The 65,962-nt window shown below is 38.9% G+C and overlaps 2 protein-coding genes across 2 annotated transcripts; both read left to right on the top strand.

The window, feature by feature from the left end:
* Positions 1-26,180: 26,180 nt before the first annotated feature.
* On the top strand, positions 26,181-49,017 carry LOC104533911 (plasminogen-like). The gene is made up of 19 exons (XM_010179104.1): positions 26,181-26,229; positions 28,745-28,880; positions 29,510-29,616; positions 32,102-32,216; positions 33,315-33,478; positions 34,056-34,185; positions 34,309-34,427; positions 35,812-35,974; positions 36,870-37,000; positions 37,848-38,007; positions 39,443-39,633; positions 40,619-40,767; positions 41,487-41,580; positions 43,385-43,502; positions 44,540-44,614; positions 45,149-45,289; positions 46,013-46,119; positions 47,676-47,821; positions 48,859-49,017. The coding sequence occupies exons 1-19, from the start codon at positions 26,181-26,183 to the stop codon at positions 49,015-49,017; spliced, it is 2,454 nt and encodes an 817-aa protein (XP_010177406.1).
* Positions 49,018-56,601: 7,584 nt separating this feature from the next.
* On the top strand, positions 56,602-62,725 carry LOC104536486 (plasminogen-like protein B; the record flags this gene model as incomplete). The annotated part of the gene is made up of 3 exons (XM_010179105.1): positions 56,602-56,710; positions 60,133-60,268; positions 62,619-62,725. Coding segments are annotated over exons 1-3 (352 nt in total), but the record flags the coding sequence as incomplete, so codon positions are not given.
* Positions 62,726-65,962: the final 3,237 nt, after the last annotated feature.

Here is a 65,962-nt window from a genome sequence, read left to right as displayed (position 1 = left end):
GCGGGTCACCTTGTCATAGAAGATCAGGTTGCAGCAACTGAAGTGAGACCGTGACTCATAGCGGCAAATAAAGAGCAGTGTGTGCATTTTCTGTGTGACTGTGTATGTCAGTACATGGTCACCAGTGAATATCAAGCCTGACTAGCCAGTAAGTAGGGTAAGAAGCTTGGGAGGTAGTTCTCAAAGCAGCTATAAACCTACCCAGTTATGAGAGGAATCGTAGAGGCTGAGAGCTGGTCACTGGGAGGACAAGCAGGTCCCATGGTAATATGACCGTGTGTGCATGTGTAAATGGGAATGTGGTTCTGTGCATGCTGGAAATATGTACTCAGCCTCACTATGGGCTGGATATGCAGCATCTCTGTCAGGCTAATGGATTTGGCAACCCCTAACAAAAAGCATACATATAAGTTTTCAAAGTGAGTAAAACAAAGCTGAATAATATCTCTTATTGATATGTTGTTCTGAATCTTCATCTGTCCCTATTATATCCCTTATCATATGCTTCACATTTTTCATTTGCTGCGGTTATTTTTATATTTATCAAGTCAGATTTTTGCAAGCAAGTTTTAAGAATTCATAAAATTGGTCTGAGACCCTGAAATACATGTCCTTTCATTACCCTCACAATTTTTCCCTAAAATATGCTTGTGCATTAAATAAAATGCTAATGCACCCTTTCTAATTCATGAGTGCTGAGGTCTTCCAGTTCAAATTGGTATGAAAGCTTATTTTTGGCCTGCTTTTTTCACACATTTCATAGCATTTTCATAGCTTTATCTCTCATTGCCCTTTTGTTGCCAATGTCTATCATTACTTAGTCTTCTTTCACTTTTTATTTCATGTCTGCTCCTCTTTTCTTACTTGGGTTTAATGAAGCAGGAATCTAGCAATACACAGTAAGGTCAAACTTTTGCACCCTCAAGAGTAGGATAATTTCAAGGCAAAGCTATTCTGAGCATTTCTCATTTCAATAATCATTTACTTTCCTAGTAAGAAAAACAAATGTTTCTTCCCAGGGAGAAAAAGAATGTACCAGTGATTTAGTTACCTGGCTCCCAAGCTGCAAAATATGAGTAAGACCTTGAATTTTCTTACCTTTACTCAGACTTTCCCTGTTATTGTTACTCAGTTTATTGTTGCAGGCTGGTTGAAATTAGCATGACACCACCACTGTTACAGGAGCAATCCAGCTCTGGAAATAATGGCTACAATTCTCCCCAATGTTTCTGACACTTTGCAAGTGAAAACAGGTGAAAGCCTGTCTCTGGGTATCATGTTTAAATTCTCCATTGCACAGCTCTCATCTTTTTCCATCAGCACTGACATTTCAATCTTGAATCACTACTCCTTTTCCTTTCTGGTCCTTTTAATCATTTCAATAAGGGAGAAAGAAGCAGAGGGAAAAGAGACGAGACTGGAATCAAGTTTCCATGTAAAATTTAGCTCAGTGGAATGGGCAAAGAAATAGCAAAAGGAGTTGTGAATTAGCTCCGTTAATGACCAAATACTGTCTGCCTACATGTGATAGTATGGTTACTAGGATCTTTATAATTTTGGATCTTGTGCTGTTATACCATTTTTTTCAAATGAAATGTCATAAACAGCACTCTTCCAGATATCCACAGAAGAGGATTTTTTAAAAGAAAGCTTCTACAGCTATGTAGTAAGATCAAAGGATGTATCAGATCAGCAAAAATTCAGTTTCAATGCTTTTAAAACCAGAAGGCTACTTTAACTTCCATCCTTCTGGCTGGTCTGGAGACCAAGGCAGATTCAGTGGCAAAAAACTACTTCAGTACTATCTTCTGCCCAAATTGAAGTGTGACTTCAGATCACATGTCTATAATTACACTATATGACTTTTTGCTGCCTAAGGACAAAAAACTGGCTCTCACATTTCTTATATAATGCTCAATTAATTGCAACCACAGTATAATATTTTTTAAATTGGAGACAGAGCAATTAGAAGGTAGATGGAAGGTACATGCATTTCATTCCTATTTTTGCTTATTCCCTCAGGAAATGAAAACTATTTGTGGAGAAGGAAGAGATTTTCATTGATGTTATATGTTCTTGAGCTCTGATTCTCAGTCCTCATTGTCTTCAGTGATAAACAACAAATGCAGTGAACATGACAAAGTGATATAGGAGGAGAAAAGGGCATAACTGTTATAAGAAAGAGTATGAGTGAAAGTTAGCCATGTCAGTGTTCATGCTATGCATGTGCAGCATTAAACTGAGAGCTGTCCTACTTCCTTGAAAGAAGATCTTCTTCCTTATGGACTTCACATGCTGCCTGCTACAGAAAAGACCTGAACATGTGTGTGTGCTTCCAGTGGAACAAAAAATGTACTTTGAGTTTTTCCTTTTTGTCCTCAGACTTGATTACTGGAAGAGATATTGAGATGATTTCAGAGAGATGTGTGTCATTTCTCAGTACCCTATACTGAGAAGTGGAAGTGAATTCCACTGAAGCAGTGGAAGAATAGATAAAAGAGGCAATTGAGGTTTTTTTCTTATTTGTGAAGTCTGACTCAAGACATCTTGAAACACAAATAAACTGAATTTCTCCACAAAAAGGAATATTAATAATACACTAGCTGTTTTAATATGATGTTATATATTCTCAACAGCAACAGTGTGTACCATTATTCTAAGGAAACAAATGGTGGATGAAAATGTCCAAGAGATCTTGGTGGACTAACTTGAGCTTTACAGGTGTGCATGAGTTTAGGCTTGGATGCCATACCTTAAGTAGCAGATATTTTCTTGAGAAAGTAGCTTTTTTGTTAACAGACACATAATAATGCTTTAGTAGAAGTGTAAAAAAAGTTAAATTACTGTGAACTGAGAATACTGATACAGCATTGCAAATAGTTGAGATATTATTCAGAATCACAGAATCACAGAATCGCTCGGTTGGAAAAGACCTCTGAGATCATCATGTCCAACTGTTCCTGTCTACCCCCTAAACCATATCCTTAAGTACCTCATCTACCTGCTTTTTAAATACATCCAGGGATGGTGACTCCACCACCTCCCTGGGTAGCCTGTTCCAGCTTCTGACAACCCTCTCAGTAAAGAACGTCCTCCTTATCTCTAACCTGAACCTCCCTTGGCACAGCTTGGTGCCGTTTCCCCTTGTTCTATCCTCCATCACCTGGGAGAAGAGACCAGCACCCACCTCTCTACAACCTCCCTTTAGGTAGTTGTAGGTGGTGATGAGGTCTCCCCTCAGCCTTCTCTTCTCCAGGCTAAACAACCCCAGTTCCCTCAGCCGCTCCTCATAAGGCTTGTTCTCCAGACCCCTCACCATCCTTGTGGCTCTTCTCTGAACACGCTCCAGAATCTCAACATCCTTCTTATAGTGAGGGGCCCAGAACTGAACACAGTACTCAAGGTGCGGCCTCACCAGTGCCAAGTACAGGGGGATAATCACCTCCTTGGACCTGCTGGTCACACTGTTTTTAATACAGGCCAAGATGCCATTGGCTTTTCTGGCCATGTGGGCACAGTGCTGGCTCATGTTAAGAGAGCCAGTTTCATTTCTTAACCCATGTACATTTTAAAGTCTGCTAAGCTGTCTGTACCATATTAGCAAGGTTGATATTTTGACTCCATTGATGTCTGCAACAACTCCCCTTGATTACAGAGGCACTTTGATGATCTTGTTTTCAAGTATACACTGAATGAAATACAGTAGTCATTCATTTATTTGCCTGTTTAGCTTTATTATTTTGGTTTGTGCAGAGGAAAGAAATACGTATCAGTTTTATGTCACAATAAAAACTAAATAATAAAAAGAATAAAGTGATGAATGATAAGCCTAACATCTGGAAAGATCAAAAAGCCTGTTTTGATGGTATGGATGTATCTGTAACATGGAAAATGAGAAAACATAGCCAAAGCATGTATGACTGCGACTAGCATGGGAAATTGCATAAATTAAGCTGTATTTATTGGACAACCTGACTAAAGACTTTGAGTGGCAAAGCTCCACAGATATTTTAATCATCATAAGTAATTGTCTGCATCACAATACCTCAAAGGTCAACAAAAAAACCATCACAGGCAAGCACTGTCCTGTTTCAAGAAAATGTCAAAATGCTGCCACTTTAGCAGTGTCTGAGGCTCTTCATAGCCACCTGGGTGACTCCTGCCTAGAATGTAAAATCTCTCTACACTTCTGTAAAATTCTCTTCCTCAGAGTCTCCTCCTTTTCCAGGCAACGGAAAGTGTTTCACTTTTTTGTTATCTCAGCTAAATTCAGCCACCTGGTTGTCAGTATTTGTCCCCTCGTAACTTAATGAAATGGCTGAAGCATTAGGCTACCTAGGTATAAGAAAGAAGAAACGTCAATAAAAATAGAAAGGTAGCACACAAGAAGAGTCTGAGGTCATATATAAAAGCTTGCCTTATGGCAGAAGAGAATGCTTGACTACCTTGTGCAAAGAAAGAACGTGTGCTCACAGCCCCCTGACCACAAGGATCTTGACGACAAATCAGTTATCTCCTGTAGCCTCTCAATAGCAAGAAAAAAAAATAGAGTAAATAAGAAGTCCCAAAGATTCTGGTTTTCCTATCCCATTAATGACAAGCATGTTGAAGTGGAAGGAGAACGTGCTCAGCATATTCTTGAGAACAGATGGAAGTGAAGCAAGCTTTCTTTCAATGGGACTATGTACACTGTAGGTGGATTTATCTGATCAAATGCAGAGATCTACAGTGCAGATGTCTCCTGCCAAGTTCATCACACTAAATTCCTTTTGTAGTCAATGAGAGACATAAGAATTCCCAGAATGTGCCTCATCCCAAAGCAGACGTATACATTTAGTCAGACAAACTGTTTCCAAATTCGTATCCCTCAATTGATTGGAAAAGGAATCTGAAGGGTGGCTAATCAGTCACAGACTAATTAGAAGTCAGTATTTACCTAATTTCTTAACTTTATCTTAAGTTAGGTAAGTTGAATTCCACTCTGCATTTCTCTTCTAGTAGGAGCAAGACACCAAAAGTTTTTCCTGTATATTTCCCAAGAATGATGCTGCCATTTCACAGCTTCAAACCACAATGATGCATATTGCTTATGTTTTGAAATTGTTTTTTAAATTTTTACTTTGAGTCCTTATCAGACAGTTTAAGTCACATTTTCCTTTTCTTGGAGCTGCTTAGAGATTCAGTTAAGTCTCACTCCTACCTGAGTATGCATCTCACCCAAATTCTCTTCTGTTCAGCTTGAACCATCTAGAAGGCACATTTCTTTATGAGCAAAAAAGAATGAGTAGCTGAACTGCAGCCGTTTTGAAGAACATAAGAAATCTGAGATTAGAGATTAAGAGAGTCACAGACGGCTTTATAATTCTGTAACGGGGTGGTGTCTGTCTCACTAAGTAATTCCAAGGTCCTCCTTGCTATCACATTTGATTAATTTGTAACTTTGCATATATTTATCCTCATTACTTCTCTGTAACCAAGGCATTTAAAAGATAAGGAGCTAACGTGCAAGAAAAAGACAAGTGAGACCTAAAATGGATTAGTTTCTAGTCCCGGGGCATCAATTGGGAAAACCCTTCTGCCATGCACTAAGGTAATACTCTGTACTGCTGAAGACAGTGTAAATCTACTACTACAGGTAGTTTCACCCACACTGTCTTTGCCCTGCCTCCTCCTGTGTTCCTCACTAGCTATTCCAGCAGCACTACCTTGTAACATTGCCAGAGAATGAGCTTTATTCAGTTTGCCACCATTAATACAAACGAAGTGACATTTTAATGCAAATGTTACATGGGAAGCTGGATATAAAATCAGACACTGTCAGAAACTGTAGCAGGAGAACAGCATGAACAAAATGACCCCTCAGTTTCAACAGGGCCTTCGTGTTGAGATCAGGACACCTTCAATGAGGTTCCTTGTATAACTATTCTGTTAATGTCTCTAATTTTCTTTTACTGATGATAATATAATAACGTGCACATTTGTATAGGAGTGCAGTTTGAAATTTGCTAAATATGTTGTAACAACTGCAGGACGTCAGTCAGGGAAGACATATGAAAAGTGGTATTGATTCATCAGCAGTGTATTTTGTTTCAGTTTACCTTTCAGAGTGCAAGAAAAGAAAGGAGGAGGATTACAGAGGAATAAATGATAGAACTCAGAAGGGGGTGCTATGCCAGAAGTGGGTGGGTAGCACACTCCACACATCAAAGTTTGGTCTTCTCATATTTGTCTAAATATTATCAATGATTCTTTCTGAACTATCCATTAATAGTATGCTTTAAGCAATTTTCTACCACAGATTATCAAAACCAGTTACTTATTGCTGAGGTTAATTTATAATGAATAGTTTCCTCCCATATGTCTCACTCTGACTTTTATCTCTTACCACCAAAATAAGCAAGACAGATGTGCTTTTAAGACACAGTGTAACATGTCCCATTGTGATTAAAATGGCATCATACATGCCTAGTTTTTGTGGTCCTTCTTCAAACAAAATACTCACTAGGGAAAAATAACACTTTCTTGGAAAAAAATAACACAATGAAAATTTAATCCTTAGCTTAAATGGGGCCAGGATTTTGTTGTTTAGGTAAGAGATAGTAGGTGAAAAATGAAAGAGAAATAGTTTCATTATATTGATGAGTCTTTTTGCTGCTAATATATTATTGTTGCTATATGAGAAGTGTACAAGAAGATCTGTCTGCTTTTTAGCTACATTCACGCAGGAATGGCATTTGTATTACTGGAAATCCTCCATTGTTTAGTCAGTGTCCTCTCTCTGTATCTTCCAAAGAAAATGTAATGGTTGTAACCTTGTAGGTTAGAAACAAGAGATATGACAAGAAAAGTCAAATAGATCAGCTGCATGAAAATATAGAGGAGTAATGATGCCCTTTGAGACTGTTGTCTTTCCTGTAAACTGTGTACGTGAGGCTGTTGGTTCTTCAGTGTATTCCAGTGGCAATGGAGAGGCTTTTTATGACATTTTATCTTATGGAAAAATGTTCAGGCAAAGACATCAGATCCATAAGAGGAGTATCTATTTTTGTGACTTTCAGGTTTCATGAACTGAGCCACAAAAAAATTGAAAAAAAAAAAAGAAAATTCATTTCTTCTGTAAAGGTATTTTTCATTCTATTACTGCTTTACACCTGAAAATTTATCTCATGTGGGGACTGTAAAAAACTATGCAAGTTTCTTCATTCCATTATCCCTGCTATGTTATCTATTGTGAATTTTATTTCCTTTTGTAAGATATATTAAAGTATGAAAGAATATTCAGCATCTCTTGCATTTTGTTTTCAATCAGGTATTTGCCTTACATGTGAATGTGGAGCATTTTTATTGATAAGGCTGAAGATTTTCATATAGACACGTGGCATAATACTGCCACTAAAATGTAGTTTGATAAAGTCCAGTTACTGTGCATAGAAGAACGGACTTTGGCTTGGCTACTCCTTAAGGTAAAGTCCTTCTACTTCTCCATACCCTGCAGTACTCCTCATACCTTACTCTTGTCTCTTACCTTCACTTTTTCCTGCTCTCTCCAGCTTTGCTCTTCAGCTGAATTTTCACATTTTTCTTTCCAGTACTGCTACTCATTAACCTACCAATGTTACACTCCTGAGCCTGGTGGAGTGGAGTCATATTCAGCTTGGTCATGATTCTGCCTGATTGCTGTTAAAAGGAAGTACAGAGCACACTTCAGAAGTCTAGTTATGTTTGAAAATATATTATGAAGGTAAAATCCTCCTTGCAAAAGTCAGAGTATGTCTCTCCAGAGCTGACTCAGTGCAAAAGCCACATGACACTGGACAGCATTTTGAATATGAGCCAGTTTTAGTGGTCTAATCAGCTGCCGCTACACATACCTTACAGTAGGCATATTTTACTACAAGCATAAAGAATACAGCTTGAAGCATAAAAAACTAATAACAGCCAGCAAAAGAATGTTTACTGCAGGGTTTGCTGATCACTTCCAAAACAGTAGTTTATTGAAATAATGTGTATATAGGATAAATGAACAGCAAGATGGGAAGATGCTTTATCTGTGATTATGACACTCCAGTAAATAAAATTAATATTAAACATTTCAGGAAAACATTTTATACCTTCATACAGCAGGTGGTTTCAGATTTCCAGAATGCTGTTATTTTCACTCTGTGTTTCTGTTTCAGGAGTTAAGATATAAATTATCATAGGAAACTAAATGGTAAGAAGAGGCTCTGGTGCTATACTACCACCAACATGATGTGATGGCGGTATTATGGCATTTCTCAGGGACTGGAGACAGCACCAAAAACCCGCAGGAAGATGGAAGGAGAGTGGGGATATAGCTGTGCTACAGAAGCACAAAATATAGTGGAAAGTGATAATTTGTGTTGTAAAAATCTCTACTAAAATTCTGCTCAGTACCACCGGTTGTTTACTGATCTAGTGTGCATGCTGCAAAACACTCTCAGTAATGGGTAGGAAGTCAGTCCTTTTGGTCACAAAGGAACTGACATTGAAGGTTTTAAGGCTGCTGATTGAGAAGTTAGTGAGTTCTAGTTTTCCTTTTATATATATCTAAGAACATATCAGAAATTAACACAACTAAAGATATATGGTAAAAAATCAAAATACTGAGCACCACATCTCTTCTTGCTTGTATTGTCAGGGTAAAGGGAAAGTGAAATTGCAGATGAAAGAAAAAAAAAATAAAAGGATAACAGTTATTTTTTCAAAATCCTGAACATTAATCTCCTAAATCTAACTCATGCAAAAATACATTTGAAGAAATTTTAGAGCTGTATATGAAGCTTTTGCTCCCCTAATACAAACAAATGCGGCATGCAGAAGTGAAATTGAAATGCAAGTGCTCCTATTAAGTGCCATCTGTTGCATGAAGTCATTCCAGACACCCTTACAAATGCCTTCTGACCTTTATTCTCAAACATTCCTGTGACTGCTTGCTAATCTGTCTGATTTTTCTAACTCAGTTTTATCTATTTCCTGAAGGCTATGGAGGTTTTTATTTTTTTTTTTAATTTAAACATGTAAGTGAAATTAAGGGACTGATTTCTGCTGTTCATTAAAGATGCTGATACGTCAATTTAGTCTTCAAGTTCAGAGGATTGCTCTCAAGACAGAGTCTTGTATTACTATGGAATAGTTTCTTTTACTGTCATGGGAAAGAAATGCCAAGCCTGGAGCTTGGCAATGCCACATCATCACAACAGAACAGCAAGGGATTTCCCAAATGTGTATGTTTGTTTTGCTCTTTCTTTTCAGTTGCCTTTTAGTACTTAAAAGTAGAAGGGAATGTGCTTGATAAAAAAAAATAAATATATCATTTCCACACATTAAAAATGACGCTTTAGTTATTTTTTCACAAAACGTGAATGTAACTCAATCGTAAATCAAGAGAGTCTCTTTAAATTGCCTTTTAAAAAAGTCAAGATTTATCATTACTCTTCAAGACCATATTGAAGAACAGCAATTCAGGCATATGGCAAAGTACCTGACCGCTTTCCAAAACTGTCTCTTTATAAATATTTGAGAGAGCTTCAATAGCCTTTAAAGTGCTTTAGAGAGTAATAGATGGAAGAATTGAACAGCTTTACATTTATCAGTGGTCTGAACTGTGTTTTATATGGCAAAGCAATCACAGTGGCTAGCAAGCCTACTCTTAGTTGTAAACGGGAATGGAAACAATAAGGCTAATATAATTAATTTAACTGACTTTTGTTCTTCTCAGCTTTCTCATCTGCCATTTTTCTCCAAATCCTCCCAGTATATCAATCTTCTTCCCACAGAAGTCTCTGTTCAAACCTGCTAACAGCTCATCTCTTATTTTCTGTTTCATCCTAAATCACACTTTTTTGATCAACATTTTTTTTATGTATGAAAGATTTATGTTTGCGAAACTGTTGGAGATCTTTGTGACTGTTCTGATTCAAGATGGAGAAATTAATCAAGCTCTAAAACTCTTAAGGAGAGGAAGACCATTCCCTTCTTTGTCCCATCCAGCCTTAACTGTGCAAACACTTGTGCAGGGAAATGCTCACTGAATTCAGTAGAACTATGCTAGATAGGACTCTCTACTCAAATCCACATGCATATGTGTTCGTGGGTCCGTGGACCTAAAAATTATAAAGGACTCATCTGTTGTTTTTTCAATGTCTGACAATGAAAAAAATCTTTTAAATTTTATGGTAAATTCTAATTTATGAAAGATATGGTTCAGTACAAATGTGAATTAAAACAAATTGGATATTTTCTACATTTGCATGTAGGTTCTCATGAATGTCAGTAAAGAGGAATACTATGTCATCAGATATTACTCAGTCAGCACATTTGTATACCCTGCAGTTAAGACTCTACAAACATTGTTAGGTTTTATTAAGAATGAAATGGACAGCTACACCACTTGCTGGGAAAGTCCTCAGCCTGTCAGCCCCCGGACTATGCCTTGGCACTGTGTGAGACCATGCTAGCAGCATGGGCCAGAGCCATGCTGGGCAGTGTGCTAACAGCCTGCACCACTATGGGACAGTGTGCAAGCTGAGGCTCTGGCCATATTTAGTTAACTGGCATAGACATAGTCTTTATCCTTACTTCAACAGACAAAATGATACTGAAATCATTACCAGTCAATCTGGAATGACAGGGATTACTGACAGAACATTTCATCATTAGGATGAGTGGGGGACAAGTGAAAAGGCTATATGTATTTATCCAAGGGGTTAGTAATACATCCAGCTCTGAGCATGGACTCTGAGATGAGTTATAGATGTAGTTGCTGAGGTGAAGATAGTCTTCTGTGTGTACTTCTGAGTCAGCAAGAAAAAGTATGATCCTGGCACTGTGGCAGGTTGCACTGAAGTGCACTAAAGAGTGGCAGATGATTAGGACTGGGGAGTGCATCAGGGCAAGGAAGATGTCACAAGGCACAAACCATGGATTAATAAATTAGAAGCAAATTCAGAGACAAACAGAAACCCTGTCCCTTCATCAGGTTCACAGGAGCAAAACTCTCAATGAATGGAACGGGGAAGGGGAAGGTAAAATTCTCTGAAAAAGGACAATATGACTAGCAAAACATTCCCTTTGACTACTGCGGTAGAAAAAAGTTCTCAAACTTAGTCTTTGTAATTATGTATTTATGTGCATAATTATTTATGATTGTCCACCTGGACAATACATTGCACCACTGAAAAGTAGAGGGGAACACAGACTGTGCTATGGTCATTGTTGCCCTTTGGAGGATGCATCCCCTGCCTATCAAACACACTCAACTTAGGCACTTGTCTTGTACTCTGAAGGAACTTGTAAAAAGTAGATTTTACTGTACTACAGGTAGATAGCAAGATAGAAAATGCACTAAAAATAATTTAGGAAAGATCTAGGTCCAATTTCCAGCTAATATAGTGAACTGGGATTAAATTCAAAGTTTCATACATATTCTGAACCTAATACTGCCTTCCCACTATAAACAGCTAGTACGCTTCCCTCTCAATGAACTCCACTGTCTGTCAGCTCTGTAGTATAAAGTTCTTCATCCTAACCCACTGACTGTGCTTAACTTTATCCTTATTGCAAGCCTGTAGAAAGTACTTTGTTCTTAGAAGTTTATTCTTCTAGGCCTTTGTTCCTGTCAATATATTAAATTATTTCCTGTATTATTGTTTAAAACTATTTTGAGTTTCTGCTTGATGCTTTAAGCAAATCAGAATTATCTGTTAGTCTTTGTAGTTCAGTTCTTAGTTTATTACTTAGGTGATGTATGCTCTGTTCTCCATTGAAAATGTCAGAGCTGAAAGGTACACACCATGCCTTGTCCTTTCTTCTCTAGCACACGAAATATGTGACTGCACACCATGTTATGCCATTCTTTTTTTCTGTTAACTGCTCAGGAAGACAGGATGTAGAAAAGTGCTACTCCATTACAGCTCTGGACTCCTAAATTATGTAAAAGATCTGCCAAAAAAATGATTAGACATTCCTAATCAAAAATAACCCCAGAGACATGATGATGATGTAGAAGACAGCATTCCTTGTGCTCCATCAGTGATCCTGGGCAGACCACTTGGATGCATAGAGGTCTAGTACCAAGAGGTGCTTGTTGTGCATGTGGAGTGTAAGCAAGTAACATTTATAACAGAATGAGTTTGAATGGGTATAATCAACTCCTTTAGACATTTTGTAACAGAAATCATCTTCTTCTTCATCAATCTCCTTCAGTGTAGATTACAATGTGGTGCGACAAAAGCGCAGATAAGCTTGTGTCAGCACCTGAGCTGCTGCTGCTGCTGCTGCTGCAGAGAACTCACTGACTCCTGCTGAGCAGCACGCTACTGCTGCTACACCAACTCAGGGAAGAAGCCTGTATCTTCTCTGGGTTTCAGTAACCATGATACATACTGTACATGAACATACTGTTTCAGAGAAGCTCAAGAGTGCCTGTGCCAAATGCTGTTAAGGCTAATTACTGTAGCTGCTATATCTTGTTGATGTGGCTACCCTGCTTTTTAGTCCAGAGCAGAGTTCAAAGCTCTCTTGAGTGAATCACATACCTGGCAAAGACAGGTAGAGAGAGGACAGGGAGATCTGTAGATGAAGAAAAGCAGTCTGACTCATTACATATCATTTGCAGAAATAACTCCTCACATTGTTCTGTAAGAATATGAAATAAAAATATGAAAAGTTATGAAATGAAATGAAGACTGAAATGACATGAAATAAAAAGCCAGTCTTAGCTCCTGGCTGCTTCTAGAGCTTTTATGTCTTTATAGCATATAGATTTATGATATTGATGTAGTAGATAGGGAGAAGACTTCCCTAGGCAAAGTTCAGGTTATGCTATTTATTTGCCCTTGTGCAGCTGTAGTGATATATTCACTCCACTTCTGTGCCTCCTTTTTGCACATTGCTGATTACTGATGTACTGTTATTAGCATATTTATATTCTTTCTTCTTCAGGGAGACAGTGTAAAACCTTTAGTTTGTCTTCTCCAAGACAGTTTTGTCCAATATGCACTCACCTCTTGGGGTCTTGGTTGTGCCCTGCCCAAGAAACTTTGTCAGAATTTCTAGTTACACTTCTTGGATTAAAAGCACAATGGAATACCACTGATCCTGGGAACTGACTGCCCTCTCCTGGAAAGCAGTATGCATATTCAGAATGTGACATTCTTAGTGCTATATTAAAATTATATTGAATTTTAAGAATGAAAATTAAATATAATCCATTATAAATAACTGTAAACTAACACTCTGATAAGTAGCCAAACTGATTGCTTCTTCCCCTCATTCAGTATGCTCTGTATTTCAGTGCAGTCTACAATAAAAACAATTGAAGTATCCGTTCAAAATATCCCCTCTTCTGTGTAGCTGAACCTCACATCTATTTCTGCCTCTCATAGTGGTTGTATTGTTCTATGTCTTTTGTGCTCTCAGCATTTTCACTGACCTCCTACATTCTTCCAGTTTTCTCTCAGGGCCTCCCATAGGTCATGAAGACATCAAGCTGAATTGTGGGAGGCAGAGATTCTCTATAGGCACGCTTTGGGCTGTGAATGCCTTTCAGACAGCAGGATGTGGCTCTTGTAGTTTCCATGCTCTAGAGCTTACTTAACAGCCATCACAGTGGTTGCCAAGAATGACAATTGTTTTCTTCTCCAGATGCTATGCTGGCAGGGGAAAAAAGTCAGCAAACTTTTTAGTTTTAGAGGTTTCTCATACTTGACAATTGGCATTAGGCAAGATTTTCACAGGGTCTGGTTTGGTGGAAATGGAAGAGACTTCTTCATTTTTGTGTATGGTAAATTCAGAACTGCTACTGAATCTCAGCACTGGAGTACACATGGTGCAATAACATATGAAATGGGTAGCTCAAAAACTTCTCTGTTGGACAAGTTGATACAAGCCTTCAGAGTTCTTCAGCACTGTTGGTAACAGCTGATTACAATAGAAAGTAAAAATGACATCACATCCTTAGTACCCTTACCTTAGTATGTAGAAATTAACTGCTGAAAAATAGACATCTAGGATCATTTAGAAATCTTAAGGTTTTTGAGACGTGTGGATGAGGCAGGCAGAAATATTACAGAATATGAAGGAGATCAGGCCTTTCTGAAGTTGCAGCTGTAGTGCCCAGGGAAGTTCCTAGGGAGTCTAAAATAGTGTTAGATGCTTTGCTTAAACAAGTGCCAGCCTAGCTGTAATTATTATGCCCTATTTGGAAAGAATTTATATCACAGTGGGGCTAATGATGGTTTTTCCCATTAGCTGTTAAGATACATAAATACATTTTACTCCTCCATGATAATTTAAGACATTCAACAGAGGAAAAGAAAGCAAAGAAGCTGTAATACATTTGAGTCTTTGCCATGCCTTATAATACCAAACTAAAGAACCATCAGATCTCAGTATAGCTATTTTAATGTGTTGCTTTTGACTGGCACATTCATTCTTCAGTTGGCCATTCCATCATGGTCATTCCTGCATCTGAATAATAGAGTTTTCCCCAGAATATGTCATAAATAGCATTGCTTTTCTTTCTGACAATATAATGAAGTACTATCTTTAAGAAAAAGACTGACAAGCTCTCTAGAAATGTCAATACACTCAAAAAATCATCTGCTTTCATAGCCCCAGGAATAATTTTCACCCTGTGTTTAAATAACAAGCACCCTGGACTAGATTCAAATATCAATTGCACAAGACTTACATCATCCAGCTCCTCTCCTTGGAGAACAGAGGATAGACGGAAATAATTTTCAAAGACCTTAAATGGTTTGAGCTATGAATTTTGCTGCCTGTAGTTTGGTCACATTAATTTACTTTTTTAAAAAATGCATGCTTTGTTCATTTCCCTGCAGAGTCAACACAGATGTCAAAGGCCAGCTTGGCTCTTATTTTTCCTCTTCAACATCTGATTTGTAAATTCCGGTGACATAGTCTTTACTGCAGTGTTTCATCTCAGTCCTAAAGCCAGTTTGGCTATAAAATATTATCAGTTAAAATGTTGTTGTCTTTTACCCATCTCCTTACTTGCTACTTTTGCTGGTTCAGTAGAGCTGAGAAAGCTTTTGAGCAATATTCCAGTTATTTCCCACATTGAATATTAAGTACAGACGAAGAAGAGCAATTGAGTAGCTGTTCCCTAAAATGTGTATAAATTATTAGATTTATTATAATAAAGGCAGACTTGTACAGCAGAAAGAGAATAGTGGCATAGGACAATTATCAATATCAAGTAAGTTTTCTTAAAAAAAAAAGACCTCACAGTTGTTACCATGCCCATTATTTTGGCAAGAGCTAAGCAAATTATATATATTAGAGAGAACATTCCTGCAATCGTTCACTTTCTAACTGAACAACCAATCTTGCAGTTTTTATCATTAAAGTATCTACTTTATACATGTATTTATATGCAGTATGCATTAGTAGATATACCCAGTAGACTTTGGTTATCTTATTTGTTTGCATAATGCTGTACTTTCATCACTCATATTATTAGAAGAATAATAGCAGTCCAACATGAATTTTGCAAGAGTCTTGGCTTCATTGTCACATAAAGACACAAGGCTAAAACGTCTTTATTACTTGCCTTACAAAGCTTTTAAACACAATGCATTAAGGCATAACAAAATTAATTGTCCATATCGCTCCCTTAAAAATATCATCCTTCTTTCATCTTAATCACTATGTATATATTGTCCATTATTTCACCTGTGCTGTGCTTAATAATCTTACATCTATACAACAGAAACTTATAAAACTTATAACTAGGTCTTTCAAAGGCCTAAGTTGTTTCTGTGTTGATTCCATGTGCTGTTTTTGCTAGAACATTTAAACTGCATAACAAAGACTAGCAGTCTGTAGATGTGCCTTTTTTCTTCTCACGTGAAAGTCCTATAAAATGGAGAGAAAGAGAGAAAGAGAGAGACAAAAAGAACCCAACTGAAATAAAAAAAAAATACTTCTTATAGAATTTGACAAAAAATGAATTGCTTACGCAGGCAGTTTTTAGCATCAGTTTACAAAATTCAGTGGAGAACTAGACTGATTTAATATTACTAATCAGATTTGGTTTTATGTAATTTTTTTCATTCTATTTTGCCTTTAGGGTCAGTGAGCTATATTATAATAGCCTACACATTTACCTGTTATATACTGGTTTAGAAGGCATAGGCTGCATTACTCCATAGGTTTTCATCTTCTATAGTGGGCAGAAATATTTGACAGGTCAGGTGTTATCTTAGGGATTTCATGCCTGCCTCATACCCCCTTTCTGCATGGTAGGGGTAAGGATACTATAGCATCAGTAACTAGTTTTATTGATTTTTTTTATTGAGTTGCTGCATTGTCAGTCTCACCCTTGCCTCTGAACTAAGTTTTCTGGTTTATCATGGTTCTAAATGTGAAATATGAAAATATTTTTATAAAGATTTTCAGAAGTTGCTAGTGGCTTTTAATATAGTTAAACTTTAAAAAACTGTTTTGTTCTTAGAGAGAAATTTTCTAGTATTATTCTTTTTCAGCCAGATGTTCTTGTTTGGAAAAGTTTTGATTAAATTCAGTCAGCAGTTTTATGTTCTGTGTGTGAGATCACTTCCATCAGGGAGAAAGTACACATTCTGTTTTAATTAGGAAAGTAATGAAAAAAAAAATATACCAACATTGAAATACTTCTAGATGATGCATAATACCAGGATCATATCAACAGTGTTGGTCTCTGTATGGCTGTTATAAAATGGAATTGGTTAGATAGATCTGATTTTAGTATTCTGAGTAAGCCTATGCAAAAAGACTTGCTTCAAAGTAAATAATATGGTCTTATAGTGTCCCCAGCCTAAACTGCACTTCTATGTACATTTTTTACTCCTATGTATCTTTATGAGGGTTTTTACCGATGTGGCTTTACTAGCTAAGCTTTCTAAAGGAGATCTAGCCTTAGCTTACCTGTAACTTTTTGCTTAAGATGCACATGGGTCAATCACTATTCTGACTGCTAAAAGTGAGTCCCCTAAAAGTGGATCAAAAAACCCAATATTTGCTCAGTGGGAGGAATAATTTGTTCAACAAGCCACACAGCTGAGTTGTTGAATTTTAATTAGTTTTCCAATCCAGCTGCATGCTCTATTTGCCAAGCATATTATCATAGGAATACCAAATATCCTCAAGTGTGAACAAAAGCCTGGATGCTGATTTAGTAGTAGTTCTCTTTCTTCCCTTCTTTTTAGCAGTAGGTGAGCTCGTTAAAAGACTTTTTCAAACAAAATAATGGGTTATCTCCCTGCGTAAAGGGTGATTAAAGCTAATATACTTTCTGGAAGGATTCCCAAGATGGACAGCTAAATCCATTTCTAGCTCACTCGATCAAGTGGGTTTGTTTTGCTTGTTAATGTGAAGTTCAAATGCAGAATAGGAATTGGATTTGTACAATGACTCTAAACATCAAGGCCTCTTTCCCAGGATACCTAAGCATGCATTTAATTTTCAAAGGTAGAACTAAACTTTAAAAAGGCATTTGCAAGCCCCCAAATCTGCAAGTTTTGCAGATGATGAAGAGGCCACACTGTAGAGCTCCTGCAATCTTTGTTGTTACTTGAGTGCTCTGTCTCTGGGTTTATTCCAGCACATGGAGGCATGATTGCAGAGATAGATGAAAGGGACATTTTCTGTAACTGTCCAAAGGGACAATTTCTGCAACTATCTTACTTTAGGTAGACAAGTCTCTCCTCCCTCTTCACCCCAGGCAGCCAATTTAGATCCCTTTTTACACAAATACCTCCTCTTAGTGTCTCTAGCCAAGGAGCAGTAGATATAAAGATTGTGTAGTTTTAGTCTCCTCCCATAAAAAAGCATAATGTCTTAAGAAGGAAATCTGCATGACCTGAGAGTTTGAAACTCCAGAGGCAGGGCAGAGGCCAGAGGAGAACCTAAGCAACAGCTGCACAGAGGACAGATGATCATGGAGCTGAGAAGCTGTTTGCTAAGTCACCAGGCAAGAACGTGGTGTGACCTCACACCAGAAAAGGGAGGAGAATAAAAATAGTTCATTACAGCATGGGTTGGCCTGCATGTCCTAATATGAAGTAGCTTCTGCTTCAAGTTGTGTCCAAGGAAAATTAAACTCTTATTAAAAGGGACCATATCCAAAAGCATGCATTCTATAGTGGGTTTAGAGAACAGTTTCAGCTCTTGTGATTTCCTAAAAACATGTACTTTAAAGAGAGTAACAAGCTTTTTTTTTTTTTCTAGAAAGCCTATTTGCCAGCAACACAAACTAAGTTTCAGATTTGCTGGAGAGCAGGAGCTGAGGATGTCTGAGATCATTTTAGGCGGAACGTTACAACTGGACAAACGATATATTATTTTCATTTTACTGGATAATGTTAGCTCCTACCTGTGCTCTGAGCTGACTACTGAGATTTCATTTAAATTACATGTATGTAGTTTGGCATTTATTTTATGCTAGTGAATTTCAGTCACCACCAAGTGACCTGTGACAGGATATGCAGCTGATCTCTGCCACACTTATTAGGAGGGAGGTTTGAGTGGGAAATGTTCCCCTCAAAGGTAGGACCAATTTAGGACATAAAAATAAATTTCAACATAATACCTGAGGAATATGGAGGAAACAAGGCAAATGTAGGGCTAAATAGGCCATATGTTCTGTATGTAAAATACTGTCCAGGATTATAGTTTGCTGTGTTCTTATGTACAGTTTTGACATTTAATTTAAACCAAATAAAACATGTACTAATAGATGTCATAACATCTGCTCAGTGAAATGCCTCCATGTTATGAGTAAGTTCTTCCCGAGGGCTGTAAAAGGCGATTGTGCCAGTGCTCCCTGTGCCAGTCCAGCTCCCAGCCCTGCATCATGCAAGAAAAGTCACAGAGGACGTAAGCATAGGAAAAAAACAAAACAAAACAGGAAAAAAGGTCCTCATTGGTGCTCCACTTGCACATCTGTGGACACAAAAATAAAAGGCATTCAAATGTCCTGAACTTTCAATTTCTTGATTGAAAGAAACTGCTTTTGCAGGTATTTCTCTACAGTAATGCCTCTAACCTTGGACTTTTCCCCACGGTGCTGGATGCCAGCTTGGTCTGGGAAGAGCAGAACGGAATTTAAGACATGAAACTAAACTGACTACTCCTGGACAGATGGCATTTATAACAAAAGAAACTGTGTGTGCAGAGGAGAGGGACTTCTTAGTTATGGCATGGGTGCAAGACAGGGAAATAAGCTCCTGTTACCACAGTTCCCTGGTCTGTAGCTGTCAGGGCCCTGATGACATCATGAGCCCCGAATGTCCCTGTTTGGCTCCGCAAGGTTTCCCCCATGACCCAGGAACCCACATCAGCCCCTGAGGCCATTAGCACCTGCCCCAGCATCACAGCAGGGCTGGTCTCCAGCTTCCCATAGCCCTGCCCACCCATGGGCCCCATAGAGCCAGGCACATCCACAGGCCCATGTCCTGGTCCAGCCTTGGCCCCTCTCCATCCCCAGGGAGGTGCCTGATGCCTGAGGCTGGGGCTGCCGGCAATAACCCGTGGCTGCCTGCTTCTGGCTGGGGGTGGGGGTTGGGCCCTGGCTTCCAGACCCTGACCTGATAGACCCATGGGGAGTTCCTTAGGGAGACAAATTATTTTCTCCATGGTCCTTGCCATCAGGACCACTTGTAGGGGAAGGATAAACATGGACAATGTGGGAAACAGCAGGGATGTAGCCTTTCTTGTGTTGCCTGTGTACAAGCTTTGCTGGGATAAGGAGCAGCCTGGTTGGCATAACTGGAGCACAACTGGAGTAGTAGAGTCTGGGACCACATGGCACAGGGGTGGCCAGTAAGACTGTGGCTCAGTAGAGGGCTGTGAGGCACAGCAGCCATCTCAATAATGTCAGCTCAGATATTTGTTCTCAAACAGCTTTTTGAGCCACTACTGTCATACACATACTTGCTTTAGCAATACTGAAATTTCTCATAATACATAATGAATATGTATAAGTTATATGAATATGAATTAATATGTATTACTTCAATGTGTTTTACTTGGTGTTCTGCATGTAGTTCAAACTCAATATTGCATACAGTTGTCTGAATGCATTTTAAAAAAGCCTGCCATTATATTTGTCATATGAACATAATACATCATGCAGAGGAACTACTATGAACAATTAGGCTTGTACTATCCTGAGTTATTTTTTACAACTCTGCTATTCTACTTGATGGCTTGCTCATTTCTCACATACTGTAAGATGTGAAGCAAAAAGCTTTAGGCTAGGCATCAGAAAAGCCTTATATGTAAGGATAATTGTTAGCTGCTTTCCTGAGAAGGGTGTGAAGTTGCCATCCTGGGTGGTTTTTAAACTGTGGTTGTTCGAGCAGCAGTCAGGAAGGATGTGGTAGAACTGATTCTGTTTGAGGGAAGGGTGATGGCTTCTGGGAAGTAATTTCCAGCTCTTCAATTGCTATAGTAAAAGGCACAAATTCATACTTTGGGTGCATACAGTAGCTTTCAAATAAAACCGTTGTTTTCAACGGTTTCAAATAATTCTGTTGTTTGTATTCACATGCAGGAGAAGAAAGTATGGACCAAAAAATTGCAAAAGGAAATGAGCTCTAGGTCTGTGCCTCAAACCTTCCTCACGACAGCAAGCTATAGAGACCTTCGATTTTGGAAGGACTTAGGCCTAGACAACCAGCTCTTTCTGACTATTAATAAGGACATCATTCCTCTGAATATGCTCCATCAGGGTTTTCTGTCCTTTAGGTGGGTCTCAATAATATACTAATATGTGCAGACTGAAATGAATATCAGCCTCTTATTTAGCAAGATCATTTAGGTCAAAATGTTTTTCTGAAGCATTTTATTATCTGATCATTCATTGTCTGGCTATTCCAAATAAAGATATTTCAGTAGTGCTGGGAGCATGCTAGTAACACCCAAGGTGCTGACGCTGACAGATGCTGGTTGGATGAAAGCTTGAGGTAGGAGAGCAGCCGCTGGGTGCGAGCCAGAGCCCCAGTTTGGTGGGTGCCAGGAGGACACAAATTCTCCCTCACCAGCTGCAGGAGAGCTGTCAGAAGCCAGGAGATCAGGCCTAAACAAGTCTGACTTGCATGTATTTCTTGTCGTAGCTGGGGGGCACTCCAGCTGAAAACAACTGAACTGTCAAGGTGAGGCAATTCCAGAAGCTGCAATTATGTTGTGAAAGCAGGGACAAATCTCTCACTGTGCTCAGTGTGCCCTCGGGCAGGGGGAGTTGTCGCCTGGATGAAATTATGTTGCTTGTAGGCTCATACTGGAGGCGTTCTGAGAAAGGAGATCTCTGAGTGTTCCCAGGGCAGTTTGGAGAAGAAGCGATTTTTCTTCTTTCTCTGAAGACAGTTATTCTGCTCAGTCAGTCGTCCTCGGGCAAGGATTCAGTATGCTGTACTCTTCCCAGAGGAAACCAAAATGCTCTAAGAGGTGACTTACAGGACTGAACTGCAGCCTGCCAACCGAGCAGAGCATTTAGTTATAGTCAAGGTGGTTAATGGGGACAGTGGCTGCGAGAAGCTGAGTACGTAAAGGTTTGGAGTCCTGGGCATGCAACATTTCCTCTTTTTATGTCTACAAGCTGTGAAAGGAGATCAGTGGAGAAGCAAGGCAGAAGATGGAAAAGCCATCAAGCAGAAAAAAGAGGATGATTACTGCCAATGGCTTGTGGAGAGTTGCAGTACAGCTGTTTAATTGTTTAGGTGTCACAAATCTAATTCACAGAATTAGAAGAAAATTATGGCAAAAAGGGTTTCCTAGTTCAACCATCATGGCATAGTAATACATACAGACCCAAAATGCGTGTCAGACATTTATCAGACCTGTTCCTCAAACTTCCAGCTATGAACATTCCACAGCCTTCTCAGGCAAAATTCCAGTGCATTACTCTCCTTCGTGTGAAAGATTTTTTTCTTTTCTAGTCTTGATTTTAAATCACTTTTGTATATTTAAATCCATACTGCTTGCCTTATCCTCCACATTTATGGTGAATAGACTGTCTACTCTTTGCAGTAATCACTGTATATATGCACACGCATACATGCATACATACATATCTTATAATAGACATATATTTATATGTCTGTATTTGAATATTCTTCTTATGTATTCCTCTAGTAACACAATCTCTAGCCAAAACAACCCATTCGTTCTGTCTCCTTTCCTCTGACCCAACCCACACAGCTTCCCAGCAAGTTGTGTCTGATTTGCAGTTCTTTAACTTGGGAGGAGTAAGATGTTTCTGGATAAGACAGGCTCATTTGATTTTTCAGGTATATGGATGAAGCCTCAAGTCAGTATTATTTATAAGATTACAATACGTCAGTATTTTGAACTATACCTGCCTCACAGCCTGGTAAAAAGATTATGCTTAGCACTTAAGCCATCATTTCCTGTTGACTCCAAAATAAGCCTGAATTTACCAACCTCACAGCAGACAGGCAGTGAAGTATTTCCTGCCTCTGTTTTATAAATAGGAAACGTGCTGTAGTGTTTTGTCCAGATGACACTGTTGATGGGACAGGCATTAACATGCAGGTGCCTCAGAAACAGTCCTAATCTCCTGGTACACATGAAGAAGACCCCTTGCTCTGGGTGGAGAAGGCATTACCTTCTTGCCTTCTTCTCATCTCCTTTCTCGCAGTCACTCCCTCTGCTAGTTGGAAACACAAGTGATAGGCTGCTGAAGCCAAGAGCGCATGAGCATCAATTTCAAAGGTGGGCAAGGGCAGTGTGGATTTCTGACCATGCCATTGCCTTGGCTGTTCAATTTTATTTCTTCTCCCCTTGCCTGCTACCAGAGTAATCTCTTCAGGGTTGAGAAAGTCTTGTATCTATCTCAAGCACATAGTGCTTGGGCTCTGATTTCAGGTGAAGGCTCTAAGATTAATAGTAATCATCACCATCATCAGTGGCATCCTCTGGAAAAAAATGTAAGTATCCATGAGAACAAGCAAATGATCAGTAATGGAGTCCCACCAAAAAGAGGTACTGAAAAAACAGCTTTCACATGTTGCTGGTGAATGGAGCTAAGTCAATGAAAAAAATGTACCACAAAGCAGGAAACCATTAGAGTGAGAGGACACCGTGGTCATTGCCCTTGGAAACCAGCTTGAAACTGGGAATTCTAAACATGGAAAAGTATGAAACCGAAAAATAAACAAATTGGCCAAACAGTACAAAAGCTGTACCCACCTGTCAGTATCCACTCTATTACTTCTGGTAGCTGATCTCTCACTTGCTACTCCTCCCAATTTGTCTTTACTGGGAAAAGAAACTTAGAGATTAGAGAAAGTATGAAGTACTTTAGAAACTGGTTCTTCAGAATGTATTTGCATCTGATGAAGAAATGATAAATAATTTATATTTCATGGAGCTTGTGACTCCCATTATTCAATTCAGCAAAGTATAGAGAGATGGGTTTCAGAGGTTTTTTCCTGTTACTATTTACTCACAGAAGGAACTAGCCTTGATGAGGGATATTTGATTTCTCACTCACTTGTCTGGAGATACTTTAGTTTTCTTTTCTATTCCTAGACTTGTTTTCCTCCCAAGAGTATTTTTCTTGATTTTAAGAATTAAAAACTATACAAGGCCTGTCTGAAAGCCCTCTGAAGTCAGCAGAAATATTTCTATTCCACTGACAGAATTTACTGAATCAGTGGCTGGAATTATCTTCTTGATTAAATGACAAGTCTCCTTGTTCATCACTTGAAGAAAATACACACTCCAAGCCAGTGTGGCAGAGCTGCATGATGTTCCCTAGTGAAGATGTAGAATGAGCAAGCATGTACAAATCTCTTTTTCTCCAAGCTGAAAGCCTAATGAAAGTATTTTATGATTTGACACCTGACCTGCAAATTATTTTTTGTTTTCGTTACTGTGCAGCTCTATATCTATGTTTTTCTGAATTAATTTAAGAACATTAATTTTACACTCGCAACTCATTTATTCGTTTTACCCATATTTATTTTGCTTTTCAAGGGAGCTGTTACATCTCTTTCTCATTTTTCTAATATACAGAAAATCTGTGGTATGCTATCACAAAATCTAGGGGAGGGGATTTTGTTTCAAACAGGTGACTCTGTTTTTCACTGCATCATAACCTTTATCATGTTTTTCAGTACCTTACAGTGATAATGTTACACCTGGCTTTTTTCCCTTGCTCTTTGTCATTCTATTTTTTTCTCTATATTTCGTGCTTGCATTATGTCTTTTATACATGGAATATTGCTTTGACAAAATAAAGGTTTTGAACCTATTAATACTATGTAAGTTCAAACCACTCAACTTTAAGCCTCTTGTATTGTAGTGGGAAGGAAAAGAGGGAACTGAGAAAGAAAAGAAAAGCATATTTGCATAAGACAAATTTTCTTATGAGCTGTGATATGAGCAACAAAATAATAAATCCCTCGGTATTTTTTCAAGCTTATGGATGAACAACTCCTGCAATGTATCATAGGTGTTTACTGACACCTTTGTTCATGGTGAGGGTTTAATGTCACCTACTTTGTCAAAAACTATCATCTGCTGCACCCTTCTGGACATTACCAGGACAACACATGCTCAAGAAAATACCAGGCAAAATCAGGTGGGATTACAGCATAGTTTTCATGATCAAAGATGTGGCTTCCATTGTTTCTAACAGAAAATGGACATGAAAGTCTCTCTGCTTTGGACTGGTCTAGGATTTAAATGAAATCCAAGAGAAAAAAAATTTCCATGCTATTTACTAGCAGCTCTAGAGTGGCTTCAGACTTCTGCATCTAGAGTCTATGGCATTTGCTGTCTAAGGGCAGAGCAAGTAACGCTGTCAGTGGCAGAATAGGAGAGGCTTGGCTCTGCATCGTTCATATCCCTGCTCATCATGTCCTCCTGCATCTCTTGGTGACCCCACCTCTCTCCTATAACAAAATGGGAAATCTTCATGTGGTACGTGGACACAACTGACCACAAAGCATTTACCAAGACCAACCATTTGTTTTGCTACTGTCATCACTTCTTCTGCCCATCCTGATTGCAGGTTCCACACTGGCTCTCTACAGAAAACCCTCTGCAGTGCCTCAGAGCTGAGACAGAAAGGCTACTTCCCCACTGCCTCCCCACCAGCCCAGGGTGCATTTCCCACCTGTGCTCTGGAGGCATGTACCTTTTGACCACTGCTTTTACCTCAGGTGACTCTTCTAGTTATCGATGCTCACAGGGGTATGGCTGCTGCATGTGGCCTTGGCAGAACCATCATTCTGCCAGCACAGAGGGCAAGATGTAAGATTCCCACCTTGCTCCTATCTTTCCCCTCTGCCCTGCCAACCCCAGATGAAGGCTATACCAGCTTTACCAAGCAAACCAGTTGAAACACTCTGGCTGGGAATGCCTGTCTTGACTTAGTTGAGCTCCGTGGCAGTGATGGAGCTGGTATTGATGAAATGCATGGGGCACCCTGCATGCACCTTGAGGTCTGGGCAGATCTGAGATATCAGGAGCTTTGCCTGGAGGGCAAAGACACATTATACACTGAACCAAAGTGAACACTGCCTCCCAGGTCATGAACAGCAAAAAACAACCCAGAAATGGGAAACAAGCTTCTTTTCCCTAGGAAGAACACTGGTGGTAGTTGAAAGAAATTCTGATACACAGTTAGCATTATTAGGGACTGGTTTTGAGGAATGGCTTGCACAAAAGCATAAATCAGAAGCAGTTCCAACCTAAGTAGTGCAAGTCTGTGACTGAAAATGCTGTTGGGACCTAAATAATAATAATGAAAATACCTGAAGCTGAATGTACAGGACTGTGTAGAATGAGACTGTGCCTCAGTTCCCATACTTCCCTCCACCATGAGCCCCATCTTTACTGTAGCAAAGTGAGGCAAAGCAATCTGAGAACAGAAACATGCTCTGCCAAACAAGAGAATGCCGTCACATTTCCTAGCATCCAGTACAAATGACTGGATCTGATTTGGTAATCCATCCAATTCAAGGTTGTTTGAATGGCCACACCACAGCAAAGGGGGTCACAGGATGGGAGAATCATTAACTGAACCTGCCTGCCTTGTTTGTTTGATGCCGCCTCACTCCAGTGCGAGTCAATAAAACTTTGTGCACCAACACACACAACTTCCAGCACTCGCCAGCTGGGCCAAAATGTGGATTTGCAAAGCTGCCTTTCTCTTTCTTTTCTTGCTCAGCTCAGGTAAGAGTCCTTTGCCTTCTGCTTCCCTCGGTGAGATGGGTGCCAAATGCTTGCAAGCTCTATTTGGTGAATGTAAGTCCCCAAATCCCTGTGTCGCCACTTGCCTGGACGATGATGGATTTGGGACTTGCTGGCCAGTGAGAGTTGCTGTTGAACAAAGTGAGAGCTGTGGTGGCCCCAATGTTGTGTTTCTTAGAGCCACCTTTATATTTCAGCAATTTCACATTTTCTGTTGTCGAGCACTCACAAGAAAATGCTCTCCATTGTTTTTCTGGGGGCAGTAGATAGAAGTCTAATCTTCAGTAATGTAGATAAACTTTTCCAGGAATATATCTAAAATTCTTTTTTATAACTACAAAAGAAAGTAGATTTTCAGCTAAAGGCAATATATGAATTTCAAATTCATCTACAAATTTTATAAATAAATATTCCACGTGTAGTATACATTTCAATCAGATTTCAATCAGGTATCATATTCTTTAGTACTTTAACATTGCATATCATTATATGGCCCTTAAAAGACTTTTTAAAAGTGCTGTTAGAAACATATCAGTACAGTTTGTATGATTTTCTAATAGCTCAGACATTTAACAGGACAGGATACCAAGGACATCTCATTATATGATTGAGCTGGGTTATAAAAGACAGATGATTAAGTTATTTTTATTTGCTCATTGTTTTCAGCGCTAACTCTCTTTCTCCAAAGTGATGGTCCACAAAACTACCTTAAAGCTATTTTTTATGTCTTCTGGATTAGTACAGGTCAAGTGTGGAAAGATATATATGTAAAAGAAGAAATTGATTTTCTCACATGTATTTGAATATTCTGTTCAATTATCATGTGTCATGTCTGGGTTTATACAAACTTGGGCTTTAGCCAGAATAATACATTCCCTGCTGCATTTTAAAATCTGTTTTATTGGTTTTTTAAGTTTATACTTTGCAAAGCTTTTCAGGCAACTAAGATCACATTTTCTTTTCTGTTATCTAAGCTCCTGTCAATCTGTGCTGCCTTTTAGCACGTCATCCAAAATCTCATGTGTGCCTTCTTGAACCAAATGAAATAAATCTTTTTTTATGGTCACTGAAAAGGAATGGTATCCAAAGTAGAGCTCTTTGGACAAACATATAGTTTTAAGATAAGCCAATAAAGTTTGGAAAGTAATATTCTCCTATTCTGGTCAGTTATCTTAGGAAAAAGGTCAGGAAAGGAAAAACTTGTTTGCTGAGTCCATCAGGAGATATTGGCAGGCTTTTGGTGCTCCCCATAGTCCTACCATAACAGTAAGATTAGATATGGAAGGCTTCAGTGTTGGGGATTTCTTAAGACGTGCGGATTTTACAGCCTTGATCCAACTCTGCAAACAGTCACAGAAGATTGGCCTCAGGCAATTAATCATCTTACTTTAATTAGTGGCTCAAATACCTTTTATTTTATATGAATGTGTGTCATACAGAAGTAGGTGATGGATGACCTGTATGTCATGGGAGTTAATTACAATGCAGAAATGTTGCAATGAATTCAGCCTAATATGGGTGTCTGCATAAAAGAAAGATAAGCAATGTTACCCAATGAGAACGCTGCACAAGATTATGAATTTCCTGCATCTGTCAATTATAATCTAGCTTGAAAAGTGAAGTAGTTAAACCATGTCACTTCTGTAACTTTGTGACTTGATGCTGGATATGGAAGTAAACTTTTGTAGAAATTAGTAACCAATATTTTTAATAGAATTTTTATAGACATAAAAGGAAAAAACAAATATATGGTAAACTCCACTGTGAGCAACAACATTTTGGAGCTCTTAAATGTATTAGCATATACATCTTATGAACATGTAGCTTTCAGATGTAATAATACTAATTGACTTACTAATCTAAAGTCTTGGGTTAATTCATGGCAACAACAGAAATGCAGCCTGACAATCATTAGTAAATATGCTCAACCCATTGCAACAGAAATAATGGTAAGTCATTGTAAAAGACTATGCAGTCATCTTATGCTTCAGGTTTCTTTCTCCAGGGCAAGACAACTTAGGACAAACAACAACTAAGTGCCAAGTAAAACTGTAATGATTGCACCATCCACATGGGAGGTCATAATCTCACGTCCTCCCAATTCATACTTCTCCAAAACTTTAATATTAGTGTCACTTCCCTTCATCTTTCTCTGACTGGTGTTTGTTTGACACCATTTAGTCCCTCTCTCTGGTCCCTCTCACTCTTGTTTCACATTTCTTTTTCCCAGCTTCAGACCATACATAACTCCGTTCAGAGTTGCTTCTCTACATCTCTCTTCTGCTCTTTTTTCCTGTAATGCATTCCAGTCATACAGCTGTGATTGTGTCAGGAGACAGAAATTTCCTCAGAGTTTATCATGCTTTACCCAGAATTACACAAAATAAATGGTGCCTTCACCTGACAATGCTACATGAAAAATGGGACTCAAAGTCACAGATCTTCTTAACTGCAGCATTCTAATTTTTAATATCTTATTCCTTTCCTTCCCTTGTAGTGAAAGGAGATATACTGGATGACTATTTAAGAACAGATGGTGTTTGGATACTTACTCGAAGTAAACAGTTTTACAAGACAAGTAACGAAAAAGAATGTGCAGAGAAATGTGAAGCAGAAAGAAATTTTAATTGCAGGTAATTTGTGTTGAATCTTAAAACTATGTCATTGTAGATGTCTGCATATCAATGATATTTTCCTGCTGTTTCTCTGAACAACATCCCCCTGGTGTTGCAGCCCTGCCTACAGCAGTGTTGCCCATGCCTATGCCTTTAGCTTGTGGCTTATCTGCACCCGTAAATTACCACAAGGTCAAGTAGAGTGGATTTACTATGTATTACTCATTCTATAGTAAATGATCGAGTTCCTGCAATGTTAGGTGGAGAGCTGCTTACTATTCTTTAGCTGGATGCTGCCCTGTTTCACAAAAGAAGGGTGAGATGTTTTAGACGCTCACCTGAGCAGCTAGGATGCTGTTGAAAGTGTTTTGCTAATGCAGTAACTAGCTTCCCACACAGTAACATACATATGTTATTTACTTACTACTTACACCTAGTCATATATCCTGAAAAAGTCAGCCACTTCAGAGCAATGGAAAACATCAGTCTCTTACTCAGTGTCTCAGATACCGAGTGCAGTATCTGAAAGGTATAAGTGGATACACGGAAGTGCTAGTATGTTAAGATTTATAGAAAAGTAAGTACATGTTGAATAATTTGAACTGAATTAAAAATATTGCTTCCTGTGTCCTTCTCAATTTCAACAGGGCCTTCCTATTCACCAGGAAAAAGCTACAGTGTCTAACGCTGGCTGAAAATACCAAAATGGCAGTGATGTTCAACAGCATGGATGCAGTTCTTTATGAGAAGAAAAGTATGTATATAATAAGATGCCACACCTTTACACAGTAAGCCTATTTTAACTGTATCCTTGCATTCTCTGCTGCAGTACTGAAGCAAACCATTGCAAGTGGCAAGTTTCAGCGAGGTGGGTCTACACCCATTATGAACTGGGCTGAAACTGCCAGAGAATTCCACATAGGGGAGCAAGGTTCCTTATATTTGCACTTACATTTCACTCCTTTAGTCACATATCATTGGGACAGAAAAAACATTATCCAAAGCAAAAATCCTGCATTTCTCTGCCCTTTAAGTATTTGCAGTCCTCTGCTTCATGGAGCTAATAGATTCCTTGATCATACAAATTTTCAAGACTACAGAATTATCTACTTCTATGTACTCACTTCTCTAATTTTCTGAGTAACAATTCAGTCAAGAACTATTTGACTGAAATATTGTATTGACGTATATTTTTTTAAATGTAGTCAAATATTCACATTTTGTAAGCTGTTTTGTTTATGCTTAATTCTTCTTGTATGCTAGGCTCAGATAAGTGGCTTGGTTTTAAGATTATTTTTGGAATTAACTAATTAATTTTTTTCTAAGTTTTTAATAGATGTTATATAGCTAGAAAAAGAAAATTTTTTTTAACCAGACTATCTTCGTAAGTTTTGTGGAAACATACATAACATGTAACTTCAATGAGTCTTCTGGGAAAAAGAAAGCTTCTATTACTAACTGGTATGTAAGGTGAACAGTGAGCTTTTCTTTTAAAAACATTTGTTTGTTTGAAAAGACAAGTATTTTCAGTGTCTTTACAATTCTGAAGCATTTGAAAGATATATAGAAAATCAAAACTGAATGAATAAACATAGTGCGGATCCCCTTTGCCATATCAAAGCTTTAAAGAGAAAGCAGTTCATGTCCAAATTCCCAGCTGGTATAAACTGAAGATCTGGACCAAACATAAGAAAAAGCTGGAATGTTAACATTTAAACAGCTGTATCCTAATCCTTCTGCTACTAGACTGGATAATGGGTTGGCAGGTTCATGGCACCGGGCGCAACTCAATTTGTAACAGCTATCTTCAGTAAGTACTAACTTAACCTCTACCTGATTATCAGCCACTGACATTTTGTTCTCATGGTGCAATATGTGTTCCTTGGTGACTTCTTTCTATCCTGATGACAAGTGGATTTTCTCATCAGTTCTCCTGAACTTGCAGGGTATGTTTAGCTCAGATGAATTACTGTTGCCTTAAAAGCTAGAATTTGAAGAGTAATGCTTGATTCTTGCATTTTACTATGGTCAAATTCCTTCCTGATTTAAAAGGAAAAAACACTGTTACCACTGTTTTTCTTGAAAGAATTTAGCTCTACAGTCATGTCCCCACCTTGCCCCAGTAACAGACCTCACAAGACTAAAGCCTATGGAGACCTCTTCTCCACTTTTACGTTTCGCATGTTCCTCATAGACCACCGATGTGTGAGTCACCAGTAGAGAAGAATATCGGAGCAGGTTCGGCCAAATAATTTCTGGCAGAAGTGAATTATCTGTAGAAATAATGGGTGTCACCAATGGCTCAACATTTTAAATGTGATTTTTATTTTACTGAGTTAAAAATTAATTGGAGTTTTCCTTTGAGGTTAGAACGGAATAAAGTATGTGCTCTGTAAATTCTTCTGCATATGTTGAAAGCGAATAGACACATGCACAAGTCATTAATTATTAAATTGAAATTAGCCCTTCTAAGTGAATAAATTATTCTCATTGACCCTAATTATATGCTTTCACAGAGGGCTAGAAAATAACTAAGGCTCAAATTGGTACAAATAAAGACAATATTCCTAACTTCATCAGGGCCCCTTTACATTGCTTGACATTGCCCAAGCTCTTCCAAACTTCTGAAACAGCCAAAGAGACACAACTGATCCTCATGTCAGCAGCAGAAGACTTGATTTTATACCCAGGAGCCTTGGTCTCTCAGGAAAAGGAGAGATCAACATGCTTTGCATTCTCTCTGCCTTGGAATCTCGCTAGAAAGTACCTGGAGTTCTGAGGCTAAGAGGAGTAAAAAGTTTGGGGGCTGTATATTGATAACTAAAAATTTTGTGACTTGAAAGGATGGTTGCCTGATGCTCGTGCTGTGAATGTGCTTATGAACACTACATTTCAAAGAATCTGCAGCTGTTGGTGAAAGACCTTCCTTTTTATTCTGGTGGTGTGATGGTATAAGCACGCTTTTTATACATTTGAAAAACAATTGTAAGTTGTGTCTGTTTTCTTTACTTGATTTTATTAGCTTTATACAAATGCTTCAGGAATTTTCCTCTGTAGTTGTTTAATAGTTGCTAACTAATTTGTTTTAAAATATGGAATCACATCTCTCTGCGTGAACAAGAGGTCCAAAACATGGGTGAAACATGGTTCATCATGAACTGATTATATCTGCAGATTCTTATTTTCAAGAGATGCAATGCTGTAACACCATTGAATTAACAAAGTCAATTTTTTTTCAGTTTACCTTCTACAATGTAAAAGAGGGATTGGGAAGGACTACAGAGGAATGGAAGCAAAAACTCGAAGGGGTATTCCATGCCAGAAGTGGGCAGAAAAATCACCCCATAAACCAAAGTATGGCCTTATTTATATTTCTCTTCACATTGTACTGAATCTTTTCCAAGCTTTTCTAATTTCATGTGTATAAACAACTTTATAGTGCATGTTATCAAAGCCAGTTGTCAGGTGACTTTTTGAGACAACATTCTCTTCATCTGTCTTGTTACTTTTAACTCTACTGGCAGAGAACTGCAATGGTCTGAGTAAAGAAAGGACAACTTCTCACAGCTAGAGAAGCTGTGTCTGACTGCTGGACCTCTTAAGAAGATGCAATGCTCCTTCTGTCAAGACATGATGAAAATTTGTCAGTGACACTAGGACCATAATTTCTCTCTTCTGTATGAGGTGTGAAAAAAAACCCAAAAGAAACAGTGGTATCTGTCCAGCTCTATGACCTCCTGCCTACCTTCCAGAGACAGACAAGAAGAAACATCCAGCAAAGCATCTAAGTGCCCATGGGACCACCCAGGCAGAGTTTTCTGAGGGCTGGCTGCCACTGGGCTCCCAGAAGCAAAAGTGTGGAAGCAGAGGGCTTGTATTCTTTGATCTATGTTGAAGTTTAATCTGTTTAAAAAGTTATTTTTATGTTATTCTAATGAAACTTGGATGTCCTTGTTCAGATTTTTTTTTGTTTATTTGTTTAAAAAATATTTAGTCTTCTCTGGGAGCATTGCTATAGGAAGAAGCCTAGGGTCACTTGCCTCATAGTCTCTTCAAATTAGGATCCAGTTGTGTTTGGTCAATAGCCTCCAGAAATACTCCACTCTTAAAGTAGCTGCATTAAGAAAAATACATCACAAAGCCACAGGCCACAGTGAGCTGACTGGATCAGCCTGATGCCAGCATTAAAGGCAATAATTGTCCTTTGAGACTGTCATAATCCTCACAGGCTGTAAACACCCTCATCATTGACAACTGGGACGTAGCAGAAGCTACTAATAATGGTAGTTACAGAACGCTTTTCAGATTTAATTTATGGGTTACAATGGGGAACGTGTTCCTTGCAATTTTACTGTGAACGAATAGAGCTCACGGCTAGCTGAGCAAGTTAGAAGTTTCTCTTCTGTTCCAACAAGTTACTGAAATTAAAATAGAATTTTAATATTATTACAGTTATACACCTGAAAAACACCCCAATGCAGGACTGGATGAAAACTTCTGCAGAAATCCTGATGGGGATGAAAGTGGACCCTGGTGTTACACAACAGATCCTGCTACCAGATTTGATTACTGTAACATCCCAGAGTGTGAGGACCAGGTGTTGTACATGGGAGAAGGTATATTTGTTTTTCAGGGAAGGAAGGTATATATATTTTTCAGAGAAGCAATGTTTGAATAGGTAATTCTATTTCTGCTATTTGTTCTTGCTTTATTATTGCAGATTGGTTTTAAATGTGAATTTAGATTAAACTGGAACTTAAGAAGTCCTCAACACAAAGGTTGTTTTCCTAATTGGCTCAGATTATCAAACAAAATTTGTAAATATGGAGGACATGAATTTTTTTAATAACTTGGTGATATTTTCCTGCTCTTATCCATAGCAGTTTATGTAACAAGAGTAAAGATTGACCTAACTGCTGTGTTACATACAAAACTCCCATTGCTATCAGTACATACAGATATGTGACAAAGTTCTCCCTCCAAATGAGATGTATCCATAAGGTTTGATTCATTTGGCTAGGCTATAATGCATGGTCTTTTGGATTCCTTTCATCATTAGCTGGAGCAAAACCCTCTAAAAGAGCAACAAATATCTCTTCTTTCTATTTTCCTTTCATTGTAGCCTTTCATGAAGAGATCAGGATTAGAATTCATTGACTGGTGTGAAACTTGCTTTGTTTTCGTTCTGCTTAGGCTCTGCAGTGGAGTGCATGCACTGTAATGGTGAAGACTACCATGGAGAAGTTTCCAGGACAGTGTCTGGGCTTGAGTGCCAGCACTGGGATGCCCAAGAGCCACATAGGCATGGATTTACCCTGAAACAGTGAGTCACACTCGGCACTGAATTAATTCCTGCAGTGTCTGGGAGACCCTGCCTGCAGACAGCCTAGTTGCTACAGCCAGCCACAGCTAACTCACAAGCTTCTCTTTAATTTTCAATGTTCAGCTTTCCGGGGAAGGATCTGAAGATGAATTACTGCCGTAATCCTGATGGTGAACTTCAGCCGTGGTGTTTTACTTCTAACCCCACTAAACGCTGGGAATATTGCAACATTCCTCGTTGCAGTGAGTCTGATTTCTTGAGATCATTCCACAGGGTAGCTCTTCTCATTAAGATTATGCAGGGAGAGGAAAGACAAGAAATCGCAGTTCTGACTAACCTACAAAAATCCTTATGAACCAGGAAAAGTGCACATTAATGAGCAGAATCACTCACTAAGTTTCTGTTACATAAAATGACATGAGGTCAGTGAGGATGCAGGTGTCGAAGTGCAACAATGCCAGAGATGTTATGGAAACCCTAATATATCTTCAATCACCTTGCTTTTCAATGTACCTGAGAGACAGTGAGTTCAGCCTAAATCTCAGCTGGTAGTTTTCAGCTGCTCTGCTAACTCATGGAAAGCACCTAAGCCACCATACTGTGACATTTTACGTGAGTTTGACCAGCACTGCCCTTTTTTGAGCAAGGGATGAATCCCGAGAAACAAATTCAAGCTGCAGGAGAAAACTTGAGTTATCAGTGAGCTAGGTTAACCCATTAAGCTGAACACACTAGACATTTCCAAAGCACTGCCATTTATAGAACTCGACTGCACTTTGAGAAAAAAAAATGTTTTTCTCTCTAGAGCTTGCTTTCTTATACATCTTGCCAGCATGTATTTGTTAGATGTAGTTCACCTCACCATGCTCAGTTACAGATGGAAGAATGACTATTTATAGAATTCTGTACGATAAAGTAAATTGTGAAAGTTACCATAGCATCTCTATTTTGTGTTTAAAACTCAAAGAAAGTTTAAGGAACAGACCAACCTTTTAGAGTCATACTTCTCTCCTTGGGAAATTCCATATAGAAAGTATATATAGTAGGTATGTACCGTAGGTTCATTTACTGCTCTCTGCAGGTTCTGTTGCTCTTACTTTCTTTGTTGTTCCCCACATGCCAGACCAATTCACTTTCTTACTCTCCTCCATCTGCCCCACTTTCTCAATTCACTGACTCCAAAGGCTCAGCTCTGAATGCTTGTGCTTTCTCTCACAATTTCTTCTTTGCCCTTATCCTTTCTGCCCTTCCACCCTACCCCTGTGTATTGTATTAATGTGCTCCCTTCATCCCACTTGTTTTTACCAGACTGTACAGGACTACTTACTGCCTTTCCAACTCTGCTCTCAGGGAACTGCAGGCACAAAATCTGGCTTGACTCAGCAAAGTTATTTACTGACTGCCATAAAAGAGCAGACACAGGACAACTGTCTGGCAGCCCAACTGCTTGAAAATGTACACTTTGGTTTTCCATGGCTTTCAACCTGTGTCACCTATGCTGAAAGAAATTTAAAAAAGTGTGTTCAACATTACAGAAAACAAAGAGGGGGTTCAATATAATTGAAAGCACTGGCTAGCTGCATTTCTTTTATTTTCCTTTCTTCTTTTTTTCAAATCCTGTTACAGCAACGCCCCAACCAGTCTCTGGTCTGGGCTCCCAGTGTCTTTCGGGGAAGGGAGAAGACTATCGAGGCAGGATAGCCATCACTGAATCAGGAAATGCCTGCCAACACTGGAACACACAGTTTCCTCACAGACATGGCTGGATTCCTAAAAGATATCCCTGCAAGTATGCTGAGCATTTTAACAAGTGCTAAAGAACATCATTATTCCTTATAGCACCAGATGCAGAGGCAAGAGTAGCACAGGTTTTCTGCAGCTATGTTGATAAGCTGTTTTCTTGCCTTTTGTCAGCCCTCATTACTTCTGTTCAGGCCTTGGTCTTAATTTTTTTCAGCATTCCTTTTTTTACCAGCTACTTCACTCTCAGGTACTTGTCTCACCTGGTTCCTTGACATCCCACTGCAGAGTTATAAGTATTTACTACTTTTATGTTAAAAATCCCTTGGCTGTGTTTTGGCACACTTTCAACATGTTACTCTTTTGAAGAGCAATTCTCCAGAGTCTACGATGCTCCATTACATCCTCATGCTCCAAGGTCACAGGAGCTGGGTTTGTGGAGCATTATCAATGGACAAGGATAACTGGGACTGACTAGGCTTTTAGCTCTGTATTTCGTTCCTGTGGGTTGTGCAATAGATCCTGTAAGTTTTTCTGGATGTGTGAAACCCTGTCCATCACCACAGGGCAGAGAGCAATGTGCACTGGTGCTCGTATGCACAGACTTCCAGGATCAGTGTATGACATACAGCTTTGCCTGGTTCTTATCATAAGGGTCAGGTACACCAATGGCTTGCATTTCAAAGTCAGCTTTTATTGGCCTCAAAAACAAGAGCAGAAAGTGTTGTTTACATTGCAAAAGTTCTTCATATATCATCAGCTTTTAGAATGTATATTCGAAGGCTGTTGATTTGGCACAAAATAGTGATGCATGAGGTAATCAATCTCCAAAAAGAATAGATGTTACCGCTAAGTTGAGTTCTGCATGCAGTAATTGTTAATAATATTGCACACAACTCTTCTGGATTTCTATGAGTAGTTTAAAGCAATTGTTTCTGTTTCAGGAGCTTAGAGGAAAACTACTGCAGAAACCCAGATGGAGAGAAGAGGCCTTGGTGCTACACCATCAGCAACAGTGTTCGGTGGGAATACTGTGCAATCCCCCACTGTGATGGGACAGAACAAGAGACTGCTGGTATGAGTAGCAGAGCATACTTGAAATAAGGACTAAAACAGTGAGAGACTCATTGCTTCTCATTGTAAATGTGTTAAATCTTTTTTCAGTCACTGTCACTTGTTAATGCAGGTTTTTTTTGCTTGGCAAATATTTGACTCACAATGGTTAAGGAAGTGCAGTTAAGGATGTAAACCATCAGTTGACCCAACAGAAGAATTACAGGATGAAAGAGGTTTATTTTTTATATTCCTTTTTTCCCCAAATGCAGGGCATTTTTAGCAAGTTAATTGGAAAAAAAAAAAAAAGAAAAAGAAAAATGGGTTTAAAGAGGTGAAAAAGTATTAAATAAAAGGAAGTCCCATTTTTTGAAAGCAGCTACAGAAGAGAGGGCAGGGGCTTTCAAAGTAATAAAAACCTCATCTGAAACATCCATCCATTTAAGCAAAAAAAAACCAAACAAGAAAGTCTTAGTGCAATCAAAGGGATAATTAGAGAGATTAAAGTTTAATATAATGTGCATTTTAGAAATATATCAAGGAAAAATCACTAACATATAATCTTTGATTTTTAATGTAAACTTTCTGATCTTCAATTCAAATATGTTCACATATACCAAAATGAAACTGAGGGGTGAACCTTCCACTGAACAGCATCTGATGTGTGAGTCTAATGTGTGAAAGTTTTCTAAGTATCTTTGGAAATGCGCTTTCCACTTTTCACTCTGGCCATGATGCTCTCATTGGACGCTGTCTGTATAAATGAGTAATTAGTTTTTGTCATCCTGTGTGTTTGATGCTTTCTTGTGCCTACTCAGTAAGATCATAAAACTGTGATGCAGAAGACTGGTTTCTGTTGTTGGCTGCAGATGTGCCTGCGCAGGTTCCCCTGCCAGAGGAGTGCTATCGAGGCACAGGGCAGAGCTATCGGGGCACAACTTCCGTCACTGCATCGGGGAAGAAATGCCAGGCCTGGAACTCCATGTTCCCACACAGGCATGAAAAAACCCCAGACAAATTCCCGAACGCGTACGTTTATTTCAACTTTTCTTGCTTTATCTGACAGTGACCATTGCTGATTGTATTATCTTTGCACATCTATGCTTTAGCAGATGTATCTGTAAATGAGAGTTTTTCCAAGACATGGAAAATTTTTCTGTTAGTCTCATTTTTAAAAAAACTGTGTTTTCTTGTTATTTAAGTTCTGAGTAAAATACACTGTGTCCCTTTACTCTTTGATCTGAGCTTCTCTAACCAACACTGGGAGACTTGTATCCAGAGTCTGGGCTTCTGCTGAAATATGCATTTTGGTTATGAATTTGAGACCTTTGTGGTGGCCTTTCTACTCATTTCATCTGAGGCATTATTAGAAATTTAAATGTTCTTTATAGTTGGAATTGGGCACCTGGAATTGCATACACTGAATTTTCCTTCTTGATTTGTTTTCTTCAGACTAACGATACTGGACCAGTGATGACTTGTAGAGTTAATCATAATTACTAATATGCTGGTTGTTAATAAATGTAGGAAAGAAATAATATGACAATTGCTACAAAAGTCATCCTTGCTTGGTGGATTACAAGTATAAGCTGGATGGTTGATACTTTTCCATTTTTTTGGCTTTCTTGTGATGTCACCCTAATTATATTTTTTTTTATTTTCAAACATATTTTGGCATCAGAAATACTGATGTATCGAAACTGGAACATACTCGGAGGGGATGCTGGTTTTTACAAATGTAAAAAAATTTAAATCAAGCTGTGAAAATGCAGAATTAGTATGTTCTGGCATGTTTAAATAGGAAAAAAAAAAGGCTTTTTAAATTCTGTGACTGTGCTACAATTCAGGATGGGGAAATACTGCAACTGGGCACATTATTGAAGAGAACAACTCTACTTCGCCCTGCCCCAGCAATCATAGGCATAGGAGTGCTACCACTGAATTCAGTAGAAGTGTTTTTTGGGGGAGGATGGGGGGGATGATTAGTATAAGTAATTATTTGCCTTTCTTCTGAATATGAGAAAGAACACTTTGACATTTAAAAATAAAAACTGTGGCAAAGTTTAATTCCCTACCAATATTACGGATCTTCCTGCATATTTGTAACTAATTCACACAGTTTTGTATGATTATACATATGTACGTAGAAATGAAATATTGGCATATCAGCCATTTATTTAGCTACTCAGCACATTGACATATTACAGTCAGAATTTAAGCCAGTAGACAAATTATGTTTCCTTATGCATAAATATATTTATGACACTGATGTACATGTGAAATATAACTCTCCACTTGTATCATAGCCATAAATGTGATTGCTGGCAATAGGATATCTGGCAAGAAGTAAAAAATTAATAGATGTATTTATCTCTTCATAGTACAGATCCACATATTTTTGGCAAGATATTCCTATGATTACTTTCAGTCTTATGCAACATGACTATTGTACTTATTTTTGCAGGGATCTGAGGGACAACTATTGTAGAAACCCAGATGGTGATAACAGCCCATGGTGTTTCACCACTGACCCCAGCATGACATGGGAGTACTGCAATCTCAAAAGGTGTGATGATCACACACCAGAGCCCGCATCGAATGACTCCCCTGCAACGATGGCACAAAATGTTGGCCCGACAACCTCCACCACATCTGGTAACAGCTGGCTATAAATGTCACCTCCTGTAGAGTCTGTGGATAAACAGAATAGAAATCTATCAAAATTATTTTTGAGTAGTGCGTAACAGTCACATCCCTCCTCCAGCTTTCAGATCTGTACTGTTGAATTTTGCAGCAAGTACTCTTTAGCCATTTTATATTCTGTAGCCTGCATTTTACAGAGCATTCTGTAGGATATCTTTTTCATTTAGGTGAACAAGAGGAAAATAGACAAGATTTCCAGTGTTTCTGTAAATGTGCGATATTGAAATACAATCACAGTGAATGTTGTTGTTACAGAAATTTTACTGGTGCTGTGCTTTATGTGTTCAGGAGGTTAACTTTAGTTTGTTGTATTGTTCATAGACAACCATATTTTGCAAAATGTATACACTAAGACTAACAAGTTTTTGCTCTATCCTGTTTCATTGCTTCCTTAATTAATAATCCATGTTAGTCAAAGTGGTGTGAATTTTCTGAATGTATAGTAGAGCTTTCCATAGATTAGTGATTTTACAAAGGAAGGTGGCAAGGTTGGATGAAAGATATGTTTCTAAATGGAGCTATGTACTCTTACTCATGGACAGCAGAAGAAAGTACCTGAAGCAGTCTCCTTGGAGATTACTCTCCTGGTGTAATGGGCTGCTAACTCTGAAATACACTTCTCTCATGGAAGGTGTTTACTGATACCAACTTGGCAAAAATCTTTGAGTCTTTTCAGATATTTGCAATATTGTACAGAGAATGTTTAGCCTGAAGTTCCTTGAATTTTTTTCCAAATCTGTTACTCTGCACATCTAGGAAGACATCCATCTTGACAAACTAAGAGATCACATCACAGAGTACATTTTTTTTTCTTTCTGCTACATATGCTAGAGAGTGTGCAAGCCCTAAAGGTATTTAATCTGCCTTGTTTCTGCTTACCACTACCACACACAGATTCAGCAGCTAAAAATAATTTCCTTTTCCTCTTTTTTCACAGAGTGCATTAATGGTAATGGTAAAGATTATCGTGGCACAGTAGCAAAAACTGCAAGGGGCAGGACTTGTCAAGAGTGGAGTTCTCAGAAACCTCATAGCCACAAATATTTCACTCCTGTGACTCACCCAACAGCAGGCCTGGATAAAAATGTAAACAGCCGCTAACGCCATTGGTGTCATCGAACATTGTCTCCTTTCTCCATGACCTCTCAGTAAACACTTCATGTTCAGTCTTTATAGACCAGGTTAAGCATATCTGGAAGTCATCACAGTGATAACTCAGACCTATAATAATGAAGAAGGAAGGATGAATTTCACATTACCCAGGGTATTGGTACTTCAAGCACAGAGGTACACCATAGGGTTGATGCTGACAAGCAAGCAGTGGAAAAGAAATCATACTGGACTTCCGAGATTTCTACACACCCCAAAGCAATGCCTTTTGCTGTTTGTCACAAACTAAGCAGGTTTCTGGCAAATTTTTGGAGCTGACCTAACTTACCCTCACTGGCTTTAGGGGAGGAAGGATTAGGCCAACAATAAATGTTTTAGTGCAAAGCACTTAGTCATCCTGTGTCAAACTTTACTACTCATGAGACCTTAAAAAGCAATAGAACTAGGGTTCCTCCTGATGGATGAAGAAAATCAGCAATTTTAGAATATTTTTCTAATTTTACCTAATGGTTTTGTGATACAGGAAACAAAAAAAATTGTGATCAGAAGAAATAGAAAGCATTTAACATCCAGTCAAAAAGTAGTTGGGGGAAATAATTCAAAATTTTAGTTTATCTCTCTTTTAAAAACATGCACTTCTTCATACTGTGGCTAACATTTGTAGTCTTCATTCTCTGTTTTTGTAATTGTTACAGTATTGCAGGAATCCTGATGGAGATGTAAATGGTGTTTGGTGCTTCACAACAGACCCAGAAAAAAAATGGGAGTACTGTGAAATCCCACGCTGCTGTAATTATTCTTAAAGAATTTTCTGTCCTGCCTTTCTATAACTTGTTATGATAGTTGCTAAATGTTTTCAATCCAACCATAAAAAAATGCAGTAGGCAGTAGCTTAAGATTTGTATTTAGGTCTGCGTAGTCTGACATAATCAGGCAACTGTAACAGTCAGACGAAGCTTAGGTAACCTGGTGCCAAGAATCATCACTCAGAATCTGTGTGCTCTTTAACATCAGTGAAGCTAAGCCCGAAATATCCAGTGAAGCTGTAAAGAGAGGTATTCCTTCTCTGAGCTCCTCAAACACGGGAAAGGATATCCTTGATGTTCATGCTAGTCTTTCCATGTACTTTGTGGCACTTTTCCTGTTAGTTGGTAGCACCAGAGAAGACATCCTTTCAAACCCTTCACAACCTATTCTGACTTAATTTTTATTCTGATCTGGATGTTAAAATAATCTGTCCCTAGATATTTTGCCTTTCTTTTGGGGTAGAGAGTGAATCTGGTCCTGGATATTTTACGCGGATTTCCCTAATTATTTTTTTTTTAATTTTGAGATAGTAATCAGTGTGCTGAGTAGATGTAATGTTAGCTGAAAAATTCAGCAGCGAAAGAGATTTTACTTTCTCTGATGCCCTGGCAGTGGGCATCAATAACAGCTGTAATGTCCTGGGAGTGCTGCTTGGCACACCTGACAGTCATCTCATTTGCCTTCCTTGCCTACATTTTATCTGGCAGGAATATGGAAGGTCTATTTCTTCTTGATCTCATGTATTATTTTTACTAGAGGCCAGGTCCATGCTCTGCTGGACAATGCAGTACTACAAAGTAGTGAAGAGTGGTCACTCCCTCAGGAGGATGTGGTATTCTTTGTGCTGGCCATCTAATGTGTTCTTCTAAGCAGCAATGCATTGTAATTGCACACGTTAATTTTGTCAACCAGAGCTGAGAGCTGTGCAGGCAAAAAGAATAAGGAATGGTATGAAAACAACACATACCACAGTTGTAACAACCTGGTCCCTGAAACTGCTGTAGTGGATGTTCACTTTGAGATCTGATTTCTTTTCAAAACAGCCTTGGAATTTTTAATTAGAGTGTAGGGGAACCTTACAGTCTCTTGCCTTTGATTACTTATTTTCTCATACTGGAACTAAAAAATTTAACATCCGTAGCACCATATGCATCTCTAGAAAGAGTTACTTGGGTCCTTACTGAGCACCCAAGCTCAATCTATTTTAAAAAGTTTAGAGAGATTTTGATTAACAGGACAGTAGAGTGAGCAGTGTGAGGGCAAAATTTGAATATGTTATGAAAAGAGGGCAGTGACTCAATTTTATTTATAATCTAGGGATTGGTTTTAATTCAACCAAGGTGTAGACAAATGTTTTAAAGAATTTAGAAGTTTTTATTATTGTCTGGCCAATGAACTCTTCCATTTTCTTTAGCCCTCGTTTCCCTTCAACTTCCCTACACATTTTCTTTTGAGGGTGGGGCTCATTGTAGTTTTACTTATGTTATCTGAGTACATCCAAATACTTGGCATAGTTATGAATTTTTTTCCAAGTAAATTAATATTTTGTCATGTCAAATAGGATATATTAACCCCAGGGTTAAATGCTCAAGGTAACGATAATATCAGGAGTCTAAAGGTTCTGTTTGTCTCTTTACCCTTAATTTCTATTAACCAACATAAAGAGTGAAAGCCTAAGGAAGATTAAAAAAATGTCTTACACCTTTCTCTTTTCATCTGAATGCACTGTGGGTGGTATTACAGAATGGCTTTAAAATTCTCCATTGTAGCTTTTTTTATTCTGTAGCTTCTTCTGAGCATGACTGTGGAAAGTTCCCAGTGATGAGTGAGAGAGCCTGTGAGCAATATAGCATGTGTGATGCATCTCCAGGGTCTTGGCCTTGGCACATCAGCCTCAGGACAAGGTACTGGTATTCTGGACTGTAACTCCATCTGAGAGCACCAGGGTTTCACAAGGAACAGGCATCAGAAAGAGCCTGACAGGAAACAATGCATATGCTTCTGGATACTGGCCTTGGTTTCTGTATAAAATACCTTAGCATGTAAAATAAACCTGTTTTTTTTAATCATAAAGTCCACAGATAGGTACCTATTGTGTCATTAATCCCAAACTCCCCACTTTGTCCTGAATCTCTAGAGGGCAAACTTGAACTGCAGACATGAAGTACACCTTTATTTACTGAACTGGGGAAGGAATAATTCCTACTGAAGATAATGACCATTAATTCCATTCTGCAGTGGGGGATTTAAGCCCAGGAATATAGCCATCAACTTGCAATGTGTATGGATGGATTTTGATCATCCCTTTTCACTCAGCATCTGATCTGGTTCTAATGTAAATTGATTCTGTGACCACCCTAATTGTGTTAAAACTGTAAGGAAGACCATAATGTCTCAGTATAAAAAATGATAATGCATAGTATTTTCAAAGTCACAATGAGAGTGGCTGAATAGAATGTGAAGAAGTGCTTACAGAAAGGCTAATGAAAATTTCTATAGGGTTGTTGACAGTCATCGTAATAAATATTATCCCAAAAAAAGTAATAGTAATGTTTATTTAAAGAACTAGTCCAAAGCAACACCACAAATCAGAAGGATGTATCCTTTTATTAATTGTTAATCAGGACAAACCAATTACAACACAAGTGAAATTGTTATGAAATAGAATTGTTTTTATTAAATTCCTGAAAGCAAGTGTGCCCTGTTGCAAAAATTACACCTGGGTGTCAAATTTCTTTTCAAGTCTCTTATGTTCTGGAGCTTGTCCTTTGAAAATCTGCATTTTATTTCTCTTGCCATTGGCAAAAGACAAACTATGACTGCAAAAATGTTTGAATAAGAGGTACATTTCTAGTTTGCTCATTTCCCATTGTGCACAGCATTGGTGGTGGAGAATTGACTATGCAGTCTTAAATGAGTGTAATTATCTTCTCTGTTCTAGTACCAGTGTGCACCATTGTGCTGGCACTCTGATACATCCACAGTGGGTCCTTACTGCAGCTCGGTGCTTCCAAGAGTGAGTATCTACTAGAACAAGTGTCAGGCATTTCCTTAATCTGTATGTGAAAATCAACAGAGCAGCAAGATGTACCCAATAAGGCACCTTCTTTACTCCTTATTTCCTGTCTTTCTTGCCAACAAGCTGATGACCTGTCTCAGTCAAACAGCAGCAGAGCACAACAGAGGTTACTTCTGTCATCTGTCCTCTCCCCCACTACAAATCGTGCCAAAAAGGGTTCTCGTGATGGTAACTGCACTTGGAAAAACTGTGGCTAGCATCTGACTCTCATGGTTTTAGGACTTGTAAACATTGCAAGAAGGTGCCACATTATTTACAGCCCATGGGATTTTTCCACGATTACAAAAATCAAACTGCTTAAAAAAACCCCACATTTTCCTCCTCCCCGGAAATAAAGGCAGGCATCTATGGTCAGAAGCAGCAGCGTGTCTTGTTAATTGTAATTCTTCAGGGAAATCACTGAAATTTCTAAAAGTAACATTTCTGATTACAAGTATGGATGTATAACCTTGCCACTGTCATTTCTTCCAGGTCAATAGAGCCTTCTTCCTACCGGGCATATCTTGGGATACAGAATCTCAATGCAGCAGAGCCATCCTTGCAAATCCGAAATGTTCAGAAAATACTAAAGGAACCAAGTGGAGCAGACATTGCTTTGCTGAAATTGAACAGGTACCATTTCAGTCCAAGTTTTCCACCCCTAACACCTTTACTCTGAAGTCAGCTTAGCCTGGAGTTAGCTCTCAGAGGTGGTTGTGGGATGGTATGAGAGAGTGTGAGAGTCCCTTCGAGTGTTAGCCATCTGTTCAAGGGTAAACCCTGAGCATTCCTCCGGCTGAATGCCCCAACTGGCAGAAGCCATGAGAGCTTCTTACACAGTATAATAAGGGCAAGGAGCAGTTAGGATGGGAGGGATTGCCACCCACTAAGTGGCAGCTCCACTGAAACAGGGAGGGTAGAGGTAAACCAGAGCAGAGTTTTGTCTGGAGTATCCTCCTGTGAAGTCCCTGAAAATATCCAGGAGCTCTGAGGCAGGGAGGATCTGAGAGAAGTCAGACTCACACAACCTGCAAGGGTTGCAAGGGATTGTGCATGTTCACACACACACCACAAGGGTAACCAGAGATCAGCACTCTAACACTGTGCTGCAAACACACTCGCACTGTGACTGTGCCCACAAGCACATCCTAGAGATATCCAGTTCCTGTAAGTAACCTCTTTCTTCATTAAGTGGCTAGGCACAATCTTACAATCATATATACAGTTTTAAGGCAACATCAGATTCTCCACCCTTCCCCACACCATTTCCATGCAGAGGCTTCTGAGTATGAAGATTGTATAAAGTGATGGTAATTTTTCTAAGAATTTTTAGATTATTCTTTGCTTGTTTTCTAGTCCTGTAACAATTACAGACCGTGTAAAACCAGTTTGTTTGCCTGAAGCCAACCTGATGGTAGAAAGAAACACAGCATGTTTTTTAACTGCCTGGCGAAAAACAAGAGGTAAAGCCTATTCGGCGTGGTTGAAAACAGTCAGGTTTTCAAATCCTATCCCAAAATATGTATACTCACAGGACCTGAAAAACACATTTTACTTAAGATTTAACTTAGTCAGAGGTCACCAGGAAACATTATTCCTTTTATTTCTTTCTCTCAGAGCTTAATTGTTCCCCCCTTGTTTTTGTCCCCTGAGATAAGATGGCATCCCAGGAACCATGAAGCCTTTGAGTCAGAGCTTGCTCAGATCCAGCCATCTTTGGAGCACGGGTAAAATGAGTTCAAGCTGAAGTTTTTTAATGTCAGTTAAACCCATAACTGAATTTTGCTCAGTCAAGCATTAAAAACCAACCTATGTGGTCTCCTGCTGCCCACATCTCCCTCCACCTGTGCTGAGGTTGAGAATACCCAGCCCTCTTTGACCTGCTTTTGCTGCCAGAGGAGGCGATTCCTCATCCCTGCAGCTTCCAGTAGTGATGCTGTATCTGTCCTCATTCAGGCCCAGCTTCCCTGTACACGCTTCAGGCCTTGCTGAGCTACACATAAGGGATGCCTTTCCCACCCTATTTGCCAGAAAGTATCTTATTAGTACTCCACCTGTAAAACAAAGGCAATGGGTTCTTCTATGTGTGTGTATCCACCGAATTAAAAAAAAAATAAAATAAAAAAAAATTAACAGTACATGTCCCTATCTCTGAGTTTCACCATAAAAACCTTCCACGTATGTTGCAGTACCTTTATCCCCTTCCTTTGCCATTTAGCTACAAAATTGATGCTATGGAAACAATGCTTAAGAATAATCACTTTACTATTAGCATAACTCAGCATTATCAAGAAACACTTTCCTCCACAATAGACACTATTTACTGGCTTTCCTCTCACCTTTTTTCCCTTTCTAACCTGCCCTTTTTTTTTTTTTTCTTTTCTTACCACATGGTGGCAGCTGCTTCCTATGTTCTAGTGATCACAGCAGCAAAAAAAAAAAAGGTACAGGCAAGATTTCTTCTGGTAATGCAAAAATCAACAGACCATTGTTGCATTCAGGCAGTGGGAAAGAGGACCCTGCCATGTCATGCAACTGGTTCATGAAATCAACAGGGGAGAGGGAGAAGAGCCAAAGCCCACATCTAAATAAACCGTGTTTTGGGAAAATTCAGCCTTGGCTTCAGGAAAATCGTCCTTGTCTGGAAAACACTATCTTTAGGCTTAAAAGAGTTAAAATTAATGTGAAGTAGATCTAGGCTAACATTTTTCTCTCTGAAACAAGCCATTGCTACTGCACCATGATGAAAGTCCACAAACCAACACAATGGCTCAGAATGCTAAGCATCTCTTTTTATTTATTTTGTGACATTTTGCAAAGAAGAATAGCCTCTGCTTGTTGAGGTTAGGTATGATCCAAGTATAAAAAAGTTGAAAGATTAAGTAAGGTCCTTCAAGGCAGTGGGAGACTGTAGTAGAGCTGGGGATGGATCCCAGTCCTTTCATTACTGAAGCTTCACCGGAGCACAATGACCAGGCTACCATTTATAACTGTTACATTTTTTTGGTTGCTCATAAAGGTGCCAAGACAGACAACAGGATAAAAGATGTTGAATTCCCCGTGCTTGAAAATAGAATATGTAACCTCCCTGAATTTCTGAATGGAAGTGTCAAAAATCATGAATTCTGTGGTGGATTTACTTTTGGAAGCATAGGTAACTGTGAGGTAAGAATAATCTAGCTTTGAGTATAAGCAGGTCAGATTACAATTTTCTTTCTTTCAAGGCTCAGAAATAGCTTCAGCAATTCAAGGCTTCTGCATGAAGCATAAGAACTGAGGTATACATAACATTTTTTTCTTCACTCATACAACCAACCAGAATAGCAGGGAAATGGCATAGGGTAATTTTGCTCTCTGTTCAGAACTGCATGCTGACACATTCTACTCATAGTAGCACAGTGTTGTGAATACCCCATCCCACCTGAAATAAAACCTGTGATATACTACCTGGACTTCCCTTTGTTCCTAGAGACAAGAGGGAAACCAGGAACTGTTTCTGGTACAACCTGGAGTTGTACTACATCTTTATTTAATCCCTTGATTAAATGAATCTTGAAATGCTTTCAGTTTTCTAATTTTCAAGAGTATATGAAAGACTTTTAAAATGTGATTTTATTAATGGAAGGTATTGTGTTGCAAGATTTTCAATAAAAAGCTGCTGCCTACTTGATGACAGAATCAGAAAGCAAGTGCTGGTCTGTCTGAGCAGGTGTTCAAGTCTTCCGGTACAAATGATGTCTTTGAAAGTGTGTACAGGGCATTCATTGATAGGCTCACATATCACTGGACGAAGTTATTTATCTCCTGCCATGCCTGGATTTAAAGAAACAACATTATAACAATTCTATTCGTTTTGTCCAGGATCAATTAGGTCAGAGGGTGTGGAAAATTGAGAAACTTATTTTTTTTGTGTAATTGGCTTCACAGTGATTTGCGGTTGTTCCCACATCTGTGATTGGTGGTTGGGTCTCTCTTTTCTTCAGACCACAGAAATGGCCTAGATGCTTGGAAACAAGTTTCGCCCCCATTTTTTTACTCCAGCAAGTCTAGTAAAACACTCCTTCTCCCTACAGCCCTTGTCTCAGCCATATTTTGAGGTCTTCAGACCTATCACAATATTATTTCTGCCAATAATTTGCTGTTTGCATGTCTAGTGTCTCCATCATTAAAGAAGTCACCTTATTCCCTCTTCTCCTCCCTAGGCTGAAGTTGGAGGACCTCTGGTTTGCCAAGATAAGGACAGATTTGTCCAATATGGAATCACCTCTTGGGGACTGGACTGCACCCAGCCATCAAGGCCTGTTTTTGTTCGAATTCCTACTTTCATTTCTTGGATCAAGAATGCAATGCTTGCCCACTGAATCAGGATGCAGGCTAGCTTTTCTGGAAAGCAGACTATGTCTTAGGAACAGCATTCCAAATATGGTTTTAAAATTGTAAAAATTAATAAGAATCTTTAATAAAAATTCTTACTGGCTGAGTGTATCTAGTTACTGCAAAGCAATAGCCACATTGACCAATTATTAATGTCTGTAACTGTGTCTGTGTTGTACATCGGTACAACCATGTTGCATTTGGCAGCAGCTCTAATGTTGCTACTTAACCCCTCTGTTTTGAGACATGTTCCAACTCATAAAGTGGCTTCCTCTTTGTTCAGACACCTGCTTTTCTGCTCTGTACATGCTAGCAGCTGGTCTATCTCTGTCTATTCCTTGTGCAAGAAAATTTGTCTCAGATCAGGCCTATTCCTGTATCCATCCTGGCATCTGCTCCTCTTTCTGTTGCTGCTCCAGGAATAAGAAAGTACCCAAGCAAACTCAACCACTGCCTGGGGTAAGAAAAGGTTAGACTGTGCCTGTGTTGCCAGGAGCTGGGTGAAGGCCTGGTGGGATTGCTTCTTCTTCTACCCCAACTCTCACCACCTAAACAGAGCTTTATGCTGCACTGTGTAATTATCTAATCTTCCTAGCTTAGATGTCTGCATGGAAAAAACAGCTATCCATTCCAATGGGCAAAGTGGTGAATTGGACCACATATGGTACAGTTAACATGTTTTTGAGGCACTTGCACAGAAATCCTGCTCTCAGCTGTGACACCAGCAATTCAGCCTTGACATACCATTCAGGAATTAAAATAAATTGCTCTTTCAGTTTATTTCCAGAAGAGGCAAGGATGTCTCAGAGTGTTGGGTAAGTGAAGCTGGGTGCCAAGGTACTGGTGCTTGCCTTATCAGGCTTGATGGCTCATGCTCCTGTGTGCTCTGTGGCAGGCAGGTGGAGAAAGAGAGGACACCCAAGGTTACTCAAGCCTCCCAGAGCCACAAAACCTGACCTGGCTTCCACTCAGAGTAATGGAAAAGCACTACTATTGAAACTGTCAGGAAAGGCTGGGTTAGAGAAAGGCTCTTCAAGCAGTACTGCAGTGACCAAAGGCAATTACTGAGTGGGATGTGTTCCCACAGCACCAGAAATAACAGAAATCCACCTATCCCATTGGCTCCAAGTCAGTTACCAAAGCTAGTTCCAGCATTTCCAGCAGTTTTCCGAGTTTTCTGTGTGCCACTTGAAAACTTACCACTTCCAAAGAGTATACATATTGACCTAATAGCAGAAGAAATGTATGCCGCCTTGTGAACTTGTAATCTAAACAAGGACTTCTGTATAATTTTAGTCTTCCAGTTGTATGCCTAATTTAAAGTATATTATAAATCTATATCTAGTATTTATGTGCTTTATTATTACTACCAAGAATTCTGCAGAGATCAAGCTCTCTAAACCCATTTTGGGATTTTTTAAAAAGCCAGAGCTAAAAAAAAATATATATTTGTGGACTCCCTACTCCTTCCTTGATCTTCTCTATCAGTTCTTTATGATTTCCATTATGACCCACTCAGCAGCATCCTTTGCTCATCATGATACTGTTGGAATAGCTGTTCTTTAACCCAGTCTTTCTTGACAGCATCCTTTTCTTGGATTCCTTCCAGACCCTGAATAGTGTCTCCCCCTCTCCAAGCTTCTGCTCAGTAAACTTGGATGCTTTCGGAACCGATTGAGCGCAATGTTTCCTGGAGCACATGAAAAGCTTGCTGCCCTCTGGCACTCACTTTCTATTCCCCATGTAATGTTGCTTTTGTAAGTTCTGCCAGTGGTGTTGTTCCTTCAGAAAACATTGGCACAAATATTCTGTCATAACTGGCCAGCCCCAGAAGTTGTTCCTGTTTCTCTTGGTGCTTGTAAGCCATTCCCGAGTGTCTGTAGGCATTTCCTAATGGAAATTTCAGGTACTTGCTACCGTCTTTTGCTAGTAGATGCTGAACTGTGTCTGCTGGGGGTCTGCCAACCTAGACAATAATGTTGCCTGCAGAGGTTTTGTACAGTCTGCCTCTAATTCACAGAGTGCAGTAGCACAGATATGTGCAGCTGGATACTCCTCATGGAGCTCTGCACATTTGTCACTGAAATGCTGCTGCTGTTTCATGTAAACCAAAGGCTACTGTTCTTCATTTCAAGTTTTAAAAAAAGGCCATTCTCCCCGGACACTCTTCAGAGTACCTCTCAATATTATTTGGTTAGATTTGGGGTGAAAATCAGTGTAGGTCTCACTGGACATTCTAATAGTAAGACAGTTTTCATGTCACTATTGGAAACATTTGGAAATAAGGTTTCTTTCCTAGAAATCCATGTGATTCTTTAGCAGTCTATCTTGTTACAGAATTTTTCAGAGATTAAAGACTCTCTTTGGCCTTCACTTTACAGTATTCTCTAAATCTTCTTTGGCTTGGTTCTGCAGTTATTTGAGTCTTTTCTAGGTGTCATTTTGTGTCTTGGGGTTTTTTTGTCTATTATGAGAATACATTCTGGAAATCCCGCATTATTTTCTCCAGCTGAGAAAATGCAGTTTTAGCTGTTCTCTTACAGCATGGGAATGCTTGATTTAACATCAGTCATCTGTCCTGGTTTTGGCACATAGTGATACACTACTTCTGGCAAGTCTTGTGTTTTCCAGTCTTTTAGTATGTATAAATAATACATCTATTAATATATTTACAGTGCAACTCATTACTGCTAAGACTGTGTCAATACATTGTCAGAGAAATTAGAAAATTGAACCCTGATTCTGATAACACCACCAGCACCTTGTCGCCAGGTGGCACCCTGCATCCTTGGCACACAAGTACCATCCTCTTCATCTGTGCTTCTTGGGTTTGCTTCGGTGCACTGTATTTTCTTATCTTGTCACACTTGCAAATGTACCACTGGAATTTTTTGTTTTCCTGTACCTTAAGCTTATCAACTACTGCAGCACTTCAGACCTTTCTGAGTGCTAGAAATGCATTTTCTTTAAGAAGCTACCTTATACAAGATGTTACTAGACTAATGGGCAGTTTGTAACTAAGGAAGGTGTTACAGAGTTTGAAAACAAGTTTGGAAAAAAAGCTGTGAAGATAACTCCAGCTACTCACAGCATCATCTGTTTAAGTTTTCACCCTACTTTCATCTGCCTTCTACTTTGTTGGCTGTGATGATACTTATATTTCTGCACTTTCTTTGGCAAAATTGGAACATGAGGTCCCACAGACTTTTGGACACATGGCATATGTAAAAGGCATGTGTTTCAAAAGTATACTTTGAGTTAAAATATAGTAGGAGAAAATGACAAAGCTAATCAGCAAATATTCCATGATTTCTAATGCGCAATTTCCTGTCCTTAGCTCAGGAGTTTACATGAGAGTTAGGAGGAATAAATAAATAAATAAATAAATAAGGGGGGAAAAAAGGTAAAACCACTTTTCCAAGAAAACAGCAGTGCTTTTGCTGGGCATGACATACTAGGACACTCAGGCAGGACTCAAAGCTTAGGTACACTTTCTCCAAAGCTTTCTGTCTACGTAACGGACAGTGCTTTTCCCTCCTACCTAACAGTGCTGATGAAGTTGTCCCCCATGAATAAAGAGTTCTAGCACACTGTGTGCTAAATGCCACTGCTGCTGAACTAGGCACTACTTCTAAGTATTTACAGCTGAACTCACTCTTCAGGTGCTTACTTTTAAGGCAGGGAAAGGCCTGCATTTTCTCTTAACCGTGTCCAGTAAAGGCTGGTGTTAGATTCTCTGTGGCATTAATGCTCTTCACATCTCTGTTAAAGGCAATTGCAGGGTCCCTGTTTTTTCAGATACTTTTTCTGCAAAACAGAAACACCAGTAGTTAATTCTTTAGCTCTTTCTACTATAAAGACGAAACTTAGTTTGCTCACTTCCTAATGTCTCTGCTTCTCATATCTGACTTCATTCTACTGGTTTCTGATCTTTGGCAGCAGCCAGAACAAATTAACATCTCAAAGTCTAAAACTTCCACTACTGGAAAAAACGTCCTTTCTGTGCCTCTTTTCTATTAGCTTAACTTTCCTTTCCTTGAATGCATTAGCTTCTGTGGTCAGAAATTGCAGAGATGAGCTTATTCGCAAGGTCTTCTGTCCTTTGTCTTCCTTCACGTCTAGGACAAGGACAGAATTTATTTTTAACTTGGCTACCTTTCTCCTTCCTGAATGCCTTCCCACCTTACCCAAAGCAGCTCCTGTCTCTAGAAGCCATCCACATTATCCCTCTTGGATCACTGCCCAAAGTGTCCTCTGGCTCTGCGAATCAGGGCTGTGCAAGTCTCACTTTGTCACTGTTCTTGCTGTAGAAGTACCTTCCATATTTTCCAGCTGCCCATGGGTCTGCCTATGGATGCCCATAGCATTATCCTTTGGAGCTCTTACGTGAGCTTACCTCGATCTTGCAGCTGTGCTCTTTCCTTAGAGCTGCCTTTTGGGATTTCCCCCCCCCAAGCAAGTGAATCTTGTCTTTGGTTCTTTACCCTCTTAGCAAATAAATGATATTTAAGTAGCTGTTTTCTGACTTTTTCTGATTCTGAAATTTAGGAAAATTATGTTTATGTGAATTTATTCAAGAAGGTGTGACCTGTGTTCTGACATTGTTTGCAATTTCTTTTGCAGATTTTTCTGAGGTTACAGTAAGCCCAATTTCAAGGGTCAACTCATATTTAAAAATCCTCCTGCTGTTGTTTATATTTTAACCACTGTGCTAACTAATGTACCCTGACTCTGAAAGAAGATCTGATAAACTTCCACCTATGGGAGGCCTCACAGTAGTCAAATAAATGAGAACAAACATGACAAGATCAGAACTGGGGAAAGATTTAGACAATGCTTGGATCTATGAGGGAAAAGAAGAAAGGAGAAAAGGCAAAAAAGGAGAGGCACAAAAGGAGACAGATAAATCAACAGTTTACAACAGCTCCTTTCAGACATGATGCCTTCAGAGGTCTCTTCCTTGACACAGGACAGAAGTCATGAGGAATGCCAGTCTGGCAGATGGAAGGCACTTCTCCTGTTTTGAGATTTTCCTGTGGAAAATTAGCATTACAAATAAGCATTTTTGTACCAGGATGAATTGCTGACAATATCCTCAAGTCCAGTTTTCCAGGATCTGGAAATTTCCAGGATTCAGTCATTAAGACTGAAATAGATAATAATATGTCTCTGAATTTGCGTTGCCATCTTTGAAAGATATGGCAATTCAAATTTTCTTTCCTCAGGAATAAATCAGGAGCAGCTGCACTGAATTAGATGCATTTCAATCAGGTTCAAGGCAATGAGATCAAGAGAAGAACCAGACCCAAGCCTAAAAGTGGAAACCGCTATAGAAATGAAGGAGTATATGTGGACATTTCACATGAGGAATGCTTGCAAAAGAGTGCTGGCTTACATGATGCATGCAGATATTCACAAACTATCCTGGACGCAGTGACATATTAACACACCTTTGGCTACCACAATTAGCTCCTTTGGTTTTGAAAACCAGGAAAAGCTGATCTGATTAACATCTCTAAAACATCCTGTTTATAGAAGAGTTTTACAAACTCAAATAAACCTCAAAGCTTTCCAAATCCTCCCCCACACAGGAGAAGCGGCCACATATAACCCACATATGTAATTTTTTTCTTACACTTTAACCACTCGATGTGTATCACAACACAGTAACCCATCAAATGTCTCAGTAGAAATCAGGATACAGAAGGATGAGGAAGGTGTCAGAAGTGCTGAGGAGGGCAGGGCTGTGCAGAAAACAAATTTTGCATTGGAATAAAAAACCACTGTATGATAATACCAGATGGAAAGGGGGAATTGAGATTGGCAAGCAGATGCTGGTGGTTGCTGGGGACAAGACAGTGGCCAGGACATCAAGGAGTGTGGAGCAGGAGAGAGGGAACCAGGATCTGGAGTGAGAATTGAAAATGGGGTTAATATCCTTCTTTCCCAATGAGTTCTTTCCCAAATGTTCCTAAAATCCAGTAAGTCCAAACCCACACACAACTGCATAATATCCAATCTGTCTGTCACCCTTCAAGTGCTTCTCTGATCTGAGTCTAACTCCCATCAGTTTCTCTCTTGGGCTTATCAGCTTTGTTTCCCTGGCCTAGCATTAGTGGTCTTCTCTACAGATATCCCACACTTTGCTATTGTTCACAAGTTGCATAAAAACAGCTAGAAACACACAAGACAACCTGACAACATGGTATTACAACACCCTACAGGAGGAAAACAGCACAGGACTACAAACAGGATCAGCTAGGTTTTTCACATAATCTGTAAAATAGCAGCTAATCTGGTTCCCATACTAGAATGCCTCTCTGCACCTCTAGCTTTATCCCAAGCCTTCAGTACAATGCAATTTCTACTTGAAGTACGCGGGACAATAAGGACATGGATAGCATCACTAGTTTTTTGAAGGAAGTCATGATTCTACAAACTTTTTGCCTTCAATTGCAGAAAACTGAACTGCATGACCCAGCAGTGCTCATTCAAGCTTGTTTTCCTCATCCAACATTCACTTCCCTCCTGCCTTTGGTGAGTCACTAGCACATTTGATTCAACTAGTTGTTTTGAAGAAACACCAGTGACCTAACATGCAAAAGAAGCTATGAAATGGTGCTGCAGTGCAACTTTTCCAAGGCAAAGGCCACTTGGGAAATGCAGGGTGAGCTCATGTTGAAATCAGGATAACACATGGATGAGCAAAGTCTGTCACCCTCACTGGATGAGTTTTTGCATGCAGTGTGAAGTTGAATGGCTGGTAAGGAAGAACACTAAATGTCTATGGGTCTTAAACCTAAAGTTATGCTACTGAGCTAAAATAAACTCTAAATGTTACTCCCAAATAGAAGAAAAAAAAAGAAAAGCCTGGGTCAATAAAGCATAGGAGAGAAGGAATTATTTAATAAAAAAGTAAATTTAAACTATTTTACAGGGCTAATATTATCTGGATCTGATGATAGTGCTTGCCTTGAGATTAAATGAAAGTTGATCCTTATAAATCAATAGAGCATGGCTGAAATTACCATTGGGACTCTAGTGTCAGTAGAAATTAAAATTCAGACTGGACACGATTCCCATGCTTTCCAGCAACATTATTCCTGTCTATTCTCTAGCAAAGAAAGACTTAACTATTTGTGAAACAGAAACATGCCCTGCCAAACAAAAGAATACCATCACATTTCCTAGCATCCAGTACAAATGACTGGTAATTACCAAATTTGGTAATCCATCCAATTCAAGGTTGTTTGAATGGCCGCACCACAGCAAAGGGGGTCACAGGATGGGAGAATCATTAACTGAACCTGCCTGCCTTGTTTGTTTGATGCCGCCTCACTCCAGTGCGAGTCAATAAAACTTTGTGCACCAACACACACAACTTCCAGCACTCGCCAGCTGGGCCAAAATGTGGATTTGCAAAGCTGCCTTTCTCTTTCTTTTCTTGCTCAGCTCAGGTAAGAGTCCTTTGCCTTCTGCCTCCCTCGGTGAGATGGGTGCCAAATGCTTGCAAGCTCTATTTGGTGAATGTAGGTTCCCAGATCCCTGTGTCGCCACTTGCCTGGACGACGATGGATCTGGGTCTTGTTGGCCAGTGGGAGTTGCTGTTGAACAAAGCGAGAGCTGTGGTGGCTCCAGTGTTGTGTTTCTTAGAGACACCAAAAGAGCAAGAGCCTTGGTGTTTGTGTGGGGAACTAATGGCTCTCTGCCTCGTGGCCAGAAATGGGGGCATCTTTGAAAAGCAGCCTATCAAAGGCTTTCTACAAAGGCATGGCTGTCTCTGGTGTCAGCAGCCTTTCATCCAAGAGTTGTTTATTTTCTCTGTTATTGACAAGTACTGTTATCCTTATTTTGATTGTTTTAAAATTTGTAAATGCATTGTGAAAAACTGAATCACAAAGAAAAGGAAAAATTGTTCTACACACTAAAGCTTCTGTCTTTTTCATAGCCACAGTCTTCATTCCAAGTGATAGGGAGGTCAAAGTCTGGTCAGTGATAGTTTCTGCAGTATTTTAAGTACTGCAGGACTGGTTTTGGGAAAGGTATTACAAAATAATTTGTAAAACACAAGAAAGAAGTAAGGCTCTTTAAATGTATCTTTTTGGGTTTAATAGACAGTAAGTCACAGAAATTTCAAAAAAGTATTCTCTGTCCTGAAAACTTTAACCTTCAATGAACTATGGGATTCAGATGGCTTATCTTCTTTTAGGTCTTCTGTATAACTACAGAGTTCATCGTGATTGCATTTAAAAGTATGAGAGTGTCAACACATTTTAAAACAAACAAACAAAATTAAATACACAACCATTTTACATGTGTAGTTGTAAAATATAAAAAAGGCAAATATTAGAAAAATGTATGGATCAATTTTAACATCTGGAAATACTAGAAACATGCCAAACAGGACAAATTATAGGTAGTATTTAATGTTGAGAATGATCATCCTAATTTAAATTCTAGTTTTGAAGCTTTGTTTGTACAGAACAGCCTCATTCAAATCAAACACACTTCTCAAATAAGGAAGAATTACATATGTGGTGGTGGAGGGGTGGAATATAGGATTTGGGCTTTTGTCTGCAATATTCTCTTTTGTTTGCAAATCCTTTATCAAATTGCTGTAAATATTTGCATTTCTGAATAAGGCAGTAATACATCTTTCTAACTTTGAAAAATTCCGTAGATACAGGAAAAATGGTGGCAAGAAAATTTACTGCATTTTTGTGCAGCTTCCATATATTTTCTTTTTTTCTTGTTTTTCTCAAGGTATTATGGTCTGCTGTGTAACTATAACAGAAAGAGGAAAAAATATTTTTTATGACACAAACTAATTATGACCTAGTCAATATTTTAAAAATCAAATGCTGTGATTGTAATGCAATTTTATTTCAAAGTGTCAAAACAAACAGAATTAGGATTGCATAGAAGCTGTACCACAATAAAATTTGTTTTCTTTTATTTCTTGTCCTCATTGAAAGCATTTGCAGCTTTCCCATGATATTGCTTTAACCTAGTTTAATGTTTTCTCTGAAAACTAATTTCTTCTTAATGTCATTTTTGTTTTGAAATAACTAGTGGAATCAGTGATTCCTGTGTCTGTCACATAAAATTTTATTGTATTCTTTCTAACTTTATGGGGGATTTTTAGCAACTAACTTTTTTTTTTCATGCATACTGTTAAACAGTCAACCCTTAGGGATTAGTCTACATGCAGAAAAAAGCCTCCAGTAACTTCTCTGGGTTTGCAGTGGTATGAAAGGAAGCATAATTTGGCTTTTGTGCCTATTTTATCAGTTCTGTCTTGTAGATGTAAAATGATCTTTAAGAGAATTCTCAACTGCAAACTGAAGGAAGCACACAGCACTCAGGTGAAGGAATTTCATAGAATCATAGAATGTGTTGGGTTGGAAGAGACCTCTGAACATCATCTATTCCAACCCTTGCAGTGACCTGGGACAATGTTACTAGATCAGGTTGACCAGAGCCCCATCAAGCCTGACCTTGAATATCTCCAGGGATGGGGTCTCCACCACCTCTCTGGGCAACCTGTTCCAGTGATCTACCACCCTCATGTTGAAGAACTTTTTCCTAATACCCAACCTAAATCTGCCCTTTTGTAGTTTAAAACCATTGCCACTCGTCCTATCACTACATGCTCTAGTGAAGAGTTCTTCCTCAGATTTGTTATAGGCACCTTTCAGGTATTGGAAAGTCGCTATAAGGTCCCCCCGGAACTTTCTCTTCTCCAGGCTGAACAACCCCAACTCTCTCAGCCTATCTTTGTAGGAGAGGTGCTCCAGCCCTTTGATTATTTGACTGTACCAGAGGGCAAAAGAGCCTGCTTCTTCCTACAAAAGAGTGTTACTCAGACAAGGGAGGAGTAGTTGACTTTCTCAGACTGAAAGATGTTTCACTGCACATCCCCATGGAGCCCCCCAGTACAGGCTGTGAGTCTAAGTGGGGCGAGGCTGCTTTCTGTCCCTCCTGCTGCCATTGAGCTATGGCTAAGAAAGAGAAGGGTTGGAAAAAAGATGTAAATGTATGTAATTACAGCAATTGCGTAAAGCAAGGCACAAAAACAAGGCACAGAGCAGGACTGAGATACGTTACAAAGACCATGAGCCAGCTGTCTAAGGTTGAAACCACACAGAACAGGTAATTCCCAAAGCCAAACATTTGTCAGTAGAGTCATATGCTCATCTGATAAAGAAACTGTAAAAATCACAGGACTCATGCAACTCTGTGACCCTGCAGCTGGAAGTCATAAAAGTCACAGTTTTGTGAGCTCTAGCTAAGCATTCAGAGGTTGTATAGCTCTAACAGAAAAAGAAAATACTAAACTGCAAGGTCCATTACAAGGATTGTACTTGATCATTTTTGGATTTTACCACTAAACATAGCTTTACTTTTTAGCATCTTATATATTTCAGATGGAACTTTAGCTCAGAGGTTGTTAAGTGAATTTGTTTACCAGGTGAATGTCTTATGTTAATTCACTGCAATGGAGGGCAACAACTGCTATCTTGGTTATTAAGTTAAATACAGAGTTATGACAAAAATTATTAAACTGAACATGAGCACAATGATAATTCCAGTGACTGAGGATAGCTCATTTCTTGCAAGAGTAGGAGCATCTGAAACGAGGCAGCTATAGGGTGGCTGAAAAAGCTGAAGTCATTCCATGTGGGTAGGTCTCAGCAATGGATAGTTACTGTTTCACATCCTTCTCAAGTCCCATTTCTTCACTTCCTCCAAAGTATGGGAGACCAGTATTTTCTTTCTGAAACACTTCACTTTTTCGCTCCTTGAGTCATCTTCTCTCCATCACTTTATACCCTAGGTTTGTGCTACTTATTATTCCAGAATAATATAAAGAACTGTTAAAGCCACTTCTCTTTCCTGCTTTACATGAGGTTTTCAGTGCTGCTACTATTTCCCATAATAGGAAGGCAAGATTTACCCATATTTTGGCATCATTAACCCAGTTATTCCAGCAAGTAAATGATGATGTTACTCAATTAGGTGACAAATAATTTAACATGGAAGTTTGAAATAAATCATATTTGTATTCATATTTTTACCTCCTTGTCTCATTTTCCTTTTAGTGCAAGGAAACATACTAGACAGCTATGTGAGAACAGAAGGAGCTTGGCTGCTCAACCCAAAGAAGCAAATTTATAAAGCAAATAGTAATGAAGAATGTGCGGAGCTATGTGAAAATGAAAATAAATTTACTTGCAGGTAATTTCCATCAATTCCCATATATATTTTTCATTATAGCTGATGAAGCAGCCTGCCTTATTTATCAGAAGTCTGAATTTTTGAGGGATTTCTTAGGTGTATATGTGTCTGAGGTTTGCTGGAGAAAAAAAAGATGTATAGAAACAGAATGCCTGGGACACATGGATGAAGACAGTGCAAATAGAGAAATTAAGAAAATTATGTTGAAATTTTATTGGAAAACATTATGATGCACAGCTTGGCATATGGAAAACCAACTTGGCATGGTTTTATCAAGACTCTTGCACTCCTTTTGAAATAAAATTTTTAATTAATTGTTTGGAAACTTGGGACATCAATAATGGTATTGCTTGTGTTCATTGCACTACCCATTATCTTGCAGGTACATCCATTATTCCATATTTTACTAGAATTTGGGCTTATATGATTTCTATTTACTTTGAGAAAGAGAATGTCTATCTAAACCTTAATGTTCGTAACCCCTACTTCCAGCCAAGCCCTCTCTATGCACTTGCATTTAACCATGCCCAAGTGGCTAGAAAGCATGAAAGATGTTGACCAGTTTGTACCACAGGTGCAGAGGTACAAACTCAGGGGAGCCCATTGCTTTGAGCCTACATCTTCTGAGCCTCCTGTGCCAAAGCTTCAAAGCCCATTGAGCTTCAGCAGTACTGCAACAACTGAAGTACTGAGGAGAGATATCTGTTACTGTGGTGGGAGGCAGTCCTTTCATACGAGACAAGGAGGTTTGCTCTTCTAATCTCCATGATTTCTTGATCTACCACTTCTGCAGCATACCTGTTTGAACTCAGTAGATTGACTGCGGGGCTGTTTCTAGCACTTGGCTCTCCATCAGGCTTTCATTCAAGGATAGCCTAGTGCTGACTTTTAAATGTGTTTTATAACTGTATGTTTTAAATCAAAAGGGAAAATCAGGCTTATTTTAAAGAGATATAACACTGAAGGATGACAGGGGTTTTCTGACTGAGAGTGTGGAGCTCCACCTGCTCCCTTTGATCTTACTCCCCTCTCTGAAAAACACATAGAGAGGGCAGATCTTCAGCAGTACTTGTCCCTGGAGGGTAAAAAGGAAGGTAGAGAGGGCAGGTCTGTATGTTCAAATTATATATTTACAGTTTGCAGAGGGTTATTGTTCTCTTTCGAGGCATATTGAGATGCAATATAATTCCTTAGCCTCTGCTCAAGTCTAAGCCTACCACCACCTGACAGTGAAATAAGATCAGGGTTGTTTTGTCCTTGACCTCCTAATCAGTTATGTGAGAACAGATATTATTTGACACGGAAGGATCTAGGACAAGAAAGGCAGCTGTTAGGCAGAGCTTTAAGTCCAATCCAGCACTTCAGCAACATCACAACTGGGCTTCAGATCAATGAGTTCAGATCAGTACTTCAGACTTGTTATCCCACCTGAGCAGTGTGTTGTACCATACTCATTCACTACATCCCGACGTGTAAATTTAACATTACTGAGAGCTGGGCTTGGACTTGGGGGAACAGTCCCCAGTGTAGGTTTGACCCAAGGCAACCAGCACTCCCCAGAAAATGCACAGACACTGCTCCCAGCAGTGAGTCCAGATGTGATCCCTCTCTTCTGGGGAGAGGTTGGGATCATGCCAGTCAGTATTAGGGCTACCGAATGGGCTTTCTCAGTATTTACGTTCCTGGTATAGACCTACCCACTGAATGCTATGTTGCTATTGCTCATTTTTGGTTCAGAAAAGCTAGCTATAGAAACTATTTAGCCTGTTGGGAGTTTTTCTTAGATGCTATTGTAAAGGTTACAACATTCACTCCAGTTTTGCAGACCTACAGACAAGGTATGTGCCGAAAAGACAATTGTCTGTGTCTTCCAAAGTGCTTACATTGGTTCACATACAATGACTCCTAACAGTTATCACAAGGTAATTTAAGATCCTGGCTTGTTGTGTTTTACCTCTTCCTTAGTAACTACTGAATACTGTAGAATGTCTTGCTTCTTGACTGACCATTAGTTTTTTTGAAATAAGATCAAGGTGCCTTGTGCATAAGTCCTCTTCAGCATGTTCTCTGGAATCTCTGGCACATTATAAACCTTCTTCTATATATTTTGCCATAATTTGTTCATGTAGCTCCCTTTCAATCTAAATTAGGTATGAAGACTTAGGAGTCAAATTCACTACTGAAAATAGGAGCCGCAATACTGAGATCTGTGAAATATTACTCAGTCTTAAATATTGCCGAAGTACAGTGTTTACTAAAACTATAACTGAATACTAGAAAAGATATTTAGGAAGATAATGCACACATTCATCTATTATTTCTTATGTTGCTCTCTTCTTAATTTCTACAGGGCCTTCTTATTCACCAGTAAAGACCAACAATGTTTAACATTGGCTGAGAACACCAAAACAGCAGTGATATTCAGAAGAACGAATGCAGTTCTTTATGAAAAAAGAAGTATGTCTATGACTATGGTTTTTTGTATTATTTCACTTAGATATAGTTTCTAGTGGGACTCACATAACGCTACTGTAAATGGGGGCTAAGGCTTCACCAGGTTAGACAAACTGGTAAGTCAGCCCTTACCTAACACCTGGTATTTCCCACATTGCTTGTATAGCATTGGTATCAATTTTTTTCCCATATTAGTGCTCCGGCGCCTTTCCTGCTCCCTAAATAATAGGGTCCACAAGGCAGAAAAGAGCACAGTTGCTTGGGGAACACATGGTGCTGGGAGTAACAGGGGTCCTTAAGGGTCCCTTGTCTCCTCTCCTTTCAAACCAGTCAATAACCTATGGTTGCATTCTCTGTCTCTGCTGAGGGTACTAGGAAGAGCTACTTGTGCTGGCAATGGTTTCTAAGACACACATTTGCCCACTGGAAAACTGGTGGAAACTACCAAATAATTTCATTTGTAACACTAAAGAAAATTTGCAGTTTAATTGAATGGTATTCAAATCAGAAGTATTAGAATGTTAGCTATGCTTCAGATAAAAAGGATCTGTTTAAAAGTATTTGTATATTGTTATATCATGTTTGTACTCTTCAATTACTGAATTTGATGAAAAGTTTATCCTAATCTATATGTTTGTAATTAATTGATGGGTTTAATTTTTGTATTCTCCTTTTGTATGTGTTTTATTTCTGATCAGTTTTGTCATAAATGAGGATTATGTGACCCAAGTGTATTTGATCCCATACTCCTTCTGAAAATAGGAAGTCTGTCTTTAAGAAATGACAACTATAAAATTTTTTATCATCTCTTTTAAAAATCTATGACCTCATGCCAGATGCAGACAAATGACTGACTTTTAAGACTATTTTTAATGACATAATCAAGCACAGAGCTCTTGCTGTATACAGGGAAGAATGAATGTGTTTTATTTTTAACTAAACGTAAGCTTCATTGTGTTGTTCTCTGATACAGTGCTCAGGGACATGGTTTAGAAGTGGGCATGGTAGAGTTAGATAATGGTTGGACTTGATGATCTTAAAGGTCTTTTTCAGCCATAAGGATTCTATGATCCTATGAGTCTATGACTTTAGTAATGCACAAGGGAGAAAATATTTCCTTTCTGATCATTCAGATATGTAGAACTATGTGGTAAACTTTGAATACAATTATGACTGTTCTGTGTTAAATGATTTCATGAATTTGCTGAATTGTAACTTTTAAAAAAACATTAATGCCTTTGACAATATTCAGAAATTTGAAACTATAGTGTCTACCAACCACTTAGTCTCCTTCAGCAAAGAAGGTGCCTGGAGAGGGAAAATGAAGCAGGTTCTCAGCTGCTGCAAATCATGCAGCGTCTTCAATAGCCAAAAGTCAAGAGTCACAATAACTGCACTGTGAATATCAATGACCTCCAGAAAACTGCATCCTTACTCCTCTGTTGACCTGCAAAGACTTATAGGATAAGATAGTGATATGTGTATAGCACGTGCAAGAAGATTTTATGTAGTGGTTCAGTAGCTTTAGCTGATCTGAAGCTGAGTATGCAAATGAGATTTTGTTCAGAAATTGTGGATATGAGGAAAGTAATTTTTCACAGGGAGGGTGGGTAAGCACTGGACCACATTGCCCAGAGAGGCTGTGGAGCCTTCACCCTTGCATATATTGACTGGAAAAAGCTCTGAGCAGATTCATCCAGCTCAGAAGCTGGCTGTGATTTTTATGAGGGTTTGAATCAAAGACCACTGAGGGTCTTTTTCAGCCTGATATTTTCTGAAGGCTACAGCCAGCTACCTATTTCTGCATATGTAGCTGATAGGTAATTTAATGTTTTGAACATAAGATATTTTTATTTTATCCAGAAGCTGGTGAGAATTTCCCTGAATCACGATTATGCAATGCTAAGAAATCTTGTCCAGTTCCTGTTATGGAAGGAAAACTGATTGGATCAATTGGCAAGTAACAAATTTTAAAGACTGGACAAATAGCTTACATTAAACTGTAATTTGGATCATGCATTTTCCAAAAATCTACAGTGCCTAAGAAGGCTTGTGTCTCTTTTTTGTTAGCTGGTGGAGACATGGCTGTTATTTTGTTGATCACATCCATTGGGATATGATGACATCTATCTTGCCATTTCACTCCTAAGAACTGAATCTCTTGTGCAGGTCCCTTGACCTTACTCTGTTTCATGGCAAAACCAGCTTCCAGAAAAATTTGGATTATTTTCTTCCCTTTCTCATAAACTTTGTTCCCTGACTGTGAATAGAATGCAGGCCACGGTGGTGAAAGCGTCCGATCCTAGTCGCTAGACCACCAGGGTCAATCCATATTGATTTTGCTTTAGTACTGTGATCAGGAGATAGACTGTGATTCTGGTTTATTTTTGAGACATTCCTCGAATTCGCTGAGGTTAGAACTCAGATGAAAGTCCTGCAATATTCAGTGGGGGTTTGTTACAGCATTTTTTAGGCCTTTTGAGGTCATAGGCATGAATTTTTATTTTCCTGAAAGACAGAACCCCATCAGTAAAGGTATGAAAAACTGTAATTTTACGTAATCAAAATGTCCAAAAATTGCACATCTACTTACAGAAAACAAAAAATGGGTCTAGGTAACGTGAACACGAAAAGCACTGTGTGCTTGTCAGATGATTTCTCTTTTGTTCACCTTTTCTTTTACAGAGGGTCTCAAATAATCATGTGTCCATTCTAATGATAACATCAGTTTCATCTGTTGTTATAGAACAGAAGGGAAAATGTAGCTTTTACCTAGGCAGATCACATCACTGTCTCCAGCAACTGCTACTTCCTTATACTTCACGGAAATTCCTTTCATATGCCTAGAGGTCTTTGCAATACTGCTGCTGAAACCAACATTATTTTTTTCAGTTGAAGCAACTGTTTGATGAGACCTAACTGCTCTTTATCATTGCATTCAAAGAAAAGGATGACAATTGATATTAAAGTCACAATGTTAAAAAATAGTTTTTCTATGGTATGGTATAAAAGAGAAAGTTAAGCTTCTCTGGCTTGTAGAAAAAGCAATCAGAGTTAAAGCTAGCATTTGGGAATTTTTATCCACGTATCTGTTTGTAAATAGTTAACCCAAGGAACATGGGTTGAGTTTGGGGGTCAAAGTTAGTTATTTGTCATCAGACAGAAAGAACCCTAAAGGTTATATAAACGGTCAAAAGTTTATGCAAACAATAAGAATCAGCACTTCACAGAATCACAGAA

The sequence above is a fragment of the Mesitornis unicolor genome, unplaced genomic scaffold (assembly GCF_000695765.1).
Source record: "Mesitornis unicolor isolate BGI_N332 unplaced genomic scaffold, ASM69576v1 scaffold15012, whole genome shotgun sequence".
NCBI lineage: Eukaryota > Metazoa > Chordata > Aves > Mesitornithiformes > Mesitornithidae > Mesitornis > Mesitornis unicolor.
The sequence above is the reverse complement of the archived record's forward strand: the minus strand, read 5'-3'. Positions and strand labels throughout refer to the sequence as shown.

What these genes read in the sequence shown, in the direction of transcription:
- LOC104533911 (XM_010179104.1), top strand. Translation starts at nt 26,181, where the DNA reads ATGTGGATTTGCAAAGCTGCCTTTCTCTTTCTTTTCTTGCTCAGCTCA. An exon ending in CAGCAGGCCTGGATAAAAAT is followed by an intron (nt 40,768 to 41,486) that starts GTAAACAGCCGC and finishes TAATTGTTACAG; the next exon opens with TATTGCAGGAATCCTGATGG. An exon ending in TGCCTGGCGAAAAACAAGAG is followed by an intron (nt 46,120 to 47,675) that starts GTAAAGCCTATT and finishes TTGCTCATAAAG; the next exon opens with GTGCCAAGACAGACAACAGG.